Here is a 71661-nt window from a genome sequence, read left to right as displayed (position 1 = left end):
ATTAGGAGAAATTGATTATAAGAAAACTACTAATAACTTTGTATCTAAAAAAAGTTAGAAAAATATATTTCAAATTAAAAATTATATATATATTTTTAAAAAAGTTAGGATCATTTGTAAAGTTTGACTTTAGGCCATAAAATTTGTCGGACTAGCCCCGTTAGGTGCCGCGTAGCAGTAGGTTTGAAAATAAGCTAGTACGGCCAAAGAGCAGATCCTGTAAATTTCCAGAAAAGCAAGTGGCATTCCCATCGACATATTTACTCCTTATATAAACTACCTCACTCAAAACGTAAACCACAGACATTTTTGTCGTTTTTACATATCTCTCTCACACTAAAAACACAAATTCTCTCGCTGCAATTTTTTTATCTGTACAGAAATAAAGGAGAAAGAAAAAAACAGCAAAAAAAGTAATAAATAATTAAATTAATTGCTTGATTTGGTGATTCAGGCGATACAATGTTGTTACGGGGGACGCTTCCGGCTTGCAATGTCGCCGTCAGCGCCTGTAATCAACCCCAAAAAAACAATCAATTCTCTCATTTTCTTCAATTTCACTCCACGACGGCAAAAATCCTTATTATCTGCTTCGGTTGCTCGGACCAGTTCAATTATGGCTGTGGCAACCAACGAGCAGAAGAAGGAAGTTGCATATGAGCCTAGCCTTGCTGACCGGCTTAGGCTTGGGAGCTTGACAGACGATGGATTGTCTTATAAGGAGAAGTTCATAGTTAGATGTTATGAGGTCGGAATTAACAAGACTGCCACTGTTGAAACCATCGCCAATCTATTACAGGTCTGCTTATGTTGCAAAAGAGCTTGACTTTTTGTAATGCTAATTTAGTAGCTCTGTCAATGCCACGTCTCTTACATGCAATTGGGAGTTTCAATTTAATTTTGTTACGATGAAATTGACCTTGATGATTTATACTACCTTCATTTCAAGTTATATGGCAAAGTTTGAATAGTCACATAGTTTAAGAAAGAAATGTGTGATCTTAAACATTCTGGTATAACATTTGTGTGAATTTAAAGCATTTCATCAAGGGTAAAATGGAAAGTTTAAGTTAAATTATTTTCAAATTTAGAAAGTTGGCATTCTCTTTGGAATTAACTAAAAAGAAAATGTTGCCACATAAACTGAAATAGAGGAAGTATATTTAGTTAAGTGGAGAGTAGTCACTAGATGGTTTTTTGCTACCAGTATTAGGCTGCATTGCAGTCTGCTTGATGTAGGTCATATGTTCTTGTTTAGGAAAGATGAACAAAAATTTCACGTCGTCGTAGTACGATGAAGTAAATGTGGAAATATAACTTGGTATGAAACTTCCTAGAACATAGAGAAGAATTTGTATAAGTGTAGAAAGTACATTACTAAAAGTATGGTTAAAATGTCCTGATTTTGGTAAGTATAACGTTCTTTCCATTGTACAAGTATCCAACCATAAGTACTAGAAGTGTTTATTTATTACTCTAAACTAATATCACTTCAATTGGAAGGCAGGGCATCCAACTGAAGATTGTATTCAAGGAAAGACCTACAGTAAATAGGAGAGGACTTCTCTCCCCCTTCTTTTATATATATAGAGCTCAGTTCTCTTTGAACTGCTTTCAGAGGATAATAGAAGGAGAAAGCATACTTCACTCAAAGTTTAGCTGATCTTAATATGTTTTATGTGGGTATGAAATACGTTGGCGACAGTATAAATAGCACCAATATAATCATAATAACAGAGAAAGGACAAGATAAATGAACATGAAGATGGTGAAGCTAAGATGGAAGCCAACAAGTCTCAGCGAGGAAAAGGCAATAGAGTGATATTCAGACACCCTAGTAGGCTATTTCTCCACATTCCAAGAGACAAGATCAAATTTAAGAACAAAGCATAGCCCGTAGCAGAGTAATGGGCATCAAGACAACCTGGCTAATCAGTATTTGCATAGACAGGCAACTAAGGACAGTGTAAGAGGGACGAAAGGATACTCCAAGAGATAAGGTACCACGTAAATAACAAAGAACACGCTTGACAGCACAAAAGTAAGAGTCATAGTTTTTGTGCATAAATTGACTCACAAGACTAACGACATAGGCTATATCTGGACGAGTTACTTAGGGGTATTGCAAGCAGCCTTACCATGTTATAATAGTTAGAAGGATCAGACGGAGGAGACCCGTATGGATATGTCGGATAGCCTTGGCTGCAACCAGACTAGATTCTAGTAGCCGCCCCTCTGCCTGGTCTTGCTAGATAGACTGTTTGATCTTTGTTTGTTTGCTATTTGGTAGAAACAGCAACATGTCCCCACTTCAGTGATCACTTAACAGTTTAGCTGTTCTTTTTTTCTGTTTCATAAACCTCTTAGTTGTCAAAGAATACAAACTTTTCAGTCTTTCTCATCATTGATTTGCATTTCTTTACTGCCATATTCTTTCTGAAGTGGTTATTCTGCTATTTTGATGTGCACCAAGTATAGAATGTATTGCAAATGGTTGATTCCTGTAAGTTTTATAAGATTATAGATTTTTTTGATAAGTTATGGGATTATAGGCCTTCTTATGCCTGATGCTCCTAAAATTATTTCTTGGCTGTTCTTTCTTATTTACATGGATACTCTTTGAGCTAATATATACAGTACTCAAAATCTATCATTTAGGAGGTTGGATGCAACCATGCTCAAAGTGTCGGATTTTCTACTGATGGATTTGCGACAACCCTTACCATGAGAAAATTGCATCTCATATGGGTTACTGCTCGCATGCACATTGAAGTATATAAATACCCTGCTTGGTAATCATTTTCTCCCTCTGCAACCATTGATTGCAGTTGTTTATGGTACAAGGCTGTAGCAACCATGAGTTATGTTGGTATGATGTTGAACAGGAGTGATGTTGTTGAAATAGAGACTTGGTGCCAAAGCGAAGGTAGAATTGGGACTAGACGTGATTGGATTCTCAAAGATTATGCTACTTGTGAAGTCATTGGAAGAGCAACCAGGTAAAATCTAGTTAATTCCTCAGCGCTCAAATAGTCCTAAACAAAAAGGAGATTAATAGCACTAAAAGATAGAGTTTCTCATCTAATTCACATCTCCTAGTGGTCAGTATGCTTTAAGGCATGCACTTTTCTGGACTCAAACTTCATCTGTCGTCAAATGAAACTGAATCTTGCTGATACTTATTGTTTTCTATGAATATTTTAGTACATTAAGTATTTCATTGACTTCAGGCACTGTTGTATTAGCATTCTCATGCAACATTGTTTAATATAATTTCTCCGATCGTAGGGAGTTACTTCAAAAGGCTGAAAAGGACCTGGTGGACAGTGTTAACCTTTAATATATGATCCACTGTCTTTATTTGTCAATAACTATATGGCTGTTTTAAAAGATTTGATTTCCAGTATCAAGATCTAATCTGTAGGATTGTTTGCAATGTCTTCCTTTTCCTTCCTGATTGCTTTTAGTGGTACTTATTAAAATAAGAATTTTCACTATATCTGCTTGCAGCAAGTGGGTCATGATGAACCAGGACACAAGGCGTCTTCAGAAAGTCACAGATGATGTTCATGAGGAGTACCTAGTCTTTTGCCCGAAAGAACCGAGGTAAAGCTGTGATCCTCCTCATTTTCTTCTCTTTCTTCTTCCTACCCATTTCACTTTTTGGATTGCATTATTCCCAAGGACCTAGTGTTTATCGCAAAATGGAATCTGTGAAACTCAACACTGAATGAAATTAATGTGAAATCTGGTGAAAGTTGAAGTATTGAATAAGTTTCATGCTCTGGTGTATTTGTTATGTTGACTATAAGAGAAAGTATGTTAGCTACTTATTTTATCCTGTCTCTATTTCAAGCCTAATGTCCATCTTTGCTTCTGGTAAAGCAAGAATTTCTGGGAGGGCACATAGTGGATTGTCCTTTGCTTCCATGAGGGTTCCTTTCTTTGCTCTCCCTCTCCCTTACACCACTAAAGTTGATGCTACCTTCTGGTCTCGATGTGTCTTCTCTCTTCTCGACCAGCATTAATGGATCGCAATCGATGGGCCTACTTTCGTATTATCATCCACACTGCCCTTTAAGACTTACTCTACTATAACGTCCTTAAGTTCTGGGCCTGCTTTTTGTTGGGGCTCCATTGATGAGCTTAAAAGATCCCTCTTGTTAAGACCATTTTTCTTCTGAGGACTTGCATGTACAATTTTGCGGGTATTATATATGGCTCTCCAATGTCTACGTGGGTGGTTCTTTATACTTCGTAGATTCAAATTCAATATATGACCATTTGGAGAGGTGTCCTGGTGCCACATTGGTAATCTCTGTTCCGTCAGATATCACAGTTGCCTGATCTACAGTTTGGGCACTGCATGATTCCAGGTTGTATTGGTAACTCCGTCAATAATCCTCAAATGAGGTTTCACAAGTTGGATTTCACATTCAGCTTGTTTCCTATTTGAATCATAAATGTGGTAACATCATCCTGAATGGCGATGAGCGCATTGACTTGTTCTGGGACGTCCAATTCCGGACACAAATCCTTGTCCATCTGAGATGAGACCTTGATCTTGTTTGACACAATTTCATTTGGTTTGATATTGCTTCACATCTTTGGTGCTTAATCAAGACCTAAAATCCTCCCTACCAGTCATGGAATCTTCTGAAAATGCTTTCCGACCATAGGCCTATCAGAAAGTAGTCCAACCGTATCCACCTTGTCTCCTTCTCTGTTCCTATCTTCTTGTGTAACAACCATGACAACCAGCTTCCCAGATGGATTTGCCAACTCCTCCAATACCGTTCAGGCGTTCGCCCAGTGGCGTATGCAGGACTTTGTGTAAGCGATGTTGCTATTTGAAGAAGTGAAACCAGAGACGGATCCAGAATTTAAAGGTTATGGATTCAGGATTTCACCGAATGCAATGATCATTAGAGTTACTGGGTTCAGAAATTTAATATTTATACTTATTTATTAGATTTCCTAACACATATATAAGGTGTGAGTCAAAACTACAGGGTTCGGCTGAACTAGTAACTTTAATGGTGCATCCACCCCAGTAACTTTAATGGTGCATCCACCCCTGAGTGAACAAATCACTATAACATGATCATCTTAATAAAATACCTTCAGATACTTTAGTACAATTGTCCTCGACTAGTTTTTATTTTTTCCAAATGTTGAGTCGAGTCGTATCAATTGAAAAAAAAAAAAAAAAAATTTGAGCAAAACAAAACAAAATTTTCGTGGGGTATTTTTAAATTTAAAATAGCTTTTGATTCTTGAAACTTATACTTATCTCTAATGATAAAATTTTTAGTTGGAGTTGAACAACATACAAGCAAATGATACAAAGTTTTCTTGGTGTATTTTTAAGAAATTTTAAAAAAAAAATTGATCCTTGAAACTTTATTTATCTCTATTGATGAAGTTTTAGCAAAGCCATATTGAAGCTGTTTTCTTCATTACTTTTATTTGTTTGGGATTTACACTTGTTGATAATATATTTTGGAGTGTGGTGTAAAACCGTAAATTTGAGGCCTGAGGCTCTTGTTTAAAGGGAAAAAAAGCTGGGAAATGCATTTATGAGGATTTGAAACCACGACTTTGCTCTACCTAAGGAGCTAGCATGACCGGATGGACTAGCTGGCTCGTCTGTTAAGCGATTTCATGCTCTATTATATTATCTCATTTACTTATCTTTTGATTATATACCTATATTGAATTTTTTTTGCGACGCTTGTATCAACATAAATCCGCCCCTGCGTTCACCAATCTTTTACTTTTGCTGCCTCTGCCGTCCCAGCCCGCCCCGTTAAACACCTCTAGTTTTACACTATCATATGCCATTGAATCTTGAGAAGTCATTGTTACAAAAGCTCTAAATTGATATTTTTAGGGAATTGAAGTAGATACTTCACTTTCTTCCTAAGGCATCTATAAGTATTTTTTTTCTTAACTAGCTTTTATGTTCTCTATGATTTTTTAGCTTGGACTAGTAATAATTAATCTCTAGACTTTGAATTTTCTTGATTCCTCTTTCTAGTACTATGTACAAGTAAACCATATATACTTTTGTGCTAATTTTACTTTATATATGGTGTTGATCAAGAAACCTATTTCTTAGTAATGGAAAAAAATAATTCATTTGCCTTTATTTAAATTGACAATAAGCCCAATTGGTTGCGTCAAGATGTCTGGCTTAAGCTTTTGGAGGAGTGGAATACGATGAATGGAAGCAGAAGAATGAAAAAGAAAAGGCAAGCAGAGCCTCCAGTAAGGATGGATCGTTGCACACCGGAGGTTCAATTAGTTTTGCGGCCCATCAATTCAGAATGGTATTTATTTATAAAAAAATTCCTTAGTTTTACTTATATATGATCGAACATATATTAACTCTTATTTTTAATTTTGCAGAAAAAGACACATGGAGGAAATGTGTCTCATGCTCGTGTCTTTGAGGAGACACATGATGATGATGATGATGATGGTACATGAGAAGGATGGGTCGAACCACGTGCATTAGAAATATATGTAAGATTCCAAATTCAATACTACTTTATTTTTTGCTTAAGATTAGGTTGTTTATATAATATTTAAGATTTTTATTTCAAGAAGGGTATCAAAGAAGATTGGAGGAATGGCAACAAACTAGCATGATTCCCAACCGTCGCCCGAAGATATGACTACAATATGGACACAAGCAGCCGATTGAGTAAATAAAGGTATAGAATTTTATAGTAATATTCATTTTAATATTAGTAATATTCATTTTAATATTATAACTATGTAGTAATATTAGTTTTATATAATATTTATTATTTTTTCTTTATTTCTCATGAAAAGAAATAAAAGTAGAGTGTACAGACTTGGAGTACAACCATCCTCCAGTCGTCCGTCCGCATTATTTAGTGGTGCTTCTGCTTCACTCGAAAAAATTGAGACTTTGCGGACACAAATTAATGAATTATCGCAATAATGGAACACTGCTCAAGAAACAATAAGTATGACGCGGACAATCATGGAAAAGCATATCAATCAACGTACAATGGATGATTCTAACAATGAGGAGACTGAAACTGATGATGAGTAGTAATTGGAATGTGTAATGTGATATTTAGACTTGATTGGTTTCGACTTGGTTCGTTTTAGACTTGGTTGCATGTGAATATTATTTTCTTAATGTGTTTTAGACTTGAATATCATTTTGGTTGAAACTTTTAGACTTTAATGTGGTTTAATAGAATTTACGAGGAGCCAACCCTAGTACGAGAGGATTTAGTTGGGCTAACCTATGGTGTGCCGTTTGTTATGCCAATAGCAGCGCAGGGCAACTAAGTTGGTATGGAAGAGCTGTTGCGCGTGATGATTAAGGGATAGGGACACTGTCAATAGGGCATGGTTTTTTTTTATCACCCCGAATGACGTTAGGATGGTACGACTTTGCATGACATATTTCACTTTCACGGACCTAGATTTCTTAGATCTGATTAAAATACATGTCCTATTTGTTTTGTCCAAAAGACTACTAGTTATATTATGTTAAAGTTGGGTAGTACAAGGAGCAATAAATAGAATAGGCATACCTCGTGGGTAGTACAAGGAGCAATAAATAGAATAGACATTGCCTTAAAGAGGGCGACCTCGTGATGGATTGTGACAAAAAGGGGATCCGGAGGGGAGCTAGTACTAGTGGCCCGCATCCTGAAAATTACAAAAAAATCTTCCAAGTGAACGTGGCACACAATTGATTGAGGGCAAAGTAGATAGTACAACACGTCTAACAACAAGTATTCCGGAGCAATCATCCGCCAAAGCCGTTTGAGCAAAAGATGAAGGTTGTACAAAAACAGTGATGCCTGCAAATCTATCCATGTGGCAACCAAATTTTGCTAGTAGGTCTGCGACTTTGTTTTTCTCCCTATATATGTAAAGGAGGACAGGATTATCCAGCTGCTCGATCAGGAACCTGCAATCACGTAGAATATTAGTATAGTAATAATTGCTTGAGTCATCTAAGTTCACTTCAAGTGATTTGTAGGCATGAGTAAAGGCCAATTGCAGACCTTTCACAGTGAATATTATAATTTTTGTAACTCTATATCAAAATTCTCCCTTACACCAAATCACCTTGGCCCAAATGATTTAGTAATGTAATAAAAAAAACTAAAGGGATCTTTTCTATATATAAGTATATAAAAGAGAGAAATTCAGTTAATTATTAAGTAATCATTGGATTCAATCATTCAACTCAGAATTTGAATTGTGACGCCTTTGATCATCAGACTATCTTCGTAGGAACCTAAATGACACGATTTCAATACAAATTTTTTAGGGAAAAGGACCAAATATATCCATCTACTTTCATATATTGTTTATATTTAAACACCGTTATACTATCGGGCTAAATTTATCCCTACCGTATATTATCGGGCCAAATTTACCCCTTCAATCAGCAAACTTTTAAAAATACCCCTTGATCTGTTAAGTAATTCAAAATCTCCCAAATTCTTTTTATTTAAATCACTTGTTTTTCTTGTTCCATTATTTTCAAAAATTGCTATTGATGTGAATGTTAAAGTTACTAGACTATACAAATTATTCATAATTTTTTTTAATAACCAATGCACCTATTTCTCTTCTTGTAATAAATAAAATTGGTTTAAAATTTTATTTATTTTTCAATCATATACACATCGTAGAATTTAGTGGGTCTATTTATTGTATATTATATGCAACTGATCATCATATATGTATTTTGTCATTGCATGGTTAGTATAGAGTTCGATCGACTAACTTAACAATGCGCAATGTGTAGGCATTTAATTAAAGCAAAGTTGAATTAGACAATGTAAAGTCTTCCGAGGAACTTCAACTTCAATCACCAATACTTACAAAGTCTCCATACATTTGCTGCAACGAATACATTAAAATTGGGATGTTGTAAATACTTTTAGAATTTAGAAAAGCTACCTAATTTAGATTTTTCAATTTACTATACTTTGTTTATTAGGTTGTATTATTTAATATTTTTTTCTCTTATTACTTTTTTCTAATTCAGAGAGCAGGTAAATGCCAATTATTTCAAAAATAGTGGACCAAGAAGAACAACAAGTGATTTAAATAAAAGGAATTTTGGGAGATTTTGGATTACTTAACAGATCAAGTAGTATTTTTAAAAGTTTGCTGATTGTAGGGGTAAATTTGGCCCGATAGTTTAATGGTAGAGGTAAATTTGGCCCGATAGTATAACGGAGGTTAAATATAGACAATATATGAAAGTAGAGGGATATATTTGGCCATTTTCCCAACTTTTTAATTGAATCAATTATGTAGCAAGAATTATCATGAAAAATATGTTTTTGTTATGAATATATTATATTATGGATGTTCATTTAGTACTCCGTTGTAAATAAGCTTCCTGAAAAAATTTATCCATATGAGGCTCCGCCGTAAATATGTTTATCCATTTAGTACTCCATTGGAAATAAGCCTCCTGAAGAAGCTTATCCTTTCGGTACTCCGTTATGGATAAATATTATCCATGGTAGAAGATTATCTATATGTGGCACAACAGCTTAAAGTAGCAGCTTGCAGCAGCAGCTTGCAGTAGTAGCTTACACAACAGCTTGCAGTAGCAGCTTACACAGCAGCTTCTTTTCTTCTATAAATAGAGGAGAATTCAGTTCATTATGTACATAAGTTTGAAGTTTGAATAATATATCAGTTTCTCTCTATACTTCGGTTTCTTTACTTTACTGTCTTTATTTTATAACACGTTATCAGCACGAGACTCTGCCATCTCGAGCAAATACTTTGAAAGTATCAGAGGTACGAATTTTCTTTTTCTAAATAATGTCAAATCTTTCTAAACTTGAGTTTGTAGCCCTGGATATATCGGGCAAAAGCTACATGTCTTGGGTGCTTGATGCCGAAATTCATCTTGATGCGATGGGTCTGGCAGACACCATCAAAGATAAAAATCAGGCATCAAACCAAGACCGTGCCAAAGCAATGATATTCCTACGCCATCACCTTGATGAGGGCCTGAAAATGGAATATCTTACTGTTAAAGATCCAGTCATACTGTGGAATAATTTGAAAGATAGATATGACCACCTGAAGATGGTCGTTCTTCCACAAGCACGTTATGATTGGACTCATCTAAGGCTACAAGATTTTAAATCTATCAGTGAGTATAATTCTGCTATGTTCAGAATTATTTCCCAATTGAAACTATGTGGTGATAATATTATTGATCATGATATGTTGGAGAAAACTTTCACCACTTTTCATGCCTCGAATATGCTCCTGCAGCAGCAATATCGAGAGATGGGATTTAAAAAGTATTCTGAACTTATCTCACATCTTCTTGTAGCCGAGCAACATAATGGGCTATTAATGAAAAACCATGAAAGCCGACCTACTGGTTCATGTCCATTCCCTGAAGTGAATGAGACGAACTTCCACCAAGCTAAGCGTGGAAGAGGACGTGGCCCCAGTCGTGGTCATGGTCGTGGTCGGTGAGGAAACTCTAATCGTGGTAATAACAATACACCAAAGAAACCTCCTCACCACCAGCAGTGAAAAAGGAAGGAACAAAAGCATGAAGCGGTGCAAGCAGCAAAGCCAAAAAATGCATGCTATAGATGTGGAGGAAAAGGGCATTGGTCACGTACATGCCGTACGACAAAGCACCTGGTTGAGCTATATCAAGCCTCCCTGAAGAAGACAGAGAAAAATGCTGAAGCAAATTTTATTTCTGAAGATAATTTATATTTCATGCATTTGGATGTAGCTGATTACTTTGTACTCCCAGAAGGAGAAACAAGTCATGTGATCGGTAGTGAATCTGTAGAGATGTAAATATTTTAATTTTTGTTATTTGTAGTAGATAGTATGGTTATGTAATTGCTGTACATAAATAAAAGTTATGCTTTGATAATAATGTTTACTATCATATTTATTTTGTTTATGTCATTTTGAATAATATGGATAATCCTCAAATTATGTTTGGATCAAAGACCAATCATGAAGATATTTGTATAATTGATAGTGGAACAACTCATGCCATATTCAAAGATCATAAATACTTTTCTTATTTGCATAAGGAAAAAGCAAATGTTTCTACAATTTCTGGTAATATAAGTTTGATTGAAGGCTCCGAAAGAGCTATTGTATTTCTGTCTAAGGGAACAAAACTTATTATCGACAATGCATTATTCTCCTCCAAGCCCCGAAGAAACTTGTTGAGTTTTATAGATATCCGCCGAAATGGGTATCATGTTGAGACAATAGATGAAATGAACGTGGAATATCTTTGTATTACAAAGAATATTTCTGGCCAGAAATGCATTGTAGAAAAGTTACCAACTTTATCTTTTGGCTTATACTATTCAAAGATTAGTACAGTCGAAGCACACTCTATCGTAAACCAGAAGTTTACTGATTCAAATACTTTTGTGCTTTGGCATGGCCGGTTATGATCACTAGACCGTCACCAATGAAGGTTGGCATTGAGTCCCCTACCTTTTTAGAACGTATACATGGGGATATATGTGGACCTATTCACCCACCAAGTGGGTTGTTTAGATATTTTATGGTCCTAATAGATGCATCTTCAAGATGGTCTCATGTGTGCCTATTATCATCTCGCAACCTGGCGTTTGCAAAGTTATTAGCCCAAATAATTTGATTAAGGACACAATTCCCAGATTATCCTATAAAGGATATTCGCCTTGATAATGCTGGAGAATTCTCATCTCAAGCTTTTGATGATTACTGTCTATCAGTTGGGATAAAAGTTAAACATCCGGTAGCTTATGTTCATACTCAAAATGGCCTTGCAGAGTCATTTATTAAATGACTGCAATTGATAGCAAGACCACTACTTATGAAAACAAAATTGTCCACTACTGTTTGGGGACATGCTATCTTGCACGCAGCATCGTTTATCCATCTCAGACCAACACATTATAATAAATATTCTCCGTCACAATTAGTTTTTGGTCATGAACCAAATATTGTCCATCTACGAATTTTTGGATGTGCTGTATATGTGCCAGTAGCACCACCACAGCGCAGTAAGATGGGCCCCCAAAGAAGGTTAGGAATATATATTAGGTTTGAATCACCCTCTATTATTCGCTATCTTGAACCATTGACGGGAGATTTATTTACTGCTCGATTTGCAGATTGTAGATTTGATGAAATAAATTTCCCACAATTAGGGGGAGAGAAAAAGAAAATCAAAAGAGAAATTGTGTGGAAAATTTCATCATTATCTCACTTTGATCCACGTACCTCTATATGTAATCAGGAGGTCCAGAAGATCATCCATTTACAGAATATAGCAAATCAAATGCCAGAAGAGAAAAAGGAAATCAAAAGAGAAATTGTGTGGAAAGTTTCATCATTATCTCACTTTGATCCACGTACCCCTATATGTAATCAGGAGGTCTAGAAGATCATCCATTTACAGAATATAGCAAATCAAATGCCAGACGCATTTACTGATTTGAAAAGGATAACTAAGTCACATATCCCTGCAGAGAATGTGCCTATCCGAATTGATATCCCAACAGGACAATCTATTAGCATGAGAGCTAGTGAACCTAAAGCACGCCTGAAGCGTGGTAGGCCTATGGGTTCTAAGGATCGAAATCCTAGAAAAAGAAAATCGACAAATGATCAAAATGATATTATGAAGGGATCTCGTGAAGAGACCCAAGATCTGATTAGTTATGGGATTTCTGAAGAAATCAATGAACCCGAGACTCAAGTGAGCGAGGAACTTTCAATAAGTTATACTGGTGATGAGATTAATTTAAATCGATCTAAAATAGTGGTGGATAATATTTTTGTATATAATGTTGCACTTAACATTATGCAAGGTAGTGAGGATTTTGAACCCCGATCTGTCGAAGAATGTCAACAAAGATCTGATTGGCCAAAATGGCAAGGGGCAATTCAATCAGAATTGAACGCACTTGCTAAAAGAGAGGTCTTTGGACCAGTAGTCCAAACACATGCTGGTATAAAACCAGTTGGTCATAAATGGATTTTTGTGCGAAAAATAAATAACCAAAATGAAGTTGAAAGATACAAGGATCGCCTTGTCGCACAAGGATTCTCACAACGACCTGGAGTCGATTATGAAGAAACATATTCACTTGTTATGGATGCCATAACATTTCGATATCTCATTAGTTTAGCCTTACGTGAAAGGCTTGAAATACATATGATGTATGTGGTTACAGCTTATCTGTACGGGTCACTTGATAATGAGATTTATATGAAAATTCCTGAAGGATTTAAAATGCCTGAAGCATATTCAAATTCTCGGGAAATGTACTCAATCATATTACAAAGATCTTTGTACGGTTTAAAATAATCTGGGCGCATGTGGTATAATCGCCTCAGTGAATATTTGCTGAAAGAGGGTTACATAAATGATGTTATTTGTCTATGTATTTTTATAAAGAAAATGGCTTCAGAATTTGTTATACTTGCTGTTTATGTTGATGGTATAAATCTTGTTGGAACTCCAGAAGAGCTCCAAAAGGCAATTGAATATCTTAAGAAAGAATTTGAGATGGAAGAATTTATCTTGGTCTGCAAATTGAACATTTAGGAGACGAGATCTTTATCCATCAATCTGCATATACAGAAAGGGTCTTAAAAGGCTTTTACATGGACAAAACGCACCCATTGAGTACACCAATGGTTGTTCGATCACTTGAAGTGAATAAGGACCCGTTCCGACCTCCAGAAGAGGATGAGGAACTCCTGGGGTCCTGAAACACCCCATCTCAGTGCAATTGGTGCACTTATGTATCTTGCTAATGCTACAAGGCTTGACATAGCATTTTCTGTTAATTTACTAGCAAGATATAGCTCTTCTCTTACACAGAGACATTGGAACGGGATTAAGCTTATATTGCGATATTTAAAGGGAACTCTTGATATGGGTTTGTTTTATGCTAACAAAGATAGTGCAGATCTTGTTGGTTATGCAGATGCAGGTTATTTATCTGATCCCCATAAAGCTAGATCTCAAACCGGGTACGTGTTTACATGTGGAGGTACTATCATATCATGGCGCTCCACAAAATAATCTATTGTTGCTACTTCTTCAAATCATGCTGAAATAATAGCTATTCATGAAACAAGTAGGGAATGCGTATGGTTGAGATCAATAATTCATTTTATTCGAGAAAAATGTGGTTTGGAATGTAAGAAAAGACCCACAATTTTATACGAAGACAATGCTGCATGCATAGCCCAATTGAAGGGAGGATTTATAAAAGGAGATAGAACGAAGCACATTTCACCAAAATTATTCTACACACACGATCTTCAGAAAAATGATGACATTGATGTGCAACAAATCCGTTCAAGTGACAATCCGGCAGATTTATTCACCAAATCTTTACCAACTTCAACTTTTGAGAAGATGGTATACATGATTGGAATGCGGAGACTTAAATATTTGAAACAAGGTTTTCATCAGGGGGAGTAAAATACGCGATGTACTCTTTTTTCCTTATTAAGGTTTTTTCCCACAGGGTTTTTTTATAAGGTTTTTAATGAGGCAGCGAGCAATGCGTATTACTAAATATGTGTACTCTTTTTCCTTCACTAGGATTTTTTTCCACGGGGTTTTTCCTAGTAAGGTTTTAACGAGGCACATTATCCTTTAATGAACATCCAAGGGGGGTGTTATGAATATATTATATTATGGATGCTCATTTAGTACTCCGTTGTAAATAAGCTTCCTGAAGAAGCTTATCCATATGAGGCTCCGCCGTAAATATGTTTATCCATTTAGTACTCCATTGGAAATAAGCCTCCTGAAGAAGCTTATCCTTTCGCTACTCCGTTATGGATAAATATTACCCATGGTAGAAGATTATCTATATGTGGCACAACATCTTAAAGTAGCAGCTTACACAACAGCTTACAAGCAGCTTACACAGCAGCTTGCAGCAGCAGCTTACAAGCAGCTTACACAGCAACTTGCAGTAGTAGCTTACACAGCAGCTTGCAGTAACATCTTCTTTTCTTCTATAAATAGAGGAGAATTCAGTTCATTATGTACATAAGTTTGAAGTTTGAATAATATATCAGTTTCTCTCTATACTTCGGTTTCTTTACTTTACTGTCTTTATTTTATAATAGTTTTACAAATATATTAAATAATTACTCATTTTTAATAATCTTAATTTATTGGCATTTTTATTTTTAGAACACAAAACAAACCCTGAATTATCCATTTATCTAAGTTCTAACCCGTTCACTGCCCACTAACCCGAATCTGTATCCGATATCCAGGAAACTAGAGGGAGTAAGCTACATCGCGGTTCATTTGATTATTATTATTAGCAACGCAGAATAATATCTTGCCCAAAAGCTCACTCGTGAATCAGTTCCCCCAAATCCCTGCCCTCTCTATTTCCAGTTCTCAAATTCATCCAATTCGTGTCTGTAAGTGGAGTATAATTAGGGTTAGGGTTAGGGTTAGGGTTCGGTGCTAAGAATCGAGTGCGGGGGCCCATTGGGAGCATACGCACAATGTACTCTGATCGGGTGGAGGCAGTAACAAAGAGGTCAATAAAGGATAGGCTTAACGGCAACAGTGCTGAGGATTTTTCTCGCCGGAGACAAATTGCCGGCAAGAGGTGTTAGCTTTTTCTCGCCTTTTCTACTTACACTTATCATTCACTTCTGTTGGCTTCAGATTTTTGTGATTTTTCATTTTTCTTCCTGTGCTACTGCTATCTTTGTACATTTGTGAATATGCATTTGTGTTAGATGTATTGTTTAGTCATTTAAGTTTGTTTTGTTCTTCAATCCAGTAGAAAATTTGTATCAAGATCAAAATTCCGCATCTGCTTAGCGCAAAGAGTGCTGTCTTGGTTATTATAGTACCATCTGAGATGCGTCTAAGAGCAGTTTTAAAGTTTTTTTTTCCCTTTTTTGCTATATATAGTAATAGTTTAAACTTATATTGGCTCACTTTTTATTACGATTTTAATTCCTTTGGGTGCAATTTGTTTAATTAAACGCGGTCTAGCCAGTTGAGTTCTTGTAATAACTCATACCACCTGTTAAACAGAGATATTGAGAGCGTGCTTCCCTTGTAATGGTTAATATTCTTCCTGAAAGTGTGTTGTAGCCTTTCTCCTTGTTGCATACTGCCTATTGCAATTCAAAACCAAATAAATGTGTTTTGGGGCTCTAGGCCATTGTAGATAGGACTATTTGCTTGATGTTCAAAAGCATAAAAGGACTAGCCAATCTAATGATTAGGATTGGGAAGAATGCCAAATGAAAGAGTTGAACTTGGTTCACACAGTCAAGCAGCAAAGACCTTTTTCTCTTCGGGAGCGTTTGTGACCGCTATAAATAATGGATCTTTCCCCTCGTGAAAGGCTGTTGGGATCAATCCGTTCACACCTTCTTGTATTCTGTGTGTGAGGATTGAACAAATAAAAGACCTGGACTTGGTTCACATAGTCAAGCAACAACGACCTGTTCTCTTCGGGAGCTTTCATGACAGCTATAAAGAATGGGTCTTTCCCTCGTGAAAGGCTATTAGGATCAATCCCTTTAACCCTTCTTGTATTCGTTGAATGAGGATTGAACAAAATAGCAAAAAATTGTTATTTACCATCTTGTCAAAGGCTCATTCAAGGCGCACTTAAGCCTTGAAGCTCAAAAAAGCTCGGGGAGGGTGCTTCACCTCGCTTAAGCTGCAGCTCAGTGTAGGCAAAGCACTAAGGTGTGCAGACTCATTGCGCATGAATTCTATCTTGAATTGAGTGGTACTAAACGATAAATATAATCGGCAAATAAGTGTATTAGTTGTTAAGGAAAATATCATAAATGAATTTATTACTTTTTTTTAATCTACATATATACTTTTATTATTTTTCCTTCATTGGACCTTTTTTTTTTTTTTTTAAAACTAAAACTCACAATTAAAGTGCTCTTTGTGCTTAAAGCCCCAACAGACCTAGAGCGCTTTTCAGAGCTTTTCGCCTTTGACAACACATGTTATTTATAAGTACTAGTGGTGATAAATAAGTATATGAGATTAATCATACTTATCTTTGCACCTTTTGAGCTTTGTTTGGTGGAATCCTATTAATCTTCTGGTTCAATTATTGTTATCTATTTTGCAGGCACAGAGAAGATGATGACAAATGGGAGCATGATCTTTACGAGCCTGATGAAGTTCCGGGATCAAGTATGGCGTTGTTTGATACCATTAGTTTATATATTACTTATTCATTAGGCAATATACATGTGATTGCTCCACTAATATTTATTATATCTTTTATGGGCTTTCATAGGCCAGCGAATTGGTACTAAGGATCTTCGTCTAAAACTCCAAAAGAAAAGTATCCAACAAGCTACTCAAAGTGTTAAGGGTTCCGTTTCTGGAGGAATGAGGGATCTGCGCGAAAAGCTCTCTGGTACTGTATACTCGCAAACAGTCGAAAACGTTCCCCCCAAAGCAAAGCTGAAAGTGGCTCCTGAGATAAGCAAACCTGTCAGGAGAAGTGTCATAGCTGAAGCTCCGGCCGTGGAGACAAAAAAAGTTGCCACCACAGTTTCAAAGAAGAAGTCCCAACAAAAGGCAAGAATATCCCTTGCTCAGATTAATTTCACCAATGAGCTCCTTTTCAATAGTATTACTTCTTTATCAAATAGTGATATTGCCAATAAAACCTGAAAATGCACACCCCGAGCATCAGTAGAAAATGGAGATTAACTACCGGAAACCTCCCACACAGAAGGGTAATAGAGTGCTCTAGATGAAAATAGCATGCGGCATGCTTTAAATTTACCATCTTCCTTTTTTTTTGATGAAGTAATTGTTTTCATTAACGGCATCAAGAAGATGCATAAATTACAAAAGAGTGTGGCAATTGTTAGCTCCTTACAAATGTTTATACTAGTACTAGGGAGCTAACAAAATTCAGAAAACTATCAGGGGAGTCAATAGGGGATAGATAAGCCCAGTTATACAAATATATGAAGCATCTGGCCTTGAGTTTGTGAGGAGAAGTTGATACTCCATCGAAACACCTGCTGTTTCTTTCATTCCAAATGCTCCAAAATATAGCTGTTGGTATCATCTTCCATACTTTCCTGATGTTGCTATCAACTTTCCAGTAACTTCAAGACTCAAAAGCATTCCTGATATTATATGGCATGACCCCTCTAAGCCCAAAGAGTGATATAAACATACTCCATAGATCAGTTGCAACAGGGCATTGAAGAAAAAGATGACTGTGAGTTTCTGCCTCCCTCTGACACATGTAGCATCTATTCACAATCTGAAAATTCCTCTTGGCTAAGTTGTCTTGTGTTAGACAAGCCTCATAAAGTGCTGTCCAGTTGAAACAGATGACTTTGTGTGGCAACTTGATTTTCCATATTAACTTCCAAGGCCATTGGTTAGTTATTACATTGTGAGTTCCTGCTAACTTGTAGGCTGCTTTGACTGAGTACTTTCCTCCATCTGAACTACCCCATTTGAACTGGTCAGGTACTAGAATGTTGCTTGAAAAATTGTTGAGTGATGAAAGAAGTCTGAGCAGATCCTCATATTCCCGGTCTTGCAAGTTCCTTCTAAAAGTTATGTTCCATGAGTTGCCTTCTCTGAACTGATGAACTGTTAAGTCTGGATCAATAACCATTTGAAAGATAGCAGGGTAGTCATTCCTTAGGAGTGTGTTGCCTAGCCATTTGTCCTTCCAGAATTTTATTTGTTGTCCATCTCCTACTGCGAAGTGGTGGTTTTGTGAGAACTCCTCCCAGAGTTTGCAGATGCTCTTCCAAACTCCAACTCCATGTGGTGCTCTAGATAGCTTGGTGCACCAGTGGCTTTGGGTTCCATGCTTGGCACTGTCAACTTTTTTCCATAGGCTCTGCTCCTCTTGTGTATATCTCCATAGCCATTTCATTAGTAAGCATTTGTTGTGCAAAGCCAAGTCCCTGACCCCTAGTCCACCTTGGTGCTTTGGCAAGATAACTTTAGACCACTTTACCAGATGAAACTTGTGACCATCTTTAGTCCCTTCCCATAGAAAGTTCCTTCTGATCTTGTCAAGCTGCTTCAGGACCTTACTAGGCATTGGAAAGAGTGACATATGGTAGGTTGGGATGCTATCTAGGACACTACTGATTAGAGTTAGTCTTCCACCCATAGACAAATACTGCAGCTGCCAAGAAGCAAGTTTCTTTTCAAATTTCTCAATGACCCCACTCCATATAGCTTCTGACATGAACTTTGCCCCTAGTGGAAGTCCCAGGTAAGTAGTTGGTAAACATCCAGTATTGAAGCCTAAAATTCCAGCCAAGTCTTCTAAATTATACACCTCATTAACTAGGTAGATTACACTTTTGAGCATGTTAATGTGAAGACCCGAAATAGCTTCAAATATAAGAAGGGTTAGATTTAGATAGAGCACTTGACTTCTGTCTGCCCCATAGAAAATCAAGGTGTCATCTGTGTAGAGCAGATGAGAAATATTGACTGTGCTTCCTCTCCCAACATCAAAACCTTTCAATCATTGCAGCTGTTTAGCTTTATCCAAGATCCTACTGAGTCCTTCCATTGCTAATATGAATAAGAATGGTGAGAGTGGGTTTCCCTGTCTCAATCCCCTATGTGGAGAGAAAAAACCGACTGGGCTCCTGTTGATTAGAATGGAGTACTTCACAGTGGAGATATTGAACTTGATCCATTTTAACCATCTTTTCTCAAATCCCATTTGCCTGAGAATGGAAATGAGGTAGGTCCAGTTCAGTTGATCAAAGGCTTTTTCTATGTCCAGCTTACATAGGATCCCTGCATCCCCTTGCTTTAACTGCCAATCAAGGACCTCGTTTGCTATTAGTGAAGCGTCTGTAATCTGCCTTCCTTGTATGAATGCATTCTGTTGATTTGAGACTAATTTGCCCATTACTTTCTTCAACCTTTCAGCTAGGACTTTAGCTATGATCTTGTACACACTGCCAATTAGACTAATTGGTCTGCAGTCCCTTAGCTCCATTGCCCCTTTCTTTATAGGAATGAGCGCAATGAAGGATGCATTACATGATCTAACCATCCAACAGTGCTAGTGATAGTAACTCATGGCTGCAAGTATCTTTAGATATTGCCTTAAGCACCTGTATAGAAATTTCTTTATTCCAGTTTGATAAAAGGAGCTTTTCTGGGCATACGTCTTTGATTTTGTTGTGTATGCATGTGCTGTGGGTAGGACGCGGTTCTGCACGCTGGACTCTAAAATGCTGCTGGAGTAACTGTGTCCCTGCAACATATGCATAGGGAAAATCAACAACCATACTGAATATCAATCAGCTGGGACATCTCTTCCTTTGTGCTAGCTGATCCTTTTATAGTGAGCTATCCTTACTCCAACTAGCCAATTGAATGGAAGCAGGAAAGATTCTTGGTAATATAGATGAATACAGGAATATGCTTGGTCGACATAAGGTAAGATCCTTTAAGTAGTGCCTTGATGCCCATGGATGATATATGCTTATCCACATGCTACTTTGCCTCAACTTTTAGTGTTTATAGAGTGTTTACCACATGAGAGTTACATGCTCTTTAACATCTGATTAGGGATTGATGGTTGAAAGAGAGGTAGGCAAACTTCTTACTTCGATACTTCAAAAGCAAAGGCCATTAATTTTTTGAATGATAAGACATATAGGCCACAAGCAAGGATTAAGGAAACTTTATGCTTTATACATGAGTGGAAATTCTGGCTACTAGATTAGGGTTGATGTCAGGCTGGAGCGCCAAAAAAGAGTTGTGCTTCTCTAGAATCAAGCCCCTATGTGTAGGGAAAGGAAAGAGAGAAGATATGGGAAACCAAACCAGCTTGCATATGGTGGGTGCATATGGGATAGTTTGGAGACAGAAACTGAAGATGTTTTGAAGCAAGAAAGAGCACATTCTCAGGCTGAAATACAATAGTATTTCTCTTTTGGATTTTTGGTGAAGTACGCAGGATGTTGTTTGATGTAAATAGACTTATAAATTTTCTCAGTGTCCTCACCGATTAGAGGTGTAACTCAGTTTTGTGTAAGTACCACAAATATAACATCCAACACTATCTTAGTGCCTTTATCTCTTACCATCCCCCCCCCCACAAAAAAAAAATCAGGCGTCTATGCTTTTAGCACAATAGTTTATGGCAAAGGTGGGTTGATGCCGGTGGCATCCTCAAGCTAGGGATTGACCTAGTACTTTTTGTTTTGACCAAAGTACTACTGAAATTAAAAAAAGAAAGAAAAACCTATCATAATGTGAAATGGGCAATATAAGGATTGACCTAGGGGTGACAAAATTAGCCCATGAAGTATAACCTCGCCCAAGTTTGGGCGGGTTGGGCTGTATATATTTTCATGGGTTGCATTGTGCATATTTTCATGGGCTAATTTTGCCTCCCCTAGGTCAATTTATATACTCTTTTCATGGGCAGGTTAATTTGTTTACAACCCAAGTTAAATATGTAGCCCAAATTGACCCATTGGAGAACTTGTCAAAATATTAAAAATAAATTTTTTTCTTGTTAGATATAGCTGTAATAAAGAAAACTTACTTTTATTAGTTTGGTTTGGTAATTAATCAAATCATAATAAAATAAAACAAAGAAATCAAAACTTGGTTACAGTTAGGCAGGTTGGACTAACGACAAATCATTGTTTAGCGCATTTTGACCCAACTCATCTCACCCCAAGTAACAGGTCCAATTTATTGATTCAAACCCATTTTGTCTCACTCAAATTCAGCCCAACCAGCCCATCTCTCATGGTTTTCACTCATTTCATTGACCGCTTGGCACACCCTTGGGTGCTTAGCTAGTTATACTCGTCAAGTGAGCATCTGGGCGCACGACTTGGGCCTACATAAAACCGTTGTCTAACGATGAAGTGCTCAACCTACATTACACTTACCTTCAAGGTTTAAGTTTCCTCCACCAGACTTTTAACAACATTGTGGCATGCACCATATCTCTGCACCCATGTCCAAAGTTTTATCCTTGACTACTTTGTGAATTTCACTGTCTAGGCATATCCAACACCTTTCATGCTTGGATTTGACATCTCAACTGTCATCTATGTTGGTTTACAGTAAAAGCAGTAATGGAACTAAAACCTGCTGTAGTGACTATGCATGTCAGTTTTAAACTTGGTCTTTGCGTAATCTTACTGTTACCTAAAAGACATCATAGAGATCTTATGTTTCTTTCTAGTCTTACCATTCAACAATGTCTTACAACACACTTTCACATGTTTCGCCGCATTGTCATTATTACCTTATTCTTCTTAAATGACATCTTTTGTGGTGAGTATATTGCATTTGATCCTTATTTATTAAGCTTCCTCGATTGTGCATGTGCAATTAGCCCCTCTGCTTTGCCTTTTTTACTACTGTATTATCACTGGTTGTGGCTCTCGATGTTCATTCTACTTGTCTCATGACTTTGGTATTTTCCCTTGATTTTATCATCTCACATAATACACTAAAAAGGTTGAAGTTTACGTAAGTATGCTCGTGCGCTGTTCCAGAGTACACTACATGAGTCTGCTCTTATATTTTCGATTGTACATTTGGTGCAGGCGGAATCAGTGGATAGTTTTCTACAATCATTGGGTCTTGAGAAGTATGCAATTACATTTCAAGCTGAAGAAGTATGTAAATTATTGCTGCTCGTTCCCTTTTTAATTTAGTTTTTAAGTGCTGCAAAAAATTACCTTCTCCCTGTGCTTTTCCTGCAGGTTGATATGGCTGCTCTTGTGCACATGACAGATGAAGATCTTAAAGCTATGGGAATACCAATGGTAAGTATCGTGATTTTGTATGAGAATTCTTTTGAAGATTGTGACTTCCTGTTTTTCATTTTCTTCCTAGTTATTTTGCTTATGGGAAGAAATATCATAATGGAAAAGCATCAAATTAGTAGGTGTTGAGTCACATCAGTCACATCTGGATCATTTGTCTTCGTATATGGTCTTGGGCAATCCTCATCTCTTGAGCTAGCTTTTGGGTTGGGTTAGGCCCAACGTCCATTTTCTTTAACATGGTACTATAGCCTAGGTTCATCCCAATTCATTGTTTACCTATGTTGGGCCCCCATCTTATATTGTCCACTCTCCAAATGTCTAGTCTTGGCGTGCGGGGGTGTTGAGTCCCACATAAGTTGGGAATTAAGAAATGGGTCTCCTTATATGGTCTTGGACAATCCTCACCTCATGAGCTAGCTTTTGGGGTTGAGTTAGACCCAATGTCCATTTTCTTAAAATGTATTAGAGCCAGCTCATTCATGATTTATCCGACGTTGGACCCCATCTTATAATATTCACGTTCCAGATGTCCAGTCCTGAGCGTGCAGAGGTATTGAGTTTCGCATCGTTGGGAGCTTGGATCATTTGTTTCTTTATATGGCTTTGGGCAATCCTCACCTATAAATCTAACTTTTGTGGTTGAGTTAGTCTCAATGTCCATTTTCTTATAGTAGGCATTGTTTGTCATAAGAAGAGAAATTTTACTATAAATGTTTCTAGAGAAGTATTTTTTCTTTTTTTTTTTGGTTTCTGTCTTGAAAATCACGTTGATTCGAGAGATTAAACTTTTCAGTGCTTACGGCCAAAGGATTCTTGAGTAGCACATCTTTGGATACAAATTTCAAAGTAAACCCTGACCACCCATGCTGATAGCTTGGACTTTCAGCCGAGATCTTTCAGCTGATACAATTATACAAATTTCAAACTTCTATAACCATTTGTTCCGTCCATTTCTTTGTTGTGAAGCTACTTTAGTGATCTTTTTTTTTCATCTTTAGGAGAAATCAAATGAACAATGATAGCGTTGAAGCTATGTTAGTGAAATGATATGGATAGCATAGTGTCATTTATTCCATGCTGATTGAAAGCTTTGTCCCTTTTGGTTGTTTCAGGGTCCAAGGAAGAAGATAATATTAGCACTGGAGACTAGAGTCTGATAATTTTGGGTTGCATCTTCCTTGCTGGCTTGGGTTTATTCATTGGTCTGCCATCCAACAAGTCAGCAGGCTTGTGGTTTAACTGTACAAGTCTGTTTCTGATATTTATTTCTTTTAAATTTTGGGTTTTATCAAGTCGGCGTGGTTAACAAGAGCTCGCAGTGTATCAGTACTACAACATTTAATGGTGGGCTGAGCCCTTAAGGGCATATAATTTAATGGCTTTTTGGTTGCTTGTCATGTTACTTTCGGATGCCAAATTTTGCTGCTTTGTCCAGCATCTAGTTCTCTCTACTTTCAATTCATTACAACTAAGTCTGGCAAGTGGGGCCGGTTCAGGCCTGGGACCGCGGCTCATGTGGGCTTTTGGGCCTAAACGGTCCTTAACCGGATAAGCCCGTGACCGTGTAGGTGGGCCGGTCCTTTACATTGAGCCCGCGAGACCGGGACTGGACCGGTCCTTGGCGGGCCTAAAAGGTCCCCAACGATCATAATTTTAAAACAAATCTGACCGTTTGGGATTGCAAAAGTCTGGCCGTTGGCCTTTAAAAAATAACCGTTTGACCCCCCAACTTTGTTTTAATCCCAAACTTTTTATAATTACACTTTTTTCCTTTTTTCAACTATAAATACTCCCTCATTCTTTTATTTTTCTCACAAAATCATCAATCTCTCTCTAATTTTCTTCTATAATTTCTACTATTGCTCACTTTATTATTACAATTTGTGAAAAAATTGTGAAGTTGGTGAATTGAAGTCTTCAACGATAATCAATTTTCAACAAGTTATTTGTCAATTCGGTAAATTCGTTCCAACTCTTAATTTTTAATATTATAGTTTTGTTTGTTTTATTTATTTTTTATTATTTGATTAATTACGATGTCTTCCTTAAAAAAACGTTTTGGTAAAAATAAGGGAAAATCCAAGAGTGGCGAATTTAGTGGCCAATTTGTTCCTCCTCCACTTCCCCTGGCTCCCCGACCCAAACCCCGTATCCGTCCTACACCTGCTATTCTTGATAGTGATAATAGTTTATTACAATTTATTGAGAGTCAATTTTGCCATAATGTTGGAGCTGGTGAACAATTAGACCATGAATTAATGAATACTCTTTATTCTAATCCAACTATTGATGAAAATGATGATGAGGAAATAGATTTTGATGAAACACAATCGGATGACGATACACCCACTAGTCCTGCTCCTGAAGTTAACCCAACTAATGATAATCCAAATGATGCCCCGTCTGACCCTCCTGTTACTACCCCTACTTTTTCTAGACAACGTACCAAACGGACAAAAACATCTATTGTTTGGCCATTTTTTACTCAACTAATTCCACAAAATAAGGCTAAGTGTAAAACTTGTGGCAAGAAGTTAGTTTTTAAATATTTTGGAGGTCGGGGGAGGGGGGGGGACTTTGGCTAGAATTGTTTTTAATCCTACTTATAAAGGTTTTCCTCGCACAATCGTAAAGAGCGATATTTATAAATATAAATGAACAATATTTGCGCTATTTATTTACTCATATAAATTGTCGTATTGCTATTATAACTGATAGTGGTAGAAGTGGTAATGACTGTGATTACCTTACTGTTACCAGTCATTGGATTGATGAGGATTGGATAAAAGAACTGCAGGAGTAAGAGCACTTAGTGCTTGGGCGGGTTTTAGGGGTTCTCAAGGTTGTACTACTAGTGATTTTTCACAACTAAATGAGTTTGAAGTTTATTTGTCACAGGGAATTGAGGAAGTGAATCCCGACGGCTCCTTTAATATTTTGGAATGGTGGAAGGACAAAGAAAAACACTTTCCGATTCTTTCAAGGATGGCCCGAGACATTTTACTATTCAAACTTCAACAGTGGCATCGGAGAACGCTTTCAGTCAATCAAGACTTCAACTCGGTGATTATAGAGCGTCTATGAGGGAGAGCTTGGAAAAATGAGTACTTTACAGAGATTGGATCTGTTCGGAAAGAAGAAATTTTGGACTTGCTGAATCACAACCAGAGGTAGACGAAGCTTACGAAGAAATGCTAGCTGAACTTGCGGAGGATGCTGCTTCGCTCGGAAGCGGCGATGATCAAGCTACTTTTCCGCCACCGCCAACAGAAATTCCTCTGGACCTTGATGGATTTATGAAGTTTGTAAGAGATACCATGTAACTTGTATGAACAAAATTAGTATGTATTATGTAACTTGTATTTTCGCACATCTTGATTAGTTTCTTTTTCTTCTCAATGGTGGTATTAGTACCTTGTTGTGCTCATTCCATAGGGGGAGGAAGACTAAGAAATATATTGCCATGTTTTTTTAATGCTATAATAAAATTAGAACGCATTGTTTTGAATATCTCTTTACAATATTTTTGTCTTTAAATTTGAATTAAAAAATTTAGGTCACATATAATTTACAAGGAATCGCCTTAGATATTTTTATTACCCTTTATTTCTCTAACTTCTATAATTTTATTTTTTAAAAAAATATCCGTTGGGACCACTTAGGCCCACTTAGCCCGGGATCGGCCCACTTAGCCCAAGACCATTAGTTCGTGGGCCCAGTCCCGGGTCGGTTCCTACAAAAAGACCGTTAAACCCAAAAACCGCAAAGCCCGTTCAATTTGGAACCGGCCCACTTAGCCCGTTTAGGCCCACTTGTCAGCCTTATTTACAACTGTTATTATTTGTCCACTTCTCATGACGATAAATCAAGGAGAGACCATGCTTCATTAACGGTGAAGTCTGCCTTTTTTACTCGCTGGAAAGGTCGATTTATTCGACGGTAGTCCCAACCAGCACCCTCATAATATTCTCTAATATTTTATTACTAATCTGTGCTTGCCGTTGTCAATGCTGAACACAGTGTGTAAGCTCCAATTCGTTTGTAATTTTCCTCTGACCGAAAAATATTAAATGGGGAGATTGGTGTACTTGTTCCTTTTCATAGCAAAAAACCACTTTTTAACTTATAAAAATAAAGCCAGAATGATTTCTTTCTGCAGCATCACTATGGCAGAGAACGTGGATAGCTGATGTCTTATCTCAGAGATAAAAGTTTAGCCATGAAAAATGAGCCTGCACAAAGCAAACTTTGCACTGCAATACATGGCACTAAGCTGGCACCAAAATAGATACCCGTGACTGTACCTAATCATTGTGAAACCTTTTGTACAAAATCTTCAGGCTGTAGTACCTATCTCAACTATGGATCCAAAACTTCTCCAGAACTTGTACACTACCATAGGAGTCATTTCCAGTCAAACCTCAACCTTTTTAATGTGGCCACCTTTGCATTTGTCCATTTCATACCAGTTTTTGTTTCTTCTACTCTTCAAGATTTGGATGCAAGCCAGCTGAAGTTGATCTGTAACTCCAACATGCTATTCAAGTTTGGCTTTCCATGCAAGGAATTTTCTGTTTTCTACTTTATATCTTCTCCATTCTCTAATGACTGCAAGAAGCACATGCAGTGAAACTGGCAGAAAGAATGGCTGCAGAACAGAATAAAACACAAGTATAAACATTTATTTCCTCCATCCAGACTAATCTCCTTGTTGGACTAAATAATGGAATGACAATAAAATGCAAACTATCAATTACTATTTCGTAGAGAAAGAATGCTGATGCCCTAGTTGCTTTTTCAAAGGAAAGAAACAGAAGTGGTACTGAGAATTGCAAAATGAGTCTGATGCAGCACTTCTCATTGGAAATTATATCAATGCAAACAGCAAGTAAAACACAACAACTTATTATGATGCTTCCCAGGATAAATTGGGAATCGACTTGCAGAAGGTATATAAGAGTTCAGTTTTTCAGATTTTTCACTATGGCGACGCAGATGGAGCGCCTAAAGATAACTGCAAGTTAGAATTTTAATATTCAATTAAAAGAGTATAGAGGCAAGCTATGTGTTCACAAGCCATTCACAGATTATAGACATGATCCGAAATATTTCTTTAGATCAAGGATACATATAAAAATCCTTCTTATCACATCCCTCTGTTCAGCAGTCAACACACATTAAATGTTACTTCCAAAAGGGTCGTGCTTTTAATAATTGCAATGAGAAATAGCCGATTGAGTGGTGATATGTTGGTTGTCTTTGTTGTGTTGAGTGTAGACATAATCAAAACAGAAGACATGCAGAAGCATTGTCTGCTTCACGTGCACTTAAGCCCTACTAAATTGTATATTTAATTGTAGACGATTAACCTATGAAGATGAACACTGAGCCAATGAAAGTGGGGTTGTATAGTTGTTTGTTAACAGGTATAACCTACTAAAAGCAGATGAATGCTGAGTTATATTATATTTCAGTGTCATGAAGCATACCGAATACACAGCAAAACAGTGCTCAAATGAGTAGTAGCTCACGGACATCATTGATGGATGATAGAAGGCATCCTCTGCTAAGGCTCTTGCTTTTCTTGAGGAAACTGATAATAAAGGGAACAATTTTTAGTTTTTTTTTTTTTTAAAGAGAAGTCCATAAAATAATTACAAGTTGAAGTCATGTTGTATTACTAATGCAAAGGTGAAGGTAGCATACCAGCAGAAGCATCAGAATATCCTAAAGACACATTGCTTAGGGATAATTTTGCAGCTTCAAGAGAATATTTTACCTGTTCAATTACTCAGAATTGTGAGTGCTGAGAATTCACCAATAAGTTAAACCAAAATCCACAACACATAGCAGACATCTTTTCTTCGGAAAAGAAAATCCATTTTAGTTTCATTAACTCAGGAGAAAGCTAGATAAATAATTAGGGGTCAAATAAATATTTCATATGGGAAACAAGAAGTTACATTTAAATTTCGAAATTAGATATTTACAACTGAAAGTATGAAGCTACTAAAAAGTCATGGATTGAAACTCTAACCTGTTTCCCTATTTCATCCATGATGATCATCCTGGGAAGGGATTGAACCTGGATAGAGAAAATTGTCAAAACCAAGTATAAAGTACGCAAAAAGGGCTAGCAGCTGATGACCTACCAATCGAGAGAGAGATCCAAGGGTGGTGCCACACTGAAGAAGATTGAAGCATGTGTGATGCCTAGATAACACATCCAACTCCCTAAAACAAGAGTTTTTAGAATACGTATCATCAAATACATGTCCACAGGATATGTACATCTAATTAAAAAGCAAGTTAAACTAGAAGTGTCATCGTCGAAATCAAACAATTGTTTCGCAAACAGACATTTATATAAAACACATACTGACATTTGCAAAGAAAAAAAAAAGGATTACACAAGTGGTCAATATCCGAATGATTTCTAAGAACCAAAATATGCAACTAGGAGATTCTGAGACAAAACGAGGAAAGGCTGATTCTTTTTGCGACTTGATACACTATTATCCAATAGAACATGAAAATGGGAATGTTTCTTATCATATATGAATCTACTTAGATCAGTGGTTTAGTTTTATTTAAGCAAGCATGCAATATCTTTAAGCTGTTTCATCCATTCCATCTTTTTCATCCTAACCAGTATCTTACCATTCTGCAAAGCCTTTTGCACTGGTTAAAAGTACAGATGTGGCAAATGCACCAACATAATGGTTCTCGGACTTTAGACCAAATAGCTGGCGCAGCTGTCCCATGAAAACTTCAGATATCTTCTTCAAGTCCTGTTTCAGGACATGCATTTCTCAGTCTTAAGTTGTTAAAAACCATCCAAAAGAAACAAAGACATGGACATGATCCTACTGCTTTCTTTATTTAAAGTAAAGGGCTTCATTCTTGGCCGTTCAAGTAGAGACTATACCATAGAATGTAAAAAGTTGCCGTATATCCTTTTTATATCAGATAAACACACAAAATAATAACTCAAAAGGAAAGAAATATGAGACAGGGAAGCATCATTATAGAAATTGGCAGTGCCACTAATCATTTGATGAGAATTATCTAAATCTCACTTTCTCATTTTAGATTCATGATCCAGGTAAACGTATCGTGTAAAATTCACACATGTAGACAAACACAAATATGTAACATATGCATAAATGCCTATGCAAGCTACATCAACACGCCTACATGCTCAGGTAGCCAAAACAACAATGATTTAAAGTGGAATAGAATACATGATTGTAGGTGCAGAAGACACTTCAGTAACGACATAGCAAATTAAAATTCATGTGAAGAATGCATAGAAATATGTAAAGCATAGCAACACTCCTCTTCCTTTTCAGAAAGTGAAAAGCAGAAGACCTCAAAGTAAAAGGTCTCTATACTTGTGAACAAAAAAGATCTCCACGTAAAAGTTTATCTTACTTCTCAAAAAAAAAAAGGAGATTCAAAGTAAAAGATTCTCATGTCGAGGAACTGTATATCCTTAAACTTTTCTCAATGAGGCTCATTCTTCTCGACTTTTTAACTGTTAGACACCATAAAGAGAGGCTTCTTACCTCAGAGGAAATTTTGTGCTTGGGAAGATGTTGAATTTGTAAATTCTCTGAACAGGCCGGTGGATTCCAGACAATAATACCTCCCCACATCTGGAATCGACTGTATTAGACCGCATGATATATGAAATGGCTAACAGAGTCTTAAACATGTCTACAATAAATTTGATACTCACTGGAGATATAAAGCCATTTGCCATGGATATCTCTCCATTTGGAAACTGCAACTTTAGAGGGCACTCTTTTGCAGATGGCACATATCTGGCATTGAGAAAGCAAGCCAAAATGTCACTATATAATGCTGAATTTAACCAGCTTAAATTTGAAAGAACAAACAGTTAATGTGACTGGGTTTTGCAATACATAGTGCTCAAGCATCTCATTTTCTTCTTTTTCAGCATACATATAAGAAGTTTGACCTTAATCAGTAGCGTTGCACAAGATTTGGCAGAAAAATTTCCTCAAAAACTTATCAGATGCAGAGCACAGTGCTGTTTCTCTGCCTATACAAGTTTATTCAAGTCAACAAGTTCCGTTGAAAAAAAAGGGGGAAAATACTTTAGCAAGTAAATGCTAATGATATTCCACATACTATAATGTCAGTCCATGCATATTAATATCAGTGCAAAAGCTCCTGCATGTTATTCATTGAATGATATATCCACTAAGAAAAAGGGGTAATGAAATCAAAAGCATACAGCACAAAATGCAGGACTTTTGACCGCCCTCCAGCTGCTGTTGAAGTATCCAAGTGCCATTCATTTGAATTTACCTACAAAAACTCAGATAATATACAAATTAGAATAATATTTGAATTTCTGTCCTTTTATTTGGATTTTTTTGTGTGGCTAATCCATCATGTTGACCATCAATAAGAATATCATATTCATAGTAATTGCGTTAACTTACAAAGAAAGGAAGATCTTTTGTACTGAAAATATAGCTACCCTGCTTGTCATCCCAATACGAGTATGAAACCTTTGGAGTATGATACAGAACCTGCATACAAAAGAGCTCAATAAGTATAAGTTCAAAGGAACCAAAGAAAAGACAGACTTTAAGTGATATAAGAATATAAAGGCTAGACAGCTAACCTGGCTTTCCACACTAATATCAGCCACTGGTCTTAAAGCATCGACAACAGGAGCCAGCAGAATCTCATCTAACTCCTGAAAATCCCTGCAGATAGATGATAATATTTTAGACAGGGACGGCTGTAGGCTTTAAGATTTGGGTTCAGTAGAACCCAATAGCTTTGGCCTACACAAATTATATTCAGAACCCAGTTGTGCACTTGAGATCATTGTCCTAGAATCTACAGCCCATAAAATTCAAATCCTGATCCGCCTCTGATTTTAGATGAGTAAAGAGATACTAATATATTTGATTGGGTATTAGTTCAAACAAGGATAAACATACATTTGTGAAATATGAACTTTAGCTACCCAAGTAGGCTACAAACACATTAATCAATACACACTACATTTTAATTCATAGAAGTAACAGAACCACTGTACAATGACACGAAGAAAAACAATTACTGGCAATGAGACACAATGTCATAAGTAAATTAGGATCTAGCTAAAAAAGAGAGAGCGGGGAGATTACCAGTCATAAACCCAATCATGCGGATCAGAATTCAAAAGACTGAATGAAAGCACGACCTTGCCATCTGCACCTACTGGCATGAATTCCCCACGAATTGATCCTTCTTCCTTCCCACCATTCACAAACACTTTGACAAAAATCTCCGCCATCTTCTCAACAGCTTTCTCCACAGAATCTTTTCCTACAATCCAAGCATGCCTATATTTTCCAACAACAACTCTCATCTCCTCCTCATCCGCATTCCTCTTCACCACCACAACCGTATAAAGTTTCCTATTCTTACTATCCAACACAGACTCCAAATACTCATCAAAATCCTCATCGTTCAGCTTATCAAATCCATTCAACGCTCCGCATTGCCATTTACCTACATTTTCGCTTTCACTATGGACACAGTTGGAACTGGAATCAACTGTTACTGCCACGGTATAATTGTTTCCGCACGTGCCACAAGCTGGAGTATCTTTCGAAGTCAATTTTTGCATATTAGAATTGATCAAAAGCCCTAGCTCATTTATATCAGTAATGTCATCGAAGTTTATAAAAACTGCTCGAAATTGGCAAGGATATTGCAATGGATTCTTCTCCATTGCTGATGATAGTAAATCGATGTCTTCAAATGGCAATGGCGCTCGGTAAATTTCGATTGATTTTAGTAAGAAAGGCAAAGCTGTATTATACATGAGAAATAGAAGAAGAAGTTGTTACTAGTTTTGAAAATGAAGTTTAAATATAACAAAAAAGGATATGTAAGAGTGTTAGGGTTACCGATGAGGAAAGAGAAGAAGACGGTGAGAGTGAGAAATAGACGCTTCAATCCAGGCTTAGTTTTACGCATGGTTTTAGGGTCGAAATCTGATGCCTCTTCCGACATAGTGTTAGGTGGATCAGAGGAGGAAGTTGGCGCTTCGGAGATCTCCGCCATGGTTGAATCCTTAGGAGCTCCCTCAACCGGCATCACAGTGTAAATATGGCGAAGAAGAAAAGTGAGGAAAGATTTTACTTATTAGTTGTACCAAAATGTTGTAATTGTCATATCAATGTGCCGTCTTAGCTCAGCTGGTAGAGCGCATGGCTTTTAACCATGTGGTCGTGGGTTCGATTCCCACAGACGGCGTTTTCTCCTATGGCCTTTCAACCTTTTATTCGTTTTTTGTTTCGGGAAACAATTATATTTGGATTCTCCTTTCACTTGTTGTACCGGTGGATTTAATTTTGGAAAAGAATAATTGGTTTTAGAAAGTTCTTGTGTTTAGATTTGGATAAAGATTATTGATACAGTATCAGTCATTCAGTATCACTAAAATATTTAAACGTGAAAAACGCATGCAGTTTCAGAAGTATTTGTTCTGAAAATTTGTGATGTTAAGGTTTAAATATAATCTTTTAAAGGAATTTCGAGGTATATAGGCTAAAAAAGGATCCCAACTAATTTGGGACTGAGACACAGTTGTTGTATGTTTCCCTCCAACACGCTTACCTGCTTATACAGGCAGTTGTAGCAAAGACAAGGACTAAAGAGGTGAACTTAGATTCCCAGTGGGCATAAATGCGCTTAAAGAACTTGTCACCACAAGACCTCAAACCTCTCCTATTGGGATGCAGAGATAGTGCATTGATTTCTCAAATCCATGCTGTTATGGTATCATCTGGGTTGTTTTCCAGTGGAAACTCCAATGCCCAATTAATATCATCCTATGGTAGAGCGGGTGATCTTGAATCTGCCCACAAACTGTTCGGTAAAATTTCCCTAAGGAGAGTAGATTCTTGGAATGCGATGATCATTGCCTATTCGAGGAATGAGTGCCCCGTTGAGGCGGTAAATGTTTATAAACAAATGGTTCTCGAAGGGGTCAAACCTGATAGCTCAACTTTCACCGTGGCACTTAAGGCGTGTACGATTTTGCAGGATTTGGAGGAGGGTGAAGAGATTTGGGAAAAGGTGGTCGAGTGTGGTTATGAGAGTGATGTCTTTGTTGGGTCCTCTGTTTTGAACTTGTATGCAAAATGTGGTAAGATGGACAAAGCAGCAATTGTATTTGAAAAGATGCAGAAGAGGGATACTGTTTGTTGGACTACGATGATCACGGGTTATGTACAGAGTGGGAAAGGGAGAGAGGTTGTGCATTTGTATCGGAGGATGCAAAAGGAAGGCATGGTAGGTGATGGTGTTGTTATGCTGGGTTTGATGCAGGCTTGTGCTAATATTGCAGACACGAAATTGGGTTTGTCAATTCATGGTTATATGATCCGCAGAGCTCTTCCTATGGATGTGAATATGCTGACTAGCCTAGTTGATATGTATGCCAAGAATGGAGAGTTGGAGCTAGCTACTCGTGTATTTCGGAAAATGCCCTGTAGGAATACTGTTTCTTGGAGTGCTTTGATTTCTGGCTTTGCTCAAAATGGCTTTGCTGCTAATGCTCTTCAGCTGTTGATAGAGATGCAAGTGTCGGGGTTCACACCTGATGTAGCTTCACTCGTAAGTGCACTTCTAGCATGTTCTCAGGTTGGCTGTTTAAAATTGGGTAGGTCGATTCATGGTTATGTTGTAAGGAAAGTCATTATGGACCAAGTCCTAAGTACTGCATTGGTTGACATGTACGCTAAATGTGGGCTCATTTCTTGTGCCCATGCCCTTTTTGACCACATCAGTTCGAAGGACTTGATATGTTGGAATACGATCATAGCGTGCTATGGGATCCATGGGCATGGAAGAGAGGCACTTAATCTTTTCCACCAGATGAAGGACAAGATAGAACCAGATCATGCAACTTTTGCTGCTCTTCTTTCAGCTTTGAGTCACTCGGGATTGGTGGTGGAAGGACGGCATTGGTTTGATGTCATGGTCAATGAATACAATATTAAACCTTCTGAGAAGCACTATGCTTGTTTGGTTGATCTTTTGTCTCGAGCTGGTGAAGTTGAAGAAGCTAAAGATATCATCATTTCTATGGAAATGAAACCTGGGCTTGCTGTTTGGGTTGCCCTTCTATCTGGTTGCCACAAGCATAAGAAGTTTTTGATTGGAGAATTGGCAGCAAATAGGGTACTTGAATTAATTCCGGAGAACACAGGTACTTTAGTATTAGTAGCAAATTTCTTTGCGGCAGCAAAAATGTGGGATAAAGCAGCTGCTGTGAGGAAGGTTATGAAAAAGGCAGGGATGAAAAAAGTGCCTGGCTACAGTGCTGTGGAGGTAAATGGAAGACTTCATGCTTTTCTTATGGGTGATACAAGTCACCCTCAATATGAACAAATAATTGGACTTCTGCGCAATCTGGAGAATGAGATGAAAGCTATGGGCTATGTGCCAAAGACTGAATTTGTGTTGCAGAATCTTGAAGAAGAGGCCAAAGTGAAAGTATTGTGTTATCATAGTGAGAGACTTGCCATTGCTTTTGGACTCTTAAACACTGCACCTGGAACCAGGTTGCTTATCACAAAGAACCTGAGGGTCTGTGGTGACTGCCATGAAGTAACAAAGTTTATCTCTGTTATAGTAAAAAGAGAGATTATTGTAAGGGATGTTAAACGATTTCATCACTTTAAGGATGGAATATGCTCCTGTGATGATTACTGGTGAATCATGTCTAGACACGCAAAGATATTTCAGGCTGTGTGACTACTGGATATAAACTAATATATGGGGAAAAGTTATTTGTTGCTGCCTTGGCCTTCAATAAGAGGCCCTTCACCTGATAGCTGTGTTATGATCTGTAGAATTTATAGACTGCTATCGTCTTGTGAGAAGCAGGATACTTTTCCCGCCTGTTCACCGTACTCCTGGAAATCTTTTAGCTGCATTAAAGATTAGGAGTCGTCTGGACTTACTTCCTAAAGTATCTCTTGTTAGTGAACTGACCCATTGCATGATGTTCGTGCACCTCTTGAGTGACCACTATTTGTCAGATTTGAATGGGATTTCAGGACATCCTATAGCTTCGATCACATTCTAACAGAGGAACCACTTCTAGCAGGAAATAAGTTGCTTCCACTTCTTCTGAGAGAGGGAAGCAAATGTTTAACAAGCTCCCAATAAGGCAGAGTGGTGTCTTGAGGACTTGACTTAGCTGCTGATTTCACTCTCATGCAAGCCCTATCAAAATGGCAAATTAAAATGCATCAGCATCAGCGGCTAACAAAAGATAGACTGCATTAAATGGATTTTATCATGGAACATCAGCGGATAACTAGCATAGTTTTTAAAGTCTGATTGCTCGCCAACTGTGAAGATTGCTTTGTATTTCTGCAGAGTTGACAGATTGATTCACTGCATGATTAATAGATGAACTGGAGTTTGCAGTTTGACCTCCAACGAAAGAGTGGGTAATTTTCTATTTTCAGTTGCAGCAACTAAAATGCAGTAAAGCACTCATGACACAGTTAATTGGGCTTACTCCTAAAGATTTCCTGCTTTTCTTCACTCTTCCATTTTTTCAGCACAGAACTAGCCAGGCATTCTAGACTTTGTCCTTGGTGGTTACTGCTACTATTGAGTCTGAGCAAGATGACTTACATTGTCAAAAGTCACAATCAAATACATTTTTATTCCTAATCTAGCTAAGTTGAGTACTCTTTTAGCATTTAGTTTTTGCTGTAATTTAATATCTTTTTCTGTGTTTGAGCAGGCAACTAAGACTTCGTATACGTTACTGGAATTTGTTGAAGCAATTAGATGGCTGCAAAGGCACCTTGCATAACTTTTATTTTGTGGAGGAGCAGAACTAGAGTTCACAACCAATTCTTGAAGTAATTGGTATGCTTGGAAAGGAACTCTCAGGGAAGAAAGAATTGTTTACAAGGGGAATGCTCTCTATCTCTTCAAGCCTATTTTGCTGGATTCTGGTTCAAATGAATTGAGAAGTTACTGAACAACTGCCTATCGTTTTTCAGTAGCCCAGATGTTCACAATGAAGAGCAAAAGATTTCTATGACAAAGCTCATGATCTAGTATGAGCCTCCAATAGCTTTTTAATCATCCATTTATTGGCTGAAGGAATGATATTTTTTCCCCTGTGAGCCAATTATGTTTGGCTGCTCTTAAAAGGACAGTTGTTTTTAGTTTTGGGGCCTTTTGGCCTAAGCTTCTTCGTTTCTTGGGTCTCAAACTGTGCAGATGTATGAAAAATTGAGCATATAGTTGCCCTACATACTATTAACATTATACAGTTACATTTGTTTCAAGTTGTTTAAAACACAAAGCAAAACTCATGGAAAGCTTTTGCTCACATCTTTCAGATTTAACTTTCAATTGAGTTAAGAACAGAGATAACACACCTTACAAGGCATTTGGATTTTAGCAATGTCTATATCGGAAAAACAATACTACAAGATTCTCAATGATTAACAACAATTCCCAAACTCCCTTCTGCTAATTCAAGGGTCAAGGCGTACAGGCACAAAATGTTCAGTCAACACAGCAGTTTTAGAAACGTTTCAAAATTTGAACCAATGGGTTCTGTCTATTTTCTCAACTCCGATATCCATGTGCTTGGTTCTGAAGATTTTGATTGTCTTCTAACAGACGGTCATATTCTAAAAGTAGATCTGCAGCTTGTTTTTGGAGGGCAGCAACATGAGCTTCTGCAGTTTCCACACGCTTGTCTTTCTCCTCCATCTGCAACTTAACCTTCTTCAATGACTCTGTTAAACTAGAGATTTCTTTCTGCGACTGTTTCATTTCCTCGGCAGCTTTATCTGCCTTCTCCTTAAACTGCAGCTTTTCTTTCTCAAGCCTTTCAAATTCTTTCTTTGACGATCCCGCAGAATTGCGCAATACAATCAGTTTCCGAAGGTAGTGGTGCATACGATCAATTAAGAATCCAAGAAACAGAGAAAACCCTGTGCGATAAATGTCATTCAGGTGCAGATAAATTAGCATAAAAGGAAATGAATAATAACTAAATATGATGCTGAACAATTCAACATTTCAGCGGCATGCTTAAATTTAGCTACCTGAACAATTTACCCATTTATAATGGTTTTTTCTCAGTGGTCGGCAGTAGATTTAAACTTCAGGCTTATCATTGCAAGACCTAAAAGTATGTTTGCAGATTAACTGCTGCCTAGGTGGGATACCAACTCTTATGCTTTCTCCATCTCAAAACATAATATTTCAGAATCAGATCTATATACTACATTAAGCACTTGTAAAAGTAGGCAGGCATATCCTTCATCACGCAATCAGCTGTAAATCTGGATATGTATATATGTAGTGCTGATTGTTTGTGCATTCTTACTCCATAATCATGTCACATCAAATGGAATATACCAAACAGCTTCATGAAAGAACCAAGGAACGACTTGAACAGAGAGTGACTCCAAACATTTCATTTACTAAGATGAACATTTTGAAACAGTGACAGAAACATCAACTGAATATCAACAACAATTGTTGAGAAATGACTCAATGTCAAACGTTTGCTGGACAAACTACTCTCTCCATATCCCAAGATGTTTCAGAAAACTGTTTTCTTACACTTGAATGTTGTTTGACATTAAAAACAATAAAGCTCTTCCAACGGCTGGTATTAAAGCAGCTGCTTTTCTAGACTCACTATCATCCCTAAATTAAGATCAAGAAGCAGGATTACTAGTGCACTGCATGTCAATTGCGTAAAACTTCTTCTGACAGCTAGGAGAAAAGAATTCCTCCCCGCTCTTTCCCCAAAACCACCCCAAAAAAATTAAAAGGGTTAGCTTTTCTATAAACTTTTGCTTCATTTTCTTGTTCCTCATCAAATCTCAAAGATGATTTCCTCATACCTCAATTCTAGAAGCATTTCCTTTCAGACCAGTTGTTAGCTTGTTTACTTTTAGTAGCACAAACAATTCAAATTATGTTCAGTTCCAACAAATTCAAGCTAACTCATCAAAAATGCTTGAGAACAAGCTTCTTCATGCATGGGAATTTGCTAAAAATGAAAACATGAATTAAGAAAATTCAATAATCTACTAGTTAATCTGACCAAACATATGTATATCAATTGAAATGCAAAAATGCAATAGGCAAGGCTTGGTTACATGTGCCTCCTAATTCTCTTCATCCGCATTCAAACCTAAAATATTAGGTTTTAGAGGTATATAATACAAATTGAACACCCTTTGTCGGAAATTTTTTTCACTTCTTTCAAATCAGAGGCAGTATATAATAAATTCTAATGCTTACCCCCCTTGTAAAACAGAATATAATCATCAACAAAAACAACTGAACCAAGAATCTGCACATCATTTGCAATGCCACAATAACATCAAATTCTCTCAAGTAGAGTTGCTTTATTATCAGAAACCAACAACAAATGAACTGAACTCACTATTTGCATTTTATAGAAGAAAAGGTAAGGGTTAGGATCATACCCATGAGAGTAGCCTCTAGCAAGTTGGTTCTCCACAAAACTTGATCCATTGGTGTCATAGTACCAAGCTTAGCTCCCTTGTTCTGAATCTTGATAATACTAATAAAGTTGGAAAATAATATAGCTGCTATTGTACCAGCAATGGTTAAGACAGTACCCTTTCTCATCTTCACCTGATCCAAACACTTCATCACCAGTTCCCTCAGTGGCCCAATCTTCACCATTAGAAGAAATGCCACCATACCCTCCAAACATAGAACCATAAACAACAACTGAATCATCTTTACACTTTCTTTTTTTTAATAAAAAAATCACCTTTTTTTGAAGCTTCAAACTTCCTTTAACTAAAACCCCCACTTTGAAAATTGAAAAGAATTTGGCAACAAAAAAAAAAAAAAACCTTTTATAATAACAAGATTATTCAAAAACAAAACTACAAGTGAAAGATGCCTAATAATATTTTCGAGCCCATTTATAAAGAACTGTAGAAGGAAGAACCAAATCCTATAAAGCTAGTGACTTTAGTAGAAAATGTTAAGGGTTTTGAGCTGCAGATCTATGGAATTATAGTCAGCTAATAGAAAAAAGATTTTTAAGCAAAACCCATTTTAGTTCTACTTTCACCTTTTGCTTTCTCTAAGCAAATGGTGTGTTGGGTTTTTTGGTGATTAGGGGGGGAGGGGGGTTGAGGTCTTCACTTTACTTGGGAAAAGGAATAGTAGCAATGAGAAAGCAAGAAGAAAAAAGGAAGAACAAAGAAAATAAATAGGTGAATTACTAATTTTATTTTGGATTATTTTGAGAAGAGTTTTTTCAAAATTACTTTTCAAAAACGTGTTTTGTGATGAGAAACAATTTGTGTTTGGCTAATTAATTTGAAAAGTACTTTTGAGTAGTAATTAATATTTAGCCAAACTTTTAAAAACTATTTTTAAATATATTTTTCTCAAAAGTGTTTATCAGATAAGTGATTTTTGATAAACTATTTTTTTCTGCTTCTAAATTTTTTTATTTTTTTTAATCTAAAAGTTTGATCAAATAACTTAATTTTTACCCAAACTAAAGTAAAAGCTTTGCCAAACAAGCTATTAGTGTCTCTTTTCGGACATTAGAAGTGGGTTTACGGGAGTTGGAAGGACGATTGCGCTTCGTCTTCATGTGTACTTGTTGCTGAATCTGCCCTCTGTTCTCATTTAAATTGAGTTCTTCTGTACAAATTGCAAATAAGCCCTCGTAATTTTGAACTTTGCTTGTAGACCCCCCACTTATTTTGACTGGTTATTATTATTATTATTATTATTGTTATTGTTATTGTTATTGTTGTTGTTGTTGTAATTGACTGGTTTGGATTTTAAAGATTAAATTTTTGAATAAATGTTTACAATAAAAATCAGAATTAAAAGGTAGAGCTATTATTGAAGTATTTAAAACCTAATATGAAATAATATGAATTAATTATTTTCTTATTATAGCAGTCACATAAGGTCAGCTATTTGATAGAAAACTCTTAAATTTGCCTAGAAATTATATGAGAAGTTGAGAACGTAGGAATATGTGATGGATTTAGAAAATCTCTATTTTAGCTAAATTGAGTGACGGATTTAAATTTCCTAATGTGTAGTAAAAAATAAATGATTGAATGGCGCGACGAAACATGCCAAAATTAAACATAACAAATTCATGTAACCAAGCGTAATTATTTTAGAACTGAGGCAAATTGTTATTGTTGTTGTGTTAGCTTTTTATAGGAAACATATTTCCTCTAAGGAAATGGGAAGGTTTTTTGGATGCAAAAGAATAAATGCCAAGTTTTTCTTTTCTCGAGTAGGGTGTAAAAGTAAACTACATGAATTATTAGATAGCAGAATATATTAAGTAACTCATTAGATGAAACCTAGCTTGAATAAAAGCAATGGCTCAGGGACTGTTGAGTTATAGAGCCAACCAAAACCTACTAGGCATGGACTGAACCAGGTTGAATAAATGAAAGCAGCACTAGTAGTATATGCTTAAGGTAATATAAGAAAGAACAAAAGTACGTAGACTTACTCCAAAACTTGAGGAATTATTTGAGTTAACTCGTGTTGTTTGTTGATATTACTTCTTTAACTAGGAAAGTTAAAAAAAAATGGTCTATTGTTAAGTCACTCTCACAGTCACATCAAGTAGATAAAAAAAAAATCACCAGCGAAAGACATTCTTATTATTAGTATCAACCAATATGGATCCATACGTTTACTTTGCAGGGTAGTTATACCTATAAATAATTATAAGGTACAAGAGAAACACAAGACATAATACCACATGAAATTCGAAGAGCATTTTCCACTACCTCTTTCATTTGTTCTTCCAAATTAAATTACTCATATTCACGATTGAGAATGTAATTTGGTGATCAATGAAGTGAGGTAATAATCATAGAATTTCAAGTTTAAATTTTAGTGGAGGCAAAATTAATTATTCACATCTAACTAATACGGAAGAAATCAGTATTTGAGGAGTTGTAATAGTCAAGTTCTTCCATCTTCCCCTTTTATTAAGGAATTCGATTAGGAAACTAAGACTTCTAAGTCCAATGACATTTGAAATGTATGTTTTTCTTTTTGGTGTGTTTTGGTACAAAGGAAAAAGTTTTTCACAAAAAATTATTCCTAAAAAATATTTTTCTTGAAAACAAATGGTTTTCTTACTTATTTTCTGATGTTCGGTTAGTAAGCAGAAAATATTGTCCAATGAATATTTATATATAATCTAGGCAAAAATATAGGGGATATGGCAGGGGGGATTCCTTACCCCGAGCCCGACTCCCGAGCCTGACCCACAACTCCAACCACCGACACCTAAGCCTGACCCCAACCCCATCTCTAACCTTGACCCCAAACTCGAACTCCGACCTTAGACCCAACCTTAGACACGACCTCCAAGCCTCGACCCTCGAGCTCGAGTCCCGACCTCGAGGCTCGAAACTAGAGCCTCGACCTCGACCTCGAGTCTTGAGACCTGAACCTGACTTGAACCACAACCCCACCCGAAGATCTGACACTCAATCCCGACCTCGACTTTGACACAACATCTTACCCTCGACCAGACATGACCCCAAACCCCGACTTGACCTCGACTTTGACACAACATCTGACCCTCGACCAGACATGATCCCAACCCTGACTTGACCTCGACCTAACACTTAACCCTCAGTCCTCAACCCCGGAGCAGAGCTCAAACCTGATCCCGGCCTTAACTCCTAAGCTCAGCCCTCGAATCCCGACCCTCACCCCGATCCCTAAGCCTCAACCCTAACTCCAACCTTGATACTCGACACCTAACTCAGACCCTAACCCGACCCCGAAACCTGACACTCGACTGAAACCCCAACTCATTCCCTGATCTCAACCCTGACCCAAACTCTTGAATTGAGATCATAACGATCAGGGGTTGATTGTAGAGGTCGAGGATTAGGGTCAAAGGTAGGGTGTCTGAAGCTGAGGCAGGTAGGGGGTGGGCGAAGGGGTGGGTGGAGGTACCGAGGTGAAGGGTGGATATGGTGGTGTTAGGGGCAAGAGGTGCCGAGAGCGTGGGAGGTTGGTGCGAGATTTCAGGGTCCGATACCAGAGGGACTAAGGGTTGAGGTGTTGGGGCGGCTAGGCGAGGTGTCGTTATAGTTAGGCAGGCGGTAAGGGAATGTCAATGGCGAGGCGCAGGGGTGGGGAGGTTGGGCTAGGGGTGTGTGTGGGCTAGGTGCTCGGGGTTGGGGGTCGAGCGGGTAAGTTAGGGAGGTTTGGAGTGGCAAAGGTGTATTGGTGGGGTAGGGATGGGGTGAGGATGATTAAAAGAGAATTTTAGATAAAAACAATTCTCCTCCTTACATGGAAGTGATCATTTTCCTTAAATTGAAGGAAATTGAGTTCACAGGAAAAATATATTTTCAATTAAAAAATTAGAAGAAAAAAATTTTAGAAAATATTTTTCTCCGTACCAACACACTCTTTATGTCAAAAGTTGTAAGTAATACTGTACCATATTATGTTAGTGTATGTGATGGATTTTAGGCTTTAACAAATAAGATTAAAAGTTAATTAAATTCTCTTCCCTCAGCTTATATGTGATTGTAATTAATTTTGTCTTAATTTACTTGGAGATTGTGAGATGCCCAAATAGCATGACATGTTTACTATTCCCTTTGTCCCATTTTAATATTCACTTAGGCTTTTTCATGCCCCTTAAGAAAAATAACAAATACAAGGTGTAATTTATTAAGTTTTACCCTTATTAAATACTTTTTGAGAATTGAGTAGCATTAAAAAGAACTATTATTTTTTAATATTAAGGATATAGTTGAAAACAATTAATAAATTTAGTCTTGAATTCTCATTTTTGAAGTATTATTTTGGGATAAACTTTTTTATGATAAAGTGACGGTTAAAATGGGACGGAAGGAGTAGTTCATACATATGAGATATCAAGTTTCTTTATCAGTGTAATCATTGGTAAAGCGAGAAATTTCTATAGTTGGTAAAAACATGTAACAAAATTGAAGTTTTTGAAAAAGTTAGTCACGTTAAAATTGATTTTATATTACTCCTATAGGAGGATTAAAATAATTCAAAGTGAAAATTGAAAATACACTTTCTCGTAATGAACTTCTACGAATACCAAAACGACTGAGTCTTAGTGGTCAAGTAAAACTGTATGATTTGTTGTTTTGAAAAGGTTCTATGAGTATAAAATATTCCAAAAAAATTTAAGAACTAACCTAGTCGAAGAAAAAGTACAAACAAATAGGTTTCTTAAAAAGTGTTAGCTTTTTCTCCAGTGAGAAAATCAGCGTAGCTAACCCAGTTGGAGTAATTTGACAATCTCTAATCTCTATACATGATGTGGTGGCAAATGCTAATTATTGTCTTAAAACCTTCAAAACTAGAATACATTAGGCCAAGTTCCAACTAGTAACAAGGTTTGGTTTTTGAAAACAGACTCTATTGTCTCCGGTATTGATACAATATAGTTTCCGATAATTAAACAATTACACAAATATTCTCCTATAACATTTTCTCAAAGAGATGTTGGAGGTCATATCATGGCCTCTTCGGCTCAAATTGGAAAATTCATGACATGTGTTTACCCGTAAGACGGTACAATTGAATTTGTAATATAATTTATAGTCACGTGGATTAAATTGATCTGAGTAAATAAAATAATGAAGAACAGAAACGAATAAAATAAAAATAATTGAAGAAAAGACAAGTTTGGGCCGTGAATTGAACTTCTCTCGAAACAAGAGCAATGTTGAAAACTTTGTATAAGAAAGGTAAGATTTTACGGAATAAGAGTTACTCTTAGCCTTTTTTCAGATAAGTTCATTTTCTATGAGTACAAATTTCTCTATTTATAGCTAAATTAGGGGAGACAAGATCCCCAAATCAAGCTCCTCTTTAAGATGAATAAAGATCCTTCTTGATAACTATATAACAGTTGAATGTAAATATGATTCTCTGTAATGACTGCTCCTTTAATGCTATCTTCTTCAACCGGTACCTTGCTTTCAAATTTTCCTCTTCGATTTTGATGTCTTCGGAGCTCATATAATACCGGTCACATGCTTGTACCCGGTGTCAGCTATTTGCTAAGTCATCTCCTACCCGTCTTTACTGCCACTCGACGAACGTCTACCTGTCACTTGCTAATTTTACCCCATACAAATAGTCCCTCTACTTTTCGGTGACTCAACTTGATATGACTGGAAAGTAGATAAAACTTTCTCTTTTCTTGACGAGAAAGTTCTTGAACGGTTTCTGACACTTGAAAGGATGCATGTCTCTTTGCATTTAATGAGCCGAACACGTGTTGTCCTGTGATTCGACAAGTATTTTTGCCAGTTACCTAGGTAATGATAAGCTTGCATTGTGCCGCCTATAAACTTCTTCCCCTTTCAGTCTTTCACCACATTCGTCTTTTACTTTTACAACTTTCTTCTCCGAGTCTTCTTAAAGTTTTTCTACAACTTCCCTTTTCTCAGCAACATTTACAAATTCATACTTCCCATCACTATGTTTTTTGTTATTTCTTCTTCCAGTTACACATGGACTTGCATCGGCAGCGGCCCATCCAACAAGAACAAGTCTAAGAAACCCGACGCTGATCCTCCCTCTACAACCACCATCACCCCTTCTTAGTTGTCTTGCGAAAAGGATCTCCATGTTCAAAAGGAATCTCTTGACCCCGATAACAACAGAAACAGAGCTATTGGTGAATATCCATCTTCTATTAGCCCACCCAGTATTTCTGTTGTAAAAGAAGACTGTGGCTGGAAGAATATTAAGGTTTTAGCCCCTCGTGAAGTGGAGAGTTTTACATTTAGCAAGCCAGTGTACATTTATGTTTACAGGTACCCTTTTACTTTAGGACATGGCAAGGAAATAGACCCAATCATCTTGGAGTTTTGCCAGAACTACCAAGTTTGTTTGGCTCAAGTGGGGCTGGCAATATGGCGCACGGTGGCTTGCCTCCGATACCTATATTCTTGAGCTTAGGAAAACCTTGCTCTTGCACATATGATCAACTTTTATGCCCCTAAAATTTTCCGTGGATGCGCGATCAAACTCAGCAAATGCAGTCACCATGCCATCGTTACCAATGTTGATGACGACAACGACATGGTTGGATGGAGAGATTCATTGTTGTCGCTCCCGGGGTCATTTTACCAGTGTCAATATCTCCTATTCCCGAATCTTTGAACTACACTCGTAAGCTTTCTTAAAATCCCTCTTTTACTGTGTTAAAGGAATTTTCCCTCTTTACTAAACTTTCTTTCCACTTATTTCAACGAACCCTTGAGTTTATCCAACAGTTGAGAACCTAACTTAATGGGTTTGGAAAATTCTAGATACTTCCACATCGAATTTCCGTTTGTGGAAGGAAATTTCAAGTAGGTTCAACTAGAAGGAAAAGAACCATGGTGAGAAAAACTTCCCCTTTCCTTTCTTAACTTTTTTCTCTATACAATAGAAATTTTTTGACTTTTTACAACAGCATGTTAGGCCTCCTGAAGGGATCTTCCGTCTGTCCCACCGTCGTGATTTCACATGACCCAAAGGTGGCACAACAACGAATTCAAGAATCACTTGACCATAAAAGGGCTCGTGATGCCGCTCTTGCTTCTGGGGAAGCCGCATCTTCTCAGAGTCCCCAACCCAAGGGAAAAAGCCGAAAAGAAGACATACTTCTAAGGTTGAGGCTAAGGAGAAGCCCCCAGTCACTGAAGATATCCCGGAAGGACTGCCACAGTGGTCTTTGATGAAGATAAAATCGAGGACGATAATGAAACGGTTTCTCATCAGAGAAGAAGAAAAAAGATGCAACAGAGATTTCTATCCTTCAGACTTTGCTGAAAAAGTTAATCACGTTAAAATTGATTTTATATTACTCTTATAGGAGGATTAAAATAATTCAAAGTGAAAATTAAAAATACACTTTCTCGTAATGAACTTCTACGAATACCAAAACGACTGAGTCTTAGTGGTCAAGTAAAACTGTATGATTTGTTGTTTTGAAAAGGTTCTATGAGAATAAAGTATTCCAAAAAAATTTAAGAACTAACCTAGTCGAAGAAAAAGTACAAACAAATAGGTTTCTTAAAAAATATTAGCTTTTCTCCGGTGAGAAAATCAGCGTAGCTAACCCAGTTGGAGTAATTTGACAATCTCTAATCTCTATACATGATGTGATGGCAAATACTAATTATTGTCTTAAAACCTTCATAACTAGAATACATTAGGCCAAGTTCCAACTAGTAACAAGGTTTGGTTTTTGAAAACAGACTTTATCGCTCCGGTATTGATACAATATAGTTTCTGATAATTAAAAAATTACACAAATATTCTCCTATAACATTTTCTCAAAGAGATGTTGGAGGTCATATCATGGCCACTGTGGCTCAAATTGAAAAATTCATGGCATGTGTTTACCCGTAAAATGATATAGTTAAATTTATAATATAGTTTATAGTCACGTGGATTAAATTCATCTGAGTAAATAAAATAATGAAGAACAGAAATGAATAAAATAAGAATAATTGAAGAAAAGACAAGTTTGGGCCGTGAATTGAACTTCTCCGAAAACAAGAGCAATGTTGAAAACTTTGAATAAGAAAGGTAATATTTTACAGAATAAGAGAGTAATCTTTGCCTTTTTTCAGATAAGTTCATTTTCTATGAGTACAAATTTCTCTATTTATAGCTAAATTAGGGGAGACAAGATCCCCAAATCAAGCTCCTCTTTAAGATGAATAAAGATCCCTCTTGATAACTACATAACGGTTGAATGTAAATATGATTATCTGTAACGACTGCTCCTTTAATGCTGTCTTCTTCAACCGGTACCTTGCTTTCAAATTTTCCTCTTCGATTTTGATGTCTCTGGAGCTCATATAATACGGGTCACATGCTTGTACCCGGTATCAGCTATTTGCTAAGTCATCTCCTACCCGTCTTTACTGCCACGTACGAACTCGACGAACGTCTACCTGTCACTTGTTAATTTTACCCCATACAGATAGTCCCTCTACTTTTCGGTGACTCAACTTGATATGACTTGAAAGTAGATAAAACCTTCTCTTTTCTTGGCGGGAAAGTTCTTGAACGGTTTCTGACGCTTGAAAGGATGCATGTCTCTTTGCATCTAATGAGCCGAACACGTGTTGTCCTGTGATTCGACAAGTATTTTCGCTAGTTACCTAGTTAATGATAAGCTTGCATTGTGCTCTTTTACTTTTACAACTTTCTTCTCTAAGTCTTCTTAATGTTTTTCTGCGACTCCCTTTTTCTTAGCAAAATTTACAAATTCGTACTTCCCATCACTATGTTTTCTGCTATTTCTTCTTCCAGTTACAAAGGGACTTGCATCGGCAGTGGCCCATCCAACAAGGACAAGTCTAAGAAACCCGATGTTGATCCTCCCTCTACAACCACCACCATCCCTTCTTAGTTGTCTTGCGGAAAGGATCTCCATGTTCAAAAGGAATCTTCTTACCCCGATAATAACAGAAATAGAGCTATTGGTGAATATCTCTTTTCTATTCGCCCACTCAGTATTTCTATTGTAAAATAGGATTGTAGCTGGAAGAATATTGAGGTTATAGCCTCTCGTGAAGTGGGGAGTTTTACATTTAGCAAGCCAGTGTACATTTATGTTTACAGGTACCATTTTACTTTAGGACTTGGCAAGTAAATAGACCCAATCATTTTGGAGTTTTATCGGAACTACCAAGTTTGTTTGGCTCAAGTGGGGCTGGCAATATGGTGAACAATGGCTTGCCTCCGATACCTATATTCTCGATCTTAAGAAAACCTTACTCTTGCACATATGATCAACTTTTATGCCCCTAAAATTTTCCGTGGATGCGTGATCAAACTCAAAAAACGCAGTCAGCATGCCATCATTACCAGTGTTGATGACGACAACAATATGGTTGGATGGAGAGGTTCGTTGTTGTCGCTCCCGGGGTCATTTTACCGGTGTCAATATCTCCTATTCCCGAATCTTGAAACTACATTCGTAAGTTTTCTTAAAATCCCTCTTTTACTGTGTTAAAGGAATTTCCCCTCTTTACTAAACTTTCTTTCCTCTTATTTCAGCGACCCCTTGAGTTCCTCCAATAGTTGAGAACCTAACTCAATGGGTTTAGAAAATTCTAGATACTTCCACATCGAATTTTCGTTTGTGGAAGGAAATTTCAAGCAGGTTCAACTGGAAGGAAAAGAACCATGGTGAGAAAAACTTCTCCTTTCCTTTCTTAACTTTCATCTCTATACCATAGATAATTTTTGACTTTTTATAATAGCATAATAGGCCTCCTGAATGGATCTTCTGTCTATCCCACCCTCGTGATTTCATATGACCCAAAGGTGGCACAACAACGAATTCATGAATCCCTTGACCAAAAAAAGGCTCGTGATGCCACTCTTGCTTCTTGGGAAGCCGCATCTTTTCAGAGTCCCCAACCCAAGGGGAAAAGCCGAAAAGAAGACATATCTCTAAGGTTGAGGCTAAGGAGAAGCCCCCAGTCACCGAAGAGATCTCGGAAGGACCACCACAGTGGTCTTTGATGAAGATAAAATCAAAGACGATGATAAAAACGATTTCTCATCAGAGAAGGGAAAAAAATGAATTCCCATAGCTCAACCGGAGGACATAGAAGAACTCTTTCAAGCATTCAATTTAGTTGAAAATGCTGAATCCCGCTTCCGAGTTCAGGTTGTCGCCTTCGGTCAGAAGGGTTCCGCTTCTGATGCTCCTTCAACTTCTATTCCATCACCAACTTCTGCCTAACCACCGGTCCCATTTGAACAAGAGGAAGATGTGTGTTCCCCATGATCACCCTATCAAGAGAACATAGAAAATGCCTTCCCGACATCCATCAAGAACCCTAATGGTAAACGCAGCATTACCCTTTCGATTTTAGATGAATTTTGCTTTCCAAGACGGTGGAGGTAGCCAACTACTTGAAGCCTTTGGCTTCGGATAACGACTTAAGGTAAATGAATGATCTTTTTGTTAAATGTCTGATTAATAACTGCATGCATCTTGCTGCTCAGGTACACTTCATCCTTCTTTCCTTCCTTTACATTTGATAAACACTACCTTTGATAACTTCAAATTTTGTCTTTACAGGCTAACCTCCTTGTCTCATAAGGCTTATAGAAGATTATCTTGGATAAAGTATCACTTAAGGCTTAGCAGGATCAACTTGTTGTTGAACGAGATCAACTTGCTGAGCGCCTCCCAGCTCTAGAGCAAGGGTTGCTCACATGGGCGAACGCGAAGCCCGATTGGAGCAAACTGAGCAAGAAAAGATGGCTCATAGTCAAGAGGCCACTCAGTTGCATGCTGAGCTGCTGAATTGAAGATCAAGTGGGCAGAGCTGCAGGATGCCGTAACTTTAGTAGCCGAACGCGAGTCTACTTCCATGAAAAGAATCGACAACCTGGAAGCGAACTTACGTTCTAAAACCGAGAAAGCTACTGCATCCAAAGAGAAGAGGGAGAGAATGGAAGAAAGGATCAAAAGGGTCATGGAGAAAAACCGCTAACATGCAAAGACTAATACTAACCTTTCCAGGACCTATGACATCTTGAAGGTTGATAATGTGCAGTTGCAGTAGAAAATCCAAATACTCCAAGCCAAACTTAGAGATTAAGAAGATTCTTTCTTGCTTGAGAAAACTCATGCAGTTTATCACATGAGGAGGAAAACTCTAGGAGATACCAAAGAAGGCATTGCAAATATAGATGACTGCATCAATGAAGCCCTCGCCTTAGAGAAAACTGCCTTCGAGAACATTTCCTGCCCAACCCACTGCTTCAAGCTCCTCGAGCACTTGCTCTGAGTCCTCGAAAACTGAGGAAGAAGTTGAAGATGATGAAGAAGATAAGGACGTATGCAAAAGTTTCACCGGCTGATGTACCAGTTGAGCCTGACGTTGGCACTTATCATATTTTTGTACAAATGCCTTTTGCATCTTGTTTCATTCGGTGCCAACTGTAACCAACTCTCATCAATTTGAGCACTTATGAATCTGCATCGCAGTGATTGACACAAACTCCTTCGTGAACTTCCCTCATCACATAATCAGCTTTTGATGGTCCTAAACACCAAGCCAACGGACCCTGAAAAGACCTTCAGTATAATTGTCCATCTAGAAGACAATATCGAGCAGCTTTTGTTTGTAATGCCTGGGAGGCTTTTGAATCATCTGGAAGTTTTCCATGCCTTAAATACTCAATGGACTCATTTCTCCAATCCCAAAATAGGTTTGTTGAGTTCACTTCGCAATAGCCATCTACGTCTAGGACCGAATGTAACAGCTGAACAACTGCACCAGAATCAGCTCCTTTTATTTTTGTGGATGAACCTAAGTTAGCCAACATATCCGCTTCTATATTCTCTTCTCTTGGAATATGGATCACTGACCACTCCCTCAACCGGGAAAGTAAAATTTGAACTTTATTCAAATACGACTGCATGCGCTCTTCTTTGGTATCAAAGATAACATATATATGAGGACTTCTCCTGAAGCAGTGATTAGTACTACCAGAACCTTTTATGTTAGAGGCACCGTCCATAAATAAGGTCCATACACCAGAAGTAGTTTCTGATACCAGAACTACTTGCAGATAAATGCATTATTTCCGGACTAAAATCAGCCACAAAGTCAGCCAAAACTTGTGACTTAATCGTAGACTGTGGTTTATACTCAATATCAAGTTCACTAATTTCAACTGCCCATTTAACCAATAAACCCTATAATTAAGGTTTATGAAGGATGTTCCTCAGGGTAAAAGTCATCCCAAACGGCTATTGGGTGACACTAAAAGTAGGATCTAAGCTTTCAAAAGGCGACTACGAGAGCTAGAGCCAACTTTTCCATGTGCGGATATCATGTTTTTGCACCTGATAGTATTTTACTAAGATAATATACAGGAAATTGTGTACCTTCTTCCTCCCGGGCTAGAACTGCACTCACCACAACTTTCGATACCGCTAAATAGATTAACAATTATTCTCCCTCCTTTGGTTTAGACATTAAAGTAGAACTCGACAAATACCTCTTCAAGTCTCTCAACGCTTGCTGGCACTCTAGAGTTCACAAGAAATCATTCTTATTCATTAAAAGTGAAAAGAAATGGTGACATTTCTCTGACGACCTTGATATGAATCTGCTAAGGGCCGCCAACCTGTCGGTCAATCTTTACACCTTCTTTTCACTTTTCAGTTGGTCATGGATATCTTCTATGGCCTAAATCTTGTCAGTATTTACTTCAATTCCTCTTTGAGAAACCAAGAGTACAAGAAATTTCCCGGACCGAACTCCAAAAGTGCACTTCTACGGATTGAGCTTTATTTTGTACTTCCTCAATATCTCAAATATTTCTTGAAGATGGGTCAAATGATCCCCTGCTCTAAGAGACTTAACTGTCACGACCCAATTTTTCCTCCGTTAGGTATCGTGATGGCACCTAGTCTTAGGGACTAGGTAAGCCTAACATTTACTGAGTAATAACAATAACAAAGGAAATCTAACAGTCTCGATATAGAAATCTTTACAAAATTTATAATTTCCCAAAATCGGTAGTACAAGTCATAAACTCTACAGAGTTTGCTATCACTTCTAAATACAACTGTTCAGAAGTAAGTAAAAACGGTGTAAATACAAAATAGGAAGGCGACTCCGAAGCCTGCGAACGTAGCGACAAGTTTACCTTGAGTCTCCTCAGCAAGGATCCGCACAGCTACTAACGATCGATACCTGGATCTGTATAAAAATGTGCAGAAGAGTAGCAAGAGCACACCACAGCGGTGCCCAGTAAGTATCAAGACTAACCTCAGTGAAGTAGTGACGAGGACTAGTCAAGACACCCACTGGTCTAATGAACTGAACAAGTATAAGTATAGGGATGGCAGAATATGACATCTATCTAAGGACCACATGATATGGCTAACGACATAACAACTGCAATAAGGAAGGAAAAACAGCAAGTAACAGCGGAACACCAGAATAAGACACAGAAGAATGAACGAAAACACAACCCAAATCCGAAAATCACAATACAGTAAAGGCAAGTAGTAACTCAGCAACTGTAATAGATTTCACATCAGGACTTAGCCAACAAACCCCAATAAATTAGTCAAATCCTTCAAGTGTAAACTTTCACCCGTACGTTTTTAAATTGAGGTCTTTAGAATATAATTCTTTCCAATAAGAAATTTATTTTTTTGAAGTATTCTTCCTTCAAAATAGCTATCTTTCAAATATAGTTCTTTCAAGATAAAAACCTTTCAAATATAAACTTTTCCAGTAATATCTTTCGAGTATAAGTCACCCCGTGACACCTAAGCATGGAAGATTAGCAGCTCCAAACACAGATATAACCACAGGGGAATCTACCGGGATACCGTCTCGTAGTCCCGAATTAAATATGCAAGACAGGGGGATCTCCCGAAATACGTCTGTAGTCCCAATTTAAATATGCAGTGCTGGGAGATCTCCCGGAATACGTCTGTAGTCCCAATTTAAATATGCAACGCAAACAACAGAGATAACAACTATAACACTACAGAAATCTCGTACATCACCACAACAGGTACAAAAGCAACAATGACAAAGATGCAAGGTACAACGAGCAAATCAACTCAAGAACTTAAATCACAAGAATGGTAGAACTCATTCACAAGTAAATAACCACAGTGAAGAATTCTAGGCACAAGGAGAACAACTTAACAAGGGAAAACAAAACAAAATATAGCAACGATTCCACAATATTCAAGTCAACGATAAGAAGCCAACACGAGTCAAATAGTTCCAAATAATGGCAAGTCAACTAAGATATAGGTTATCTAAATTCCTTTTGAGGTTGAGCAATTACGAGGAATATTCAACAATTCAAGTAAGGATAAGCAATGGAAGATAATCATAACTCCAATTAAGACTAAACAATTATAGGATGAGAAAATAATGCTTTCAATTAAAGATAAGCAGTTATGAAAAATATAACACGACGATAGAAGAGGTAAAATCTTTGGTTACGTCGAATAAGGGTCCAATAAGCAGTAAGAGTGAATCCCAAAGCAATGATCTCTAATCAAAGCATGTAAAGGTGAAACTAGCAAATAGAAATTCAAGCGTATCAAGAACAACATCATACACGGTGAATATAAGGACATAAGAACCCTAAAAGGCCAACTTTCCACAAATAAGTATGAGCACGTACTCGCCACCTCGCGTACACAGGTTACAATCAGCCTAGATGACTCAAATCCTAAGGGGTAGTTCCCCCACACAAAGTTAGGCAAGATACTTACCTCGAGTCAAGCTCAATCAATCCGTAAGAATGCCCTTTCCACGAATATCCAGCACTGAATGGCCCAAATCTAGCCAAAAGCAATTACATATCATAATTACAATAATAATAGACTCATCTAATTAAGGAAATCAACATTTCAACGAAAATTTCGAAATTAACTCAAATTTGCCCGTAGGGCCCACGTCTCGGAACCCGATAAAAGTTACAAAATATGAATGCCCATTCCGATAAGAGTTCAACCATACTAATTTTATTCAATTCCGATAACAACTCGACCTCCAAATCTTAAATTGAATCAAGAGGGTTTTCACAATTGTTTTCCAACTTAATTCAGAGATTAAATGTTAAAACAACCATGAATTTGAGTAATTTAACCAATATTGAGTTAAGAATACTTACCCCGTTGTTTCCTCTGAAAATCTCCCAAAATCGCCTCATCCCGAGCTCCAATCTGTCAAAAATGGAAAATGGGACAAAGTCCCATTTTCTGAACTTAAACTCACTGCCCAGGCTTTTCTTCTTCGTGTTCGCGTGACCAGTGTCGCGTTCGCGAAGGCCTGACCATGCACAGCATCGCGTTGACGTTCAAGCTCTCGCATTCGCGGTAGCCAATTGCCCTCCTTCTTCGCGTTCGCAGTCCATGCTTCGCGTTCGCGAAGGGTTAATGGCTCAGGGTCCCGGCTCCCCTTCCTTCTTTGCGTTCGCGACCACTGCGTCGCGTTCGCATATTCTTGACCAGACCTTACCTTGCGTTCGCGTACACTTTTTCGCGTTCGCGAAGGTCAAATCCAGCATCCCCAAAACATTACCATACACCAGAATCAACAGTTCCAAAACAACTCCAAATGATCCGAAACCACCCCGAAATACACCCGAGGCCCCCGGGACCTCAACCAATCATACCAACTAGTCCTATAACACATTACGAACTTGCTCGAGGCCTCAAATCACATTGAACAACATCGAAACGATGAATCACATCCCAAATCAAAATCTATGAACTTTAAACTTTCAAATTCTATAACTTGTGCGGAAACACATCAAATCAATCCGGAATGACTTCAAATTTTGCACACAAGTCATAAATGACATAACGGACCTATTCAAATTTCCAGAATAGGATTCCGACCTCGATATCAAAAAGTCAACCCCTCGGTCAAACTTTCCAAAAATTTAACTTTCGGCATTTTAAGTTTAATTCCACTACGGACCTCCAAATAATTTTACGGACATGCTCCTAAGTCCAAAATCACCATACGGAGCTATTAACATCATCAAAATTTCATTCCGGAGTCATTTGCTTAGAAGTCAACTCTCTGGTCAACTCTTTCCATTTAAGCTTCAAATTAAGGATTGCTCTTTTAATTTAATTCTGAATCTTTAGTAAATCAAACTCGACCATACTCGCGGGTCATAATACACATTGCGAAGCTGCTCGAGACCTTAAGTCACTGAACGGGGCGTAAATTTTTAAAATGACAAGTCGGGTCGTTACATTCTCCACCTCTTAAACAAACGTTCATCCTCGAACGTTCTAAGAATTATTTTGAGATTACCAAATTGATGATTTTACCTTTACACATATACTCACGGTTGATTCCACGCTACCGCATTTGGGATAAGCGTGATAACATCATCTCATTTGAGATTATTTCTTTTATACATACTTGAAAACTTTAAGGCCATTTTCTTACGCTCCAATATTTTCAAAAGGCCTGATTTCTCACAACAACGCACAATATTAGTCTCAACTAGCTATAGCAACTCGTGCCTATGCACACATCAATTTTCTCGATAGTGTTGAAGTAATTCAAAACTTTCTTTGGGGTGCTGCATTATTCCCCGCTTAGGATCATTCGCCTTCAAACACATAACATATTTATCTCTTCTTTTGGAATTCTCAATCCTTCAAGTTTTTTACTAACTCCCAAATTTTTCAGAAATTTCGGCAGAGTCTCCCCTGTAATTGGGCCTATCCACCTGCCAGAGTAACACCAAACAACTCCTAACAACATATCCACAACTCAACAAAGCCCCACAATGTATATATCAATAACACTAATCTCTGCATTACAAGCATTGCATTATCATAATGATATCCAGGCATGATGCACATCATATGTACACTCATCACCACATCTCTGGTCTTAAAAGCTGTTCATAAATAAATTTCAACATCATCCACCTCATTTCGAATTTTCACAATACTGACAACAGAATGTGAGGCATGAAGACCTCATGATTACTTACTCGGATTACTGAGTCACATTTAAAGCCACCTGAGCACTCATCTCATAGGCTAAAACTCAATATTTACAGCATGAAAATGGCTGAATATGCACAGAAAATATACAAGAATTATCAAAAAAGCCTAACAAGCATGACTCCCTATTAATATTATTATACAAATTAATTTTCACAAAGGGAGAATTTTAAACTCGTAAATATTTTACCACAAGGACCTCGTCCTTATATAACTTCCACCACGGAGGAGCCCATAATTCACATCATGTAAAAATGCGAGGATCTCGTCCTCAACTCCGAATCACAAGTGTTTTGCACATTGTGCTAACTGAAATTTCATTTTTTCCTTTTTTTCTTCTTTTCAATATATTTCATAAACAGTTTTCACAACACATAATGAACCCTCCTACCGGTAGGGCATATAATTCATAAAAATTGGAATCAATTATTCCGAAACACATTGAACCCACTGAAATGAATAATAAAAATTACTTTTGGTCTTATAGCCCTCAATTGTGTACCAAAAATATAATGACAGACACGAGTTCACATCTTTAAATCTCCCAATAGGGATAAACATATAAGTGGGTCACAAATTTACGAAGCTCGCCCATAAGTGGAGCATAATAGGAGGACTCACCTCAATATTCAGAACTGAATCAAATTAAGGAAAATATCCTTTTATAATAAAAATCAAGATCGTACCTATGTTGACACCATTTGGTATATTGTCGTCAGCCAAATCATAGTGATTAAATCAATGGGTCGGGCCTCCACCTCTTAGGCGCCTACTACCCGCCTGTCCTCCACCTTTAACTGATTGTGCACCTGGAGTATTAACTGTAATAAAGCTCGTAGCTTGAGTGCTATGATGAAATCCACCCCTCCCAAGTCTGGGACAATCTCTCATGATGTGCCTAGTATCACCACATTCATAACAACCCCTCTGAGGTCACGGTTGCTCGTACTGATTCTGTGCCGGGTAACTGGAATAACCATTATAGGAATCCCATGCCGGTGGTGCATCGCAAGAACTTACTGGAGCACTCCGAGTAGTCTGATGTGCGGACTAAGCTGGCCGACTGCTCGAGCCTTCACTATAATGGGTCCTAGCTGAAGAGTAAAATCCACTGAACCTTCCAGATCTTGGAGACCTTTTGGCCTCCTTAGACTCCCTTTCCTCGTCTAAAACACCCTCAATCTTCCTTACGATGTCCACTATTTGTTGAAATGGAGTATCAATTTGCAACTCTCGAGCCATGCATATATTTTAATATCATAATCGAACCTCTCAATGAATCTGCGGACCCGTTCTCTGATTGTAGGAACTAAGATGGGTGCATGATGGGCTAACTCACTGAACCTGATAGCATATTCAGACACTGCCATTGTGCCATGATGCAACCGTTCAAACTCTGTGCATCACGTATCTCGGAGAGTTGGGGAAACAAACTCGTTCAAGAACATTTCCAAAAATTGAGCCAAGTTGGTGGTATTGCATCGGCTGGTCTACCTTCTTCATAGATTTACCACCACCGATACGATGCGCCTGACGGTTAAAATATAGTAAAGGCAACTCCGCTCACTTCCACAATACCCATGGTGTGGAGAATACAGTGACACTTCTCTAGAAATCCTTGCGCATCCTCTGAAGTTGTGCCACTGAAAGTAGGTGGGTTATACTTCTTAAACCTCTCAAGCCTCTTTTTTTTTTATGCCTCTGGCCAGACCGGAATAACGGGTTATACTGGTACTATACCCGGAACCTGACCAATATGAACCTGCTGCTCTAGAGTTACTCTGGTTGCGGCACGTGCTCCTTGTCGGCCTCTGCCTCTGCCTCTAGCGACATCTGCTCCGGGGTAACGTTATCAACAACTGCAGCTCGTGTCCTCACCATCTGTGAGAGAATGGAATGATAAAAGTTCAAACTTTGAGATCAATGAACTCACACGATGAAATGAAAGAAGTGATATTATCCTAATAGTTCTGTAGCCTCTCGAAGATAAGTACAGACATCTCTGTATCGATCCACAAGACTCTACTAAACTCGCTTATGACTTGTAGCACCTATGAACCTAGAGCTTTGATACCAACTTCTCACGACCCAATTTCTCCTCCGTTGGATATCGTGATGGCACCTAGTCTTAGGGACCATTTTCTAAACTTAAACTCACTGCCTAGGCTTTTCTTCTTCGCGTTTGCGTGACCAGTGTCGCGTTCGCGAAGGACTGACCATGCACAGCATCACGTTCACGTTCAAGATCTCGAGTTCGCGGTAGCCAACTGCCCTCCTTCTTCGCGTTCGTAGTCCATGCTTCGCGTTCACGAAGGGTTAATGGCTCAGGGTCCCGGCTCCCCGTCCTTCTTCACGTTCGCGACCACTGTGTCGCGTTCGCGTAAGCTTGACCAGACCTTGCCTTGCGTTCGCGTCCACTCCTTTCTGTTCGCGAAGGTCAAATCAAGCACCCCCAAAATATTTTCTTCGCGGACGCGGGACTTCCTTCGCGTTCGCGAAGAAGGAAACTAGACACCAGAATTAACAGTTCCAAAACAACTCCAAATGATCCGAAACCACCCCGAAATACACCCGAAGCCCCCGGGACCTCAACCAATCATACCAACCAGTCTCATAACACATTACGAACTTGCTCGAGGCCTCAAATCACATTGAACAACATCGAAACGATGAATCACACCCCAAATCAAAATCTATGAACTTTGAACTTTCAAATTCTATAACTTGTGGGGAAACACATCAAATCAATCCGGAATGACTTCAAATTTTGCACACAAGTCATATATGACATAACGAACCTATTCAAATTTCTAGAATCGGATTCCGACCTCGATATCAAAAAGTCACCCCTCCGGTCAAACTTCCCAAAAATTCAACATTCGGCATTTCAAGCTTAATTCCACTACGGACCTCCAAATAATTTTATGGACACGCTCCTAAGTCTAAAATCACCATACAGATATATTGACATCATCCAAATTTCATTCCGGAGTCGTTTGCTTAGAAGTCAACTCTCGGGTCAACTCTTTTCATTTAAGCTTCAAATTAAGGATTGCTCTTTTAATTTAATTCCGAATCTTTAGTAAATCAAACTCGATCACACCCACGGGTCATAATACATATTGTGAAGCTGCTCGAGACCTTAAGTCACTGAACAGGGCATAAATTCTTAAAACGTTAAATCGGGTCGTTACATTAACCAACATGTCATCTATATAGACTTCCATGGTTTTACCTATTTGACGTTCAAATATTTTATTAACAAGCCTTTGATGAGTGGCGTTGGTATTTTTAAGCCCAAAAAGCATCACATTATAACAATATGTACCTGAATTTATAATGAATGAGGTTTTTTCTTGATCCTCCGGATGCATCCTAATTTGATTATACTAGGAGTATGCATCAAGAAAACTCATCAGTTCATGCCCAGCTGTAACATCAATCATTTGGTCGATGTATGGCAATAGAAAAGAATCCATAGGGCAAGCCTTATTTAAATCTTTATAGTCTGTACACATTCTAAATTTACTATTCCTTTTAGGTACTACTACTACGTTAGCTAACCAATCAGGATAACTTACTTCACCTGTTGGTCCTATATTTAGCAACATGGTTACCTCTTCTTTTACAAACTTATTTCTGACCTTGGCTATCGGCCGCTTCTTCTGCTTTATCGGAGGGAAATTAGGGTCTAAAATTAGCTTGTGGATAGCCACTTCCAATTGAATACATGCATATCTAAATGAGACCACACAAAACAATCTATGTTAGTTGTTAAAAATTCAATAGCTTTATGCCTGAGTTCGGGGCTCAACCTTGTTCCCAAGTAAACCTTCCTCTCCGGGAATTTCGTGAACAGAGCGACTTGTTCAAGCTCTTTTTTGATTGACTTTGTTGCATTTATTTCTTCCGATTCCTGGAAAGATCTGGCACCTGGTAAATATCCAATGTCTCTTCCTCTCCATCGTCCCAACCAGGACGGAAATGGAAGTTGACACCGGTTTCTGTAGTTGTTATTTGCTGATTCCCTCCACCTTATTGCTAGATAAGGTGACAACATTTATTTCCTTGCAACAGGTTGATCACCTTTTATCTGTTTAATACCATCCGGTATAGGAAAATTTAGAAATTGATGGTAAGTTGATGCCACGGCCTTCATTTTCGTAGATCCATGACCTACCAAGAATCACATTGTAGCCCATATCCCCATTCGCAACTTCGAACAAAGTAGATTTCTTCACCCCTTCAACATATGTAGGCAACATGATCTCTCATCGGGTCATTACTCTTGTTAGGTTGAACCATGCCAGAAGTTTCATCACTGGAACTATATTTTCGGTTAGCTTTGCTTGTTCCAAGACCCTTAGTGGATAATATTGACTGAACTAGCTGGATCAACCAACACACGCTTAATTTTAAGATCTAAAATATTTAAAGATATTACCAGATAATCATTGTATGATAAAACAAGGCCATCAACATCTTCCACCGTGAAGGTAATTTCATCATCTTCTGACACTTCTCAGATTCTCTTGCCATGAGTAACTGATATATTCATCTTATTTGATGCCGAAAATGTCACCCTATTTACTTCAACCTCACCAAAAATCATGTTTATTGTTAGGCGGTGAGACCTTGTTGTTGGTTTTGCTAGTTCTGTTGCATCCCGAATCCTACCGTAGTTGTTCTTGGCCCGATCACTTAAAAATTCTCTAAGATGACTATTTTTCAACAGCATCGCTACTTCTTCACGAAGGTGTCGCTGTCCCAGTCCTATGACCATGAGTACTGTGGAAATCACACCACAAATTAGGATCCATTAGACTGGGGTCTAACCGAATTGGTTTCGGGAACCTTGCTTCCTTGATGTTTCTCACAGCTGAAACCAACTCTACAAAACTGATATTGAAATTGTAATTTGATAACCGGGGATAACCTAAATTTCGAGACCCTGATGGTTCTTTATCTTGCAAATTTTGTTACTCCATCCACGATCTGTCCTTTTTTCCGGTCTGAATCTTTCTGACGACTAAAAACCTTAATCTTCATGCCCATCAGATCTTTCGTTTGATAAATAAGGTTTAAAATAATTCCCGAATGATCTACGGACCCTATTGGAATTCTTTTTATTTTTTTATTCCAATCACGATTACGACCCTTGGATGACAGTGAAGAACCCAACTGATCATCCTCAATTCTAATTTTGGACTCATAGCGATTATGGACATCAACCCATGAGGTTGTCTGAAATTCCAATGGACTTTCTTTCAACTTCTTCAAGGCATTGGAGCTTAAGGGATTATGAACATTGGTGAACGTTTTTACTGCCCATTCATCTGGTACTGTCGATAATAACATTCTCTCCTTTTGGAACCAGATCATGAATTTTTGCAGCAACTCAGAATCTCCTTGAGCGATTCTAAATATATATGCCTTCCTGGCTTAGACTTTCCTTGCCCCAGTATGAGCTTTGATGAATGAATCTGCAAGCATTTCAAAAGAATCAATTAAATGTTCAAGTAAGAGTGAATACCAAGTTAAAGCTCCCTTTGTTTGGGTTTCGCCAAATTTCTTTAGCAAAACCGATTTGATCTCATGCGAAGCCAAATTATTTACCTTCACAATCGTAGTGTAGGTTGTGATGTGTTCCTATGGATCCGGAGTTCCATCGTATTTTGAAATTTTCGGCATCTTGAACCTCTTTAAAATCAACTCCGAGGCCGCACTTGGTTTGAATGCAATTGAGTATACTTCTTTGAGTCCGGGACCTTTAATACCGGAGGTGCCCTCGAGATTTGATCCATCCTAGCGTGGAACTCTTTAGCGTTTTGATCCATCCAATCATTAATTTCCCTCATGGACCTCATGAGCTGAGTTTTAAAAGGATCACATTTGTTGTTTTTATTCCCGGATCCGCTGCCTGCACCATCTGCTTGATTATCATTAGATCTAAACTCCTCCCTCGAAGTGATATTATCAATTCTTTGTGTTTTTTGATTTGCAGGCATGCTGGGAGGGGCTCCAACTCCTCCATTAGAATTATTTGAAGCAACCGATAGCGCTTGCCGGAGCTCAATCATTATTCGGTCATGTCTTAAGAGATGATTAATGATTTTCCTTTGATGTGCTCTCAAAACGTTTACCGTCTCGACAACGGGTTCATCATCCATATCATTAAGGGTAGGACTCCTCACATGTCGAGTATTTCATTACTCCCTGCACCGAAGTTGTCTCATTCACATCGATACGGGTTTCACTGATTGAATCATCATGTTGATCTCAACCTCAAAAATTATCCTCATGCTTATTGATGTTGTTGTTCCAATTGAGCAAGTTGTTGACATCATTGAGTACACTATCTTTTTTTTTTTAACTTAATACACAAAAAAACTTCAAAGTATGTTAGAAAAAGATGAATATATCAAAGCAATACCAAAATTGTCTATGCCCTATGGTGGGCGTCAAATACAGTTGAACTTATAACGCGATTTATAGACATGTGGATTAAATTGATCTAAGTAAATAAAATAATAAAGAACATAAATGAATAAAATAAGAATAATTGAAGAAAAGACCAGTATGGGCCTTGAATTGAACTTATCCGAAAACAAAAACAATGTTGAAAACTTTGTATAAGCAAAGTAAGATTTTATAGAATAAGAGAGTAATCTTAGCCTTTTTCAGAAAAATCTCTTTTCAGTGAGTACAAATTTCTGTATTTATAGCTAAATTATGGGAGACAAGATCCCCAAATTAAGCTATTCTTTAAGGTGAATAAAGAACCCTCTTGATAGTTGCATAACGGTTGAGTGTAAATGCTATGATTCTCTATAACGGTTGCTCCTTTAATGCTGCCTTCTTCAACCGGTACCTTGTTTTCAAACTCTCCTCTTCGATTTTGATGTCGACAGAGCTCATACAACACCAGTCACATGTTTGTACCCGGTGTCAGCTATTTGCTAATTCATCTCTGTTAATTTGAGTGCCTTCCTAAATTACTGAAGAACTTGGTTCGTTGCCTTAATCCTTACGCGTAAATGAAATAAATAATTTAAACACAAAAACAACAATTTACGTGAAAATCACCCTGCTCAAAGATGCAAAAACCACGACCTACCATGTAGGATTTTAACTTCAACTTCACTAGAATAAATAAGCCAAATTTACTAATTACAAAACCTGTAAATCAATACCCACACACTTCTCCTACTTCAACTACTTGAATGAATTACAAGTTACTCTAACTTGCACACTCAAATAATTACTCTGACTAACAAGTTTTGAATGACATCTTGATTACAACTCAATTTCTTAATACACATGAACTAACAGACTCCAGAAGAACACTAACTTTCAGTACACATAGATGCTCAACTTGAGTGTTGAGCTGGAAATAATGTATGCCGTTCTTCAGTTGATGTGCAAAAGGATAATCTTCTTAGTCCATAGGGAAAGTATTTAACTTTCCAGTACTCTGAGATATCTGGGAGTCCTACACATAGTCAACTTCTTATTTGAAAGCAATCCCAAAGTTCCAAGGACTCCACGAATTTTGTGACTATTGTCTATCACTTATGCAGGCATATATTCTTGGGCAACAGTCCTTATCGCATCAAGAGTGCTTTCCAGTAATATCGGACCATTGTAACTCTATGTAAAAGTTACTACCTTGTAAGAACCTTCAGCAGCTACCTTGAGGATCTGGTTCTTAGCACACGTTCACTGGACACACTTGTTAATCATCAAACTCCCAATTCTCAACAAATTTCCCCCTTTTGATGATGACAAACTTTTAGCTCATGAACTAGGTAATGGCATTCATAAACATACACATTACATCACAATTGAGAACAACAGTAGAGTGTGAATAACACAACACAAACATTTGAATAGACATCTCCCAATTACAGAGCAAGTACATCAATCACCCCATCCCCCCACTCTATCTTCCCCCTTTTGGCATCATCCGAAAAAAAAACACAAGAAGCTGTTAGATAGTCTAAGCAACAATTAATGCAAGATTAATGTCCATTGAGGCTACAACACAACCACAGGAAACATCACGACAAATAAACTATGCCGATGATATAAACTATGTGAGAAGCAGGTAAACAACATAACATAGTTCATTAAGCAGTGCCAAATAGAGCCCAGGGCCTTGAACTAAATCATTAAAACAAAATAAACTAAAACATTCTGCAAACTACTCAGAACTAGACAAGAAAGACAAAAGAACAGAACAACACTTAGCTAACAAAATAGACGAGAGACAAAGGGTAAAGGACCAGGATCAAGGATGAGAAGAGGAGGGGGTCAAGGCTTTCACAAGAGTGGCAATATATTGAGCATGAGCCTCTCTGTCTCTTCTGAGATCCTCCCTAAACTGCCTAGTTTCCTTTCTCAACTCATGATTTTCCTCCCTGAGTTTAACATTTTCTTCTAAAGCCAACTCCAACCTTTTAGAGAGTTCAGCAACCCTGCTGCTTCCAAGCAAAATAGCAGAACTAGTTGGCCCTCTACCCTTGATCTCAACATATCCACACTGCTTGAGTGTGACAGTATCTAGAACATCATTGTGATTTCTAAACTTTAGCTCATGCAAGGATATATTGAGCTTGTCAAACAATCTCAGTAATCATGAAGCCATACGACATAGCATGCTTGGGCTTAGAGGTGTCTGCATCCCTTACCATATACTGGATCATCAGGCTAGAAAGATTCATTTCTCTACCAGTATCCAATAGCTCCATCACAACCATATCAAGTAAGGTGGCTTCATGCCTCTTCTTAGATCTCTACAGTCTGTGAAAAGGTATCATGTCAGTCTTGTACACCTTTTGGGGAGCATCCAACTCAAACTTCTGGGATAACTTCCTGGTGACCACAATGCATGTGTCCACATCATTTTCAATAGCAGGTCATTTCTTCTTCAAATAGTTATCAAATCCTAGGGAGGGAATGTTCAATAGCAGCCTAAGCTCTTCAGCATCAAACTCCAACTCCAACTCTCTCACATAACTCTTTACTACATTGCCATCAAACTGAAACTTTTCATAAAACTCAACCACTATAGGCACACATACAGATGGAAAGGCTTCAACAAACATATGTGTCCATCCCTGCAAGTCAAGCTTTTCTACTAACTGGGCCATGCCTTTTTTATCAGTGTTAGAAAGTATCTTCTCATTCAACACCTTTCTTTTTTGAACTCAGTCAACCTGTCAACTACCCAGACTCAGCCCTTTTTTTCTTCCCTATGCTGGTCTTCTGAAAGGTGGCAGTTGCTTTGGTGGGTTTAGCAACAATCTTCTTTACTGGTGGTTTCTTGCCCTTTAGGAAAGAACCAATTTCATCCTCCTCATCCATCTCAACTACATTTTCAGCAGCATGAACTTGCTTTCTTGTCCTCTTGGCACTCCTAGACTCCTTGATCATTTGTTCATCAACAACTTTTTTCTTGCTCCTGGTGAGAGGAGTCCTAGTGGGAGGAGCCACTTCCTTTCTTGCCTGTGAAACTGGTCTTATAGGTTTTACATGAGCCTTATTGTTCTTATTCCCTACCTCATATTATGGCAAATCATCCTCATCACTGTCAACCTACTTATCTCCTACGAAAGGAATTAAGGAAGGCCTAGGTTCTTCAGATTTTTCAGACCCTCATCCTCATGAACTTCTAAAAGGGCCATGACTATATTCCCAATAGTCATAGAGCCTTCAGATTCCTCACTAGTATTGTCTTCCTCACTTTCAGATTCAGTACCCTCACCTTCACTTTCTTTTTCATCTTCATTACCCCCACTCTCAGAGTCATCTTCTCCCTCACTTCCTTTTTTTTCTTCTTCTTATGCATTTCCCACTTGCTCACCTAGTTATTCTTTTTCTTCACCTCATTCACCCTTATTCTCACTTTTGTTTTCTTTAGAGCTTTGAGTTTTCTCCTGCACCGTTTCTCCTTCCTTATTTGCTTCCCCTTCTTCCTCCCTATGAGTTTCCTCATCATCAGTCCAACTATAAAACTACCATCAGAACCTTCTGTATCCCCTATTTCTTTCTCACCTTCCCCCTCAACCACATGTAAGTCTGCAACTATTTCTAAATTCTTGTCCTGAGTTATTGCTTCCTTTTCTACATCAGTACTCTTTACAAGTGGTGTGTCACTCAAGGATTCAACAACTTCTAATAGGGAAACCTTAATTGTAGAAGCTGGAACATCAAGTTTTGATGGAGGAGGTTTTGCTTGAGCATCCTTGATGAGTGTAGATTCCCCCTGAGCAATAGCTTTTTTTACTTTTGGTTCCCCCTTAGCAGTAGCACGGTCAACTTTTGTGCCACTCTTTACTGATTTTCTTGAAATAGCCTTGACCTTAGTGGGTTTGGAGGTGATTTGTGGGACGAATACATGTGCATTGTTGGTTAGTTTTAGAGATGGAGGTGCACTGGGGGTTAGAAATTACAGGTGTAACAGTAACATAGGTGATGGTGCAGGGACATCAATGGGCATAGGTGGAGAGATAACAGCTGAGGGTTCATAATACCAGCCAATTTTGCAATTTTATTTGGCTTGGACTTCTCAATTTTGGACTTAGTTCTAGTTTTTGACGATGATTCTGTTTTTGAAAGGGTTTGTCTAGACTTGGTCATGGTGAAGAGAGGGCTTTGGTTCTTTCTTAGGGTTTGAGAGAAACAATGAGGTTTGAGGAATGTGCCAAAAGAGGGCTTTTAAAGAGAGTAATCCTGATTTGACTAGAAGAGCGAGGGTAACTGATTTTGAGTTCTGACGGGACTCTAATAATGGTTACTTTTGATGATTGGACTCTTAGAATTAATTGGAGTCTAATTACACTAGGATTCCCCCTTGATCCTTGTCTTTGATAACAAATAGGAGTGATACTAACGGGATTAAGGAGTCTGAGAGTAGCAGTAATTTTAGTTGTTAAGTTCCCATGATTTAAGACAAGATGGCACGTACCTGAGTATAAGAACCAACTCCTTTGCAACTCCTTAGTCGTTTCTGTAATAAAGCTTCCAGCATAATAAGTTATCATAAGGCACAATCACCAGTTAGATTTTCTAGGCAAGTATGTATACTTAGAACAAGTATGAGATTGAATCAAGCATTTGATACCTCAACTATCTACATCTAATGACTTATATTCTAGACAATCATTGGGGTTCAACCTAGTTGGAGGCATTGATTAATCCCAGATCTATTATATTTCTTTCATAGTGGTCCCTACTTAGTGCCTTAGTGAAAATATCAGCAATTTGATCTATAATTTTACAGAGAAAATGATGTCTGATATCAACGTGCTTAGTTTTCTTATGCTGACATTGACTTTTAGCAATATTTATGGCGCTGGTATTGTCACAGAAAATAGGAACACAATCAATAAAAATACCATAGTCCCTGAGTTGTTGTCTTATCCATAGTAATTGAGTACAGCAAGATGCTGCTGCTACATATTCTGCTTCAGCTATAGATAGAGCCACTGAGTTTTTCTTATTTGTTCCCCAAGACACCAAGCATGAACCAAGAAAATGTGTTGTTCATGAAGTGCTCTTCCCTCCAATATGAAAACGTGCATCGTCAGCATCAACATAACCAACTAAGTCAAAGCAATATCCTCTTGGATACCATATATACAAATTAGGATTTCCTTTAAGATATCTGAGTATTCTATTGACTATCTTTAAGTGAGACTCCTTGGGATTTGCCTGAAATCTTGCACATAGACCCACACTGAACACAATATCAGGCATGCTTAGAGTGATATACAATAGTGATCCAATCATTCCTCTGTACAACTTTTGCTCCACACTTTTCCCTTCTTCATCTAGGTCCAACTTTGTTTTAATGGCAATATGAGTATCAATTGAATTTGAAGAATCCATATTGAATTTATTCAAAAGTTCTTTAATGTATTTTGCTGATGGATCATTGTTCCAGTAGGTTTTCATTTGATCTGCGGCCCAAGAAAGAAATTCAATTCACCTATCATGCTCATTTCAAACTCACTGTCCATTATTTCAGCAAATTCCTTACACATTGCTTCATTAGTAGCCCCAAAGATAATATCATCCACATACACCTGCATAATCAGAAAATGTTTCCTTTGTTCTTCAAAAACAATATGTTGTCCATCTTATCCCTTACAAAGTTATTGGTTAAGAGGAATTTTGAGAGCCTCTCATACCAGGCCCTTGGAGCCTGCTTCAGTCCATATAATGCCTTGTCTAATTTGAAAACATGGTCAGGGAACTTTTCATTTTTAAAATCAGGAGGTTATTTAACAAACACTTCCTCTTTTAAGTAACCATTCAGAAATACACTCTTCACATCCATCTGATATAGAGTGAATTCTATGTGTGCAACAAAAGTAATTAACATTCTTATAGCTTCTATTATGGTTAAAAGAGCAAATATCTCATCATAGTCAATTACTTCTTCTTAATTGTATCCCTGAACCACCAGTCTGGCCTTGTTCCTTGTAATATTTCTTTGCTCATCCAGCTTGTTCTAAATACTCATTCGGTACCTATAACAGTTATATTTTTGGGTCTTTGCACCAGATGTCAGACATTGCTCCTCTCAAATTGATTCAGCTCCTCTTGCATGGCTATTGTCCAATCTGGGTCCTTTTAGGCCTTCTTTATATTTTTAGGCTTAATCTGTGAGAGAAATGCAGTGAGTGTATATAGGTTTCTCAGAGATGACCTGGTTTATACTCCTGCATTTGGATCAAAGATGATATTCTCAAGGGGATGTGATCATTGATGTTTCCAAGGCCTAACTTGTATACCCTGAGATGGTTCAGGAGATAAGTGACCCAAAGGACCAGTGCCAAAGGGTGCAACTTCACCTATCTGAGTATCAGTCAGTGTAGTTCCCTCTTATTTTTGTTCTTCCTGATCACTTTCATCCCCTTCATGATTACATGATGACCCTTCAGGTTGTTCAGATTCTCCGGAAGTTCCTTCATTAGTGAGCCCTATATCATAGTATTCATCCTGCAAAACTTTCTCAGCCATGATGTTGGACTCATAAAAAATAACATGAATATTTTCTTCAACACACATAGTTTTGTGGTACAATAAATCGACAACCCCTTAAAGTTGTCCACACTTTTTACTTAGACTCTCTATCTTAAGTCTGTTCTATTTGAACACTACAACCACATCTCATATGTGCCATTTAGATACAAAACACTAACATATCAAGGCAATTGTTCCTCACATTTTCTAGGCACGTGAAAGGGTCTAATAAACAAGCACCTCATCTTTCTTGCCGAAAAATGAATAGTTTTTACCGAAAATACTTTCCGGTAAATGTTTCTTTTAATTTTTCATTGTTCACATCATTCTATATCCATTGATATAATCACCTCCCCTACTCACCCACTTCTTCTATTCCTCTTGGTATACTGTAGTCCGACGAATGTGATGGAGAACTTTCCGACGAGCTGAGAGAAGAGAGAAAATGAATGATGGCAAAAGGAGATCTGCAACTTATAAAGGTTACTTATGGGTTACAAAGGTTTTTGGATTTTAGAGAAAACTTTAAGGATCTGCAACTTACAAAGTTTCTGAAGACGTGAAAGTTTTTTTGGCCGAAAAAGTTCATTTATAATCTGAAAATTTTGCAAAGTCGTTTTAAGTTTGAGAGTTTTTTTTAGTTCTAAAAGAAGTTCTTTCTTTCTTATTTGACATTAGATATGGGGAAGAAAACTAAGGAGGTGGAGAGTTTTGCGAAAACAAAGTAGGGGAGTCATCGGAAAGAGGGCGGAAGGAGGGGATCGTCGGGGAAGATGACCAAGGGGTGGGGCAGGTTCTTTTTAAAAAAAATTGTTTAAGTTAAATCTGTGTGTCCTTGTCTTATTCGTCACTTTAGGGTGTGAATTACAGTCATCTTTTGTGTTTGGCTACCTATTAATTTTGTGTTTAAATGGCACATATGAGATGTGGTTAGAGTGTTCAAATGGAGCAAACTTAAGATAGAGTGTCTAAGTGAAAAGTGTAGACAACTTTAAGGGGCTGTCAATATATTCTGCCTAGTTCTTTTATTAAATAAATTGTATGCTTTACTATGTGGTGAGTAACCCATGAAAACTTTCTCATCACTTCTGTCATCAAACTTACCTAGAGCTTCTTTGACATTATTATGCACAAAACATTTACACCCAAAAGCTCTTAGGTGAGTGGTGCTGGGCTTTCTTCCTCGAAGTAACACATAAGGAGTCTTCTCAAGAATGGGTTTGACCATTCACCTGTTTAACAAGTAGCAAGCAGTATTGACTGCCTCAGCCCAAAATCTTTTAGGCAGTCCACTGTAATCAACATAGTCCTGCCCATATCTTCTAGAGATCTATTCTTTCTTTCTGCAAAACTATTTTGTTGTGGAGTTCTGGGTGCAGAGAAGTTATGATCAATACCATGAATGCTACCGAATTCAAGAAATTTAGAGTTTTCAAACTCAGTCCCATGGTCTGTTCTTATACTTGATACAACACTCCGTAGTTTCTGTTGAATTATTATGAAAAACATACAAAATACATCAAAAGTTTCATCCTTAGGTGCTAGAAACAATGACCATATGTACCTAGAGAAGTCATCAACAATTACAAACACATAATTCTTTCCTCCCCTGCTCTTAACTCTCATTGGTCTACGTAGGTCCATGTGAAGAAGTTCCAGGGGTTTGGAAGTACTGACAACTTTCTTATATTTAATTGCTAACCTTACATGTTTACCGCTGACACAGACATCACAGACTTTGTCTGATGTGAACTCAATTTTTGGTAGCCCAAGGACCAGGTCCTTTGCTGTCAGCTTGTTGAGTTGAGACAGACTAGCATGTCCCAGTCTTTTATGCCACAATAGTGGATCATCTTCCACTATACTTAGACATGTATGCTCACTCTGAGGAAGAGACATAATAGATATCTTGTAGACATTGTTAAGTCTCTTGCCTTTCAGAACAATTTCATCAGTATCCAGCTTAGTACAATACATATTTGTGGAATTAAATTTTACCTCATTACCTTTATCACACATTTGAGAAATGCTAAGAAGATTATGCTTGAGTCCCACTACATAGTACATATCTTCTATAGCATGAGAGAGTGACTTACCAACTTTACTAA

General features: G+C 37.7%; 5 protein-coding genes and 1 non-coding gene across 7 annotated transcripts; 4 read left to right on the top strand and 2 right to left on the bottom strand.

Annotated features, from left to right (window-relative positions):
* The first annotated feature begins 252 nt into the window (after nt 1-252).
* Nucleotides 253-6718, top strand: LOC104099186 (oleoyl-acyl carrier protein thioesterase, chloroplastic-like). The gene is made up of 7 exons (XM_009606104.4): nt 253-799; nt 2659-2792; nt 2886-2999; nt 3511-3606; nt 6169-6332; nt 6412-6528; nt 6613-6718. The coding sequence occupies exons 1-5, from the start codon at nt 494-496 to the stop codon at nt 6224-6226; spliced, it is 708 nt and encodes a 235-aa protein (XP_009604399.1). The 5' UTR covers nt 253-493; the 3' UTR covers nt 6227-6332; nt 6412-6528; nt 6613-6718.
* Nucleotides 6719-15306: 8588 nt separating this feature from the next.
* Nucleotides 15307-24269, top strand: LOC104087253 (uncharacterized). The gene is made up of 6 exons (XM_009591669.4): nt 15307-15674; nt 17181-17245; nt 17352-17638; nt 22648-22719; nt 22807-22869; nt 23985-24269. Exons 1-6 carry the CDS (start codon nt 15568-15570, stop codon nt 24027-24029), a joined length of 639 nt encoding a protein of 212 aa, XP_009589964.1. The 5' UTR covers nt 15307-15567; the 3' UTR covers nt 24030-24269.
* A 2698-nt stretch (nt 24270-26967) lies between these two features.
* On the bottom strand, nt 26968-33037 carry LOC104104087 (uncharacterized). 2 transcript variants are annotated; one of them, XM_009612081.4, is made up of 13 exons: nt 32814-33035; nt 32046-32715; nt 31532-31616; nt 31347-31436; nt 31136-31209; nt 30614-30698; nt 30441-30530; nt 29533-29663; nt 29025-29106; nt 28910-28957; nt 28579-28651; nt 28362-28465; nt 26968-27520 (listed from the first exon to the last, which is right to left on the bottom strand). In XM_009612081.4, exons 1-13 carry the CDS (start codon nt 33001-33003, stop codon nt 27410-27412), a joined length of 1833 nt encoding a protein of 610 aa, XP_009610376.1. In that variant the 5' UTR covers nt 33004-33035; the 3' UTR covers nt 26968-27409. The 2 variants fall into 2 exon arrangements, with proteins under 2 accessions (XP_009610376.1, XP_009610378.1); XM_009612083.4 differs by lacking the exons at nt 28362-28465; nt 28579-28651 and having other exon boundaries at nt 27323-27520; nt 32814-33037.
* A 52-nt stretch (nt 33038-33089) lies between these two features.
* Nucleotides 33090-33162, top strand: TRNAK-UUU (transfer RNA lysine (anticodon UUU)). The gene has a single exon. It is a non-coding gene; the product is annotated as a tRNA-Lys (tRNA).
* A 305-nt stretch (nt 33163-33467) lies between these two features.
* LOC104104088 (putative pentatricopeptide repeat-containing protein At3g25060, mitochondrial) lies at nt 33468-35783 on the top strand. The gene has a single exon (XM_009612085.4). It carries the CDS (start codon nt 33595-33597, stop codon nt 35629-35631), a length of 2037 nt encoding a protein of 678 aa, XP_009610380.1. The 5' UTR covers nt 33468-33594; the 3' UTR covers nt 35632-35783.
* Nucleotides 35784-37280: 1497 nt separating this feature from the next.
* LOC104104089 (uncharacterized) lies at nt 37281-40129 on the bottom strand. The gene is made up of 2 exons (XM_009612086.4): nt 39405-40129; nt 37281-37889 (listed from the first exon to the last, which is right to left on the bottom strand). Exons 1-2 carry the CDS (start codon nt 39682-39684, stop codon nt 37519-37521), a joined length of 651 nt encoding a protein of 216 aa, XP_009610381.1. The 5' UTR covers nt 39685-40129; the 3' UTR covers nt 37281-37518.
* Nucleotides 40130-71661: the final 31532 nt, after the last annotated feature.

This window comes from Nicotiana tomentosiformis, chromosome 1, assembly GCF_000390325.3.
Source record: "Nicotiana tomentosiformis chromosome 1, ASM39032v3, whole genome shotgun sequence".
Taxonomy (NCBI): Eukaryota; Viridiplantae; Streptophyta; class Magnoliopsida; order Solanales; family Solanaceae; genus Nicotiana; species Nicotiana tomentosiformis.
This window is presented reverse-complemented; position numbering and strand designations above follow the sequence as displayed.

Bases quoted from the DNA above. Each gene is read 5' to 3' on its own strand.
- LOC104099186 (XM_009606104.4), top strand. From the start codon at position 494: ATGTCGCCGTCAGCGCCTGTAATCAACCCCAAAAAAACAATCAATTCT. The intron at 800-2,658 runs GTCTGCTTATGT...TCTATCATTTAG, and splicing joins CCATCGCCAATCTATTACAG to GAGGTTGGATGCAACCATGC. The intron at 3,000-3,510 runs GTAAAATCTAGT...ATCTGCTTGCAG, and splicing joins GTCATTGGAAGAGCAACCAG to CAAGTGGGTCATGATGAACC.
- LOC104087253 (XM_009591669.4), top strand. From the start codon at position 15,568: ATGTACTCTGATCGGGTGGAGGCAGTAACAAAGAGGTCAATAAAGGAT. The intron at 15,675-17,180 runs GTGTTAGCTTTT...TCTATTTTGCAG, and splicing joins AGACAAATTGCCGGCAAGAG to GCACAGAGAAGATGATGACA. The intron at 17,639-22,647 runs GCAAGAATATCC...CATTTGGTGCAG, and splicing joins AGAAGAAGTCCCAACAAAAG to GCGGAATCAGTGGATAGTTT.
- LOC104104087 (XM_009612081.4), bottom strand. From the start codon at position 33,003: ATGCCGGTTGAGGGAGCTCCTAAGGATTCAACCATGGCGGAGATCTCC. The intron at 32,716-32,813 runs GTAACCCTAACA...TGTATAATACAG, and splicing joins CTTCTTCTCTTTCCTCATCG to CTTTGCCTTTCTTACTAAAA. The intron at 28,958-29,024 runs GTAGGTCATCAG...TTCTCTATCCAG, and splicing joins TTGGATCTCTCTCTCGATTG to GTTCAATCCCTTCCCAGGAT.
- LOC104104088 (XM_009612085.4), top strand. From the start codon at position 33,595: ATGCGCTTAAAGAACTTGTCACCACAAGACCTCAAACCTCTCCTATTG.
- LOC104104089 (XM_009612086.4), bottom strand. From the start codon at position 39,684: ATGATTCAGTTGTTGTTTATGGTTCTATGTTTGGAGGGTATGGTGGCA. The intron at 37,890-39,404 runs GTATGATCCTAA...TTTATCGCACAG, and splicing joins GCTAGAGGCTACTCTCATGG to GGTTTTCTCTGTTTCTTGGA.